Raw genomic sequence first — 72,089 nt, 5'->3', positions numbered from 1 at the left:
AGCATCCACTGCTGTTTGTGGGAGAGAGTCCCAAACCTCTCCCACCCTTTGTGTGTCAAAGTGCCTCCTACCATCTCTCCTGAACGCTCTGGGCCCTCATTCTCAGACTCTGCTCCCTCTCGGTCTAGAATCTCCAACTTGTGGGAATTGTTGATCTTGATCGATCCTGTCTCATCCTGTTTATACCTTGAAGGCTTTGATCAGATCACCCTTTAACTTCATAAAAATAATGACTGCAGATGCTGGAAACCAGAGTCTAGATTAGAGTGGTGCAGGAAAAGCATAGGTCAGGCAGCATCCGAGGAACAGGAAAATCGACGTTTCGGGCAAAAGCCCTTCATCAGGAATACAGGCAGAGAGCCTGAAGGGTGGAGAGATAAGTGAGAGGAGGGTGGGGGAAGGGAGAAAGTAGCATAGAGTACAATAGGTGAGTGGGGGAGGGGATGAAGGTTGGGGGAGGTGGGGAGAAAGCGGGTGGAATGGATAGGTGGAAAAGAAGATAGGCAGGTAGGACAAGTCATGGGAATAGTGCTGAGCTGGAAGTTTGGAACTGGGGTGAGATAGGAGAAGGGGAAATGAGGAAACTAGTGAAGTTCACATTGATGCCCTGGGGTTGAAGTGTTCCGAAGCAGAAGATGAGGCATTCTTCCTCCAGGCGTCTGGTGGTGAGGGAGCAGCGGTGAAGGAGGCCCAGGACCTCCATGTCCTCGGCAGAGTGGGAGGGGGAGTTGAAAAGTTGGGCCACAGGGCGGTGTGGTTGATTGGTGTTGGTGTTCTGGAGATGTCCCCTAAAGCGCTCTGCTAGGAGGCGTCCAGTCTCCCCAATGTAGAGGAGACCGCATCGGGAGCAACGGATACAATAGATGACAGTAGTGGATGTGCAGGTAAAACTTTGATGAATGTGGACGGCTCCTTTAGGGCCTTGGATGGAGGTGAGGGAGGTGAGGGAGGAGGAATGCAATTCCTGCGGTGGGCAGGGGAAGGTACCAGGATGGGAAGAGTGGGTTGTCGGGGGGTGTGGACCTGACCAGGTAGTCACAGAGGGAATGGTCTTTGCGGAAGGTGGAAGCGGGTGGGAAGGGAAATATATCCCTGGTAGTGGGGTCCGTTTGGAGGTGGTGGAAATGTCGTCAGATGATTTGGTTTATGCGAAGGTTGGTAGGGTGGAAGGTTAGCACCGGCGGGGGGGGGGGTGGGAGGGTTCTGTCCTTGTTACAGTTGGAGGGGTAGGGTCTGAGGGCGGAGGTGCGGGATGTGGACGAGATGCATTGGAGGGCATCTTTAACCACGTGGGAAGGGAAATTGCGGTCTCTAAAGAAGGAGGCCATCTGGTGTGTTCTGTGGTGGAATTGGTCCTCCTGGGAGCAGATACAGCGGAGATGGAGGAATTGGGAATACGGGATGGCATTTTTGCAGGAGTTAGGGTGGGAACAGGTATAATCCAGGTAGCTGTGGGAGTCAGTCGGTTTGTAATAAATGTCAGTGTCAAGTCGGTCATCATTAATGGAGATGGAGGGGTCCAGGAAGAGGAGGATGGTGTCAGAGATGGTCCCGGTGAATTTAAGGTCAAGGTGGAATGTGTTGGTGAAGTTGATGAATTGCTCAACCTCCTTGCGGGAGCACGAGGTGGCGCCAATGCAGTCATCATTGTAGCGGAGTAAGAGGTGGGGAGTGGTGCCGGTGTAATTACAGAAGATGGACTGTTCTACGTAGCCAACAAAGAGACAGGCATAGCTCGGGCCCATACGTGTGCCCATGGCTACCCCTTTGGTCTGGAGGAAGTGAGAGGATTCGAAAAAGAAATTGTGTGGGTAGGTCAGGAGCCCTGAAGCTGTGTGAGGCTTTGTGATCATTGGACGGTCATATCTGTGTTTTGGACAGGACCATGGGGTAGTGAGGGTTCAATGGAAGGTGTCGGCACCACTCGAATGTAGCTTACTGAGGTGCTGAGGGTGACGGGAGAGGATAGGGGGAGGACTGAATTTCCCTGTCTCTTCATCCAGCCCCGGAGTTGAAATGGGGGAGGTTAGCATTTGGTGGTAACTTAACAGGGAGGCCTGTTTCCACATTGCAGTCTGTGGGATCTTGCTGTGCGGGAACAGCCTTCATCCTTTTCCTTTCCAGTAGCAGTGGGCCAAACTTCCCAAATTCAGGCAGGAGGGTGGGGTGTGGTTCTGAATGTGGATGAAGGTACAGACACCCTCACAGTGTCCCTCAGCATGGGCTGGTGGGATCCTGCTGTGTAGAATTCCAATGTCAGCCCCTCTCTGTGTATGGTGAGGGGATGGGGTGTTGGGGACGGTTTTGGAGATGGAGAGAGTGGGTGGGGAATGTTCTGTCAGGGTTTACAGGAAATCCCTCAGTGGTCCCACACCCAGCTGCCTATGGGATCTTGCTGTGCACCTCTCAGCCTGCTGGTTGTCCCTTACACATCACAGAAACTGTCTACTATTGCTCCCTCCTTCCCACACTCACTCTCTGTTCGTATCTTGTGTTTTTTACCCCACTGTTTCTGAGACAATCACTTTGTGCTACAAAATATTTCCATTTCCCCCTCTTCAAGTAACCACGAGTCACATTGCTGAGTTTGGGACTGTTTTATTAGTTTGAAAAACCAATAAATAAAGCTAGAGAAGGTTCAAGAGAGGGGACAGAGAAAGAAAGATCCCCTCCCAGATACTCAGGGAATTGAATTGAACTGGCCAACCTGTGTCTTATTTATGTGATTATCACATTTGATCACGCAGGCCTGTACACATCCCACATTACTCTAACATTAGAACAAGCCTTTGGAGGGACTTTCTCATTTAAAGTTTTAATTCTCTCCTTGGGGAAACCTGTCTGTTAGATACTCACTGGGGATTGACGTGTTTGTATCAAATCCCAGGTCCCAGTTATTTTAACCCCAGGCTTCAGGCCTGTTTTAAAAACAACAGGGCCCCAATCTGACAGGAGCCAGTTAACCAGAGGCCATAAAACCTCAGGAGATTAAATCTCAGGGTAAATAAATACACAATTCACGTCGGCCCCCCACAGGGTGCAGCCTATCGATCAGGCCTCAGGCCCGTGTCCCCTCTGGAAGTTGGCCTTCCCTGGCCTCGAACATTTTGGATCTTCACGTTGCAGCTTTCCAAACAAACATTCCTCATGATAAGAGAGAAAAGATGAGTTGAAAGGCAGAGCAAGAGCAATTTGAAGGTAAGTTACACAGCAAGATCCCAGGGTTAGAAGCACCCCCACTCATTTCCAATGTATAGAACATAGAACAATACAGCGCACAACAGGCCCTCCGGCCCTCGCTGTTGTTCCGACCTGTGAACTACTCTCAGCCTATCCCCCTACACTATCCCAAAATCACCCATGTGTTTATCAAAGGATTGTTTAAATCTCCCTAATGTGGCTGAGTTAACTACATTAGTAAGTAGGGCATTCCACACCATTACCACTCTCTGCATAAAGAACCTGCCTCTGACATCTCTGTCTTAAATCTATCACCCCTCAATTTGTAGCTCTGCCCCCTCATACAAGCTGACATCATCATCCTAGGAAAAAGACTTTCACTGTCTACCCTGTCTAATCCTCTGATCATCTTGTATGTCTCTATCAAATCCCCACTTAGCCTTCTTCTAGCCAATGAGAACAGACCCAAGTCTCTCAGCCTTTCCTCATAAAACCTTCCCTTCAGACCAGGCAACATCCTGGTAAATCTCCTCTGCACCTTTTACAATGCTTCTACATCATTGCCAATATATGGCGACCAGAACTGTATACAATATTCCAAGTGTGGCCGCACCAGCGTTTTGTATAGTTGTAGCATGATATTGTGGCTCCGGAACTCAATCCCTCTACTAATGAAACCTAACACCTTCTTAACAGCACTATCCACCTGGGTGGCACCTTTCAGGGATCTATATACATGGACACCAAGATCCCTCTGCACATCCACACTATCAAGAATCTTTCCATTAACCCAGTGTTCTGCCTTCCTGTTATTCTTCTCAAAGTGCATCATCTCACATTTAGTTGCATTGAACTCCATTTGCAACCTCAGCCCAATTCTGTAGTTTATCCAAGTCCCCCTACAACCCTGAAACATTCTTCCAAACTGTGCACTACTCCACCGACTTTAGCATTATCTGCAAATTTACTAATCAATCCACCTATGCCTGCGTCTCAGTCATTTATAGAAATGACAAACAGCATGGTCCCAAAACAGATCCTTGTGGCACACCACTAGGAACTGCACTCCAGGCTGAATATTTCTTTCAGAAAGGCCAGTTTCTAATCCAAACTGCTAAGTCACCCTCAATCCCATGCTTCTGCATTTTCTCCAACAGCCTACCACATGGAACCTTATCAAAGGCTTCAGTGAAGTCTATAAACACCACGTCACCTGCCCTACCCTCATCTACATACTGAGTCACCTTCTCAAAAAACTCAATGAGGTTTGTGAGATACAACCTGCCCTTGATGAAACCTTGTTGACTATCTGAAACCAAGTTGTTGCTTGCTAGATGATTATAAATCTTCTATCTTATAATCCTTTCCAAAACCTTCCCTACAACAGAAGGAAGACTCACTGGTCTATAATTACCTAGGTCATCTCTGTTGCCCTTCTCGAACAAGGGCACAACATTTGCAATCCTCCTGTCTACAGGTTTTGTACCAGGAGACTATGACGACTTAAGTATCAAAACCAAAGGTTCTGCTATCTCCTCCCAAGCTTCCCAGAGAATCCTCGGTTAAATCCCATCTGTCCCAGGGGACTTGTCTACTTTCACTCCTTCTAGAATTGATACCACCAATCATAACTAACCTTGATCCTTGCTAGTTTAATATCTCATTCTTCTCCTCTACAATATTCTCCATTTCCTGAGTGAAAACAGATGAGAAATGTTCGTTTAGGACCTCTCCGATCTCCAGAGGGTCCACACTCAACTTCCTACTTCTGCCTTTGACTAGTCCTATTCCCACCCTAATCATCCTTTTATTCCTCACATACCTATAGACAGCTTTAGGGTTGTCCTCTTTAAATCCTGCCGAGCTTATCTGTAACTCTCCATCGTACCTCATCAACACAAGCCTCTTTCTTCTGCTTAAGAAGAGATGCATTTCTGTGGTAAAGCATGGTTCCCTATCCTTATCACTTCCTTCCTGCCTGACAGGGACATACCTATCAAGGACACGCAATGTCTGTTCCTTAAACCAGCATTGTCTGCATCCCTTGCATTTTGCTACCCCATTCTATGCATCCTAATTCCTGCATAATCACATTATAATTGCCCTTGCCTCATCGATAACTCTTGACCTGTGACATGCACCTATCCCTTTCCATTGCTAAACTAAACGTAACTGAATTATGGTCACTGCCGCCAAAGTGCTCACCTACAACTAAATCAAATACCTGGCCTGATTCATTACCAAGCACCAAACCAGTGTGGCCTCCCCTCTCATCAGCCCTTCGACATCCTGCATCAGGAAACCCTCCTGTATACATTGGACAAAAACTGATCCATCCAATGTACTAGAGCTATAGCATTTCCAGTCAATGTTGGGGAAGTTAAAAGTCTCCCATAATGACCACCCTGTTCCTTTCATTCCTACCCAGAATAATTTTGCCAATCCTCTCCTCCACATCCCTGGAACTCTCCAGAGGCCTATAAAAATCTCCAAGCAGTGTGACCTCTCCTCTCCAGTTTCTAAATTCAACCCACATTACCTCAGTAGATGAATTCTCGTCAAAAGTTCTTTCAGCCACCGTTATACTATCCTTGATGAACAAGGCCATATCTCCCCCTTTTTTACTGCCTTCCCTGACCTTATTGAAAGATCTAAACCCTGGAACTTGCAACATCCATTCCTCACCCTGCTCTATCCATGTCTCTGAAATGGCTGCAACATCGAAGTCCCAGGTACCTATCCATGCTTCAAGCTCACCTACCTTATTTCAGATACTTCTGGCGTTGAAGTAGACACAGTTCAAACAAGCTTGCTGTCTGCCAGCACATTCCTGTGACCCTGAATTCCTGCCCCTGTCCTGCCTACTCATTTTTCCTACTGTGCACTGCAACTACACCTCCAGTTCCCATCCTCCTGCTGAGCTAGTTTAAACCCACCTGAACAGCACCAGCAAATTTCCCACCCAGGATATTAGATCCCCTCTGTTTCACGTGAAGTCTGTCCTGTTTGTACAGGTCCCATCTTCCCCAGAATGAGCCCCAACTATCCAAGTACCTGACACCCTCCCTCCTGAACCATCCTTGCAGCCATGTGTTCAGCTGATATCTTTCCCTGTTCCTTGCCTCGCGATCATGTGGCACTGGTAAAAAACCAGAGATAACAACTTTGTTCCAGCTCTCAGTTTCCACCCTAGCTCCCTGAAATCCTGCCTTACATCCCTATCCCCCTTTCGACCTATGTCGTTGGTACCTACATGGACAACGACTTGAGGCTAGTCACCCCTCTCCTTCAGGATCCCAAAGATATGATCCGAGACATCACGGACCCTGCCACCTGGGAAGCAGCATACCAACTCAGTCTCTTTTGTTCCCAACAAACCTTCTATCTGAGCCTCTAATTGCGTCCCCAATTACGAATACTCTCCTCCTTTCCTTCTGTGCAACAGGGACAGGCTCTGCGGCAGAGACCTGGGCCCCACTGCATACCACTGGTAAGTCATCCCCCTCAACAATATCCAAAACAGTATACATGTTTTTCAGGGGAATGACCACAGGGGATCCCTCCACTGACTGTTTTTTTTCGCCCTTCAAACAGTCACCCAGCTTTCTCCATGCCTAAGGGTAACCACTTCCCTGAACTCTAACCTATCCCATCCTCTGCCTCCCAAATGATCTTACGTTCATCCAGCTCCTGCTCCAATTCCCTAACACGATCTTGGAGGAGCGAGGGTTGGGTGCACTTCCTGCAGATGTACTTGGAATGGGACATTAATAGCCTCCCTCAAACATCATGCAGGAGGAATATTGCTCTCCCTGCACTGCCATCCCTGCTCGTCCCCTTATCACAAAGTCAAAAAGAAGAGACACTTACCTGATTTGTCCCTGGTCTTTAAGATTAGAGACGGCGGTTGGGTGGGAGGGTCTCGGGTTGAGAAAACACTGACTTATGAAGCTGGATGGAAATAAAAATAAGTCCCTCCTTTCCCAAAAACCTCTGCTCTCTGGCTTCAAATATAAAAGCTCAAATTAGTGACTGACTGCTCCCAGCAGGCCCCTGGTCCAAGCTCCTGCCCTCCGAGTTGCTGCTGAAAAACAGAAATGAAGGTTATTAATATTCAGTTGGAGAGTGAGAAGCTTGGGTCAGGAGTAATTGTGTTTATTTAAAAGGGAATTACAATGAAATGAGGATAGAGTTAGCTTATGTGGACTGGGCAGATAGATAAGAAGGAATGACAGCAAGCAGTGACAAACATTTAGAGGTAATATGACCCTCAGTAAAAATATATCGCAGTAGGGAGGAAAGGTTAGAAGACAGATGAACCAAATATGGCTAACCAAGGAAGTTAAGGTGAGTATAAAGTTGAAAGACTCCTTGGAAAATGAATTAGGGAGGCAGTTATGGGGAATAAGGAAATGGCAGAGTAGTGAAACAGGAATTTTGTATCAGCCTTTACTGTGAACATCATTAACACTAAACAATATGGGAGAAGAATTAAGTCTCCTCACCAGTGTTAGAGAAATAGCAAGAGACAAACTAATGGGTAAAGTCAGATAAGTCCCTGGCCCATTGGCTTCATCCTCAGATCCTAAAAGTAGTCGGGACAGCAATAGTGGATGCATTGGTTGTAACTTTCCAAAACTCCTTGGATTCTGGAGAAGCACCAGAGGATTGGCAAACTGCCAATGTGATTCCTCAAATCAAAAAGGGGGTGGGACAAAACACAGGTAACTGTAGGCCAATTAGATGAACATTTGTTGTTGGAAAAATGCTGGAATCGATTAACAGCAGACCATTTGGAAAACAATGTTTTAATCAAGCAGAGTCAGTACAGCTTCATTAGAAGGTGTTCCTGGGAATATAACGGTAAATAACACGGCACAGCTGGAGCTCGTCTGTTCTGCTGTGTCTTTCTTTCTTTCCCCTCCCTCTTTTCCTTCCTTCTCTTGGCCTCAGGCTCCCAGCCTCCCACATGGGATGGGTAGTAGCCCAGCAGTCAGATAATGTGGAGACCAAAGTGATGGTCTTCTTAGGAGAGCCCTTGGAGACAGATTGTGATGTCTGTCTTCATCACTGCTTGTTTTTCTGAGCTATGGCGATACTGTGTAGAGCTGTAACGTATTCTTTTCTTCATTTCTCTACTCTCTCACGAAGGATTGTACCGAGGTACTCTGTACCCAAGATGGTGCTGTATGCTGGTGACAATGTTACACTGTCACTAATTGTGTAACTGAAGAAGCTGCATCGAGGTACTCTGTACCCAAGATGGTACTATAAGTAGTGACTTATCAGTTTTCACTGGACTCAATGTTATATGTGACAATAAAGCTAATTCAGTTCAAGAGAAATGATAGAGTCAGAGTCTTACAGCACAGAAACAGACATTCCAGTTCCACTTGGTCCATGTTGGTCAAGTTTCCTGAACTAAACTAGTCCCATTGCATTTGGCCCATATCCCTCTAAACCTCTCCTATTCACGTACCTGTCCACTGTCTTTTAAATGTTGTAGCTGTACTTGCATCTACCACTTCCACCGACAGTCCATTCCACATATGAACCATCCTCTGCAGGAAAATGTTGCCCCTTAGGTCCCTTTTAAATCTTTCCCCTCTGACCATAAACGTATGCCCTCTAGTTTTGGACTCACTTCCCTCTCGAAAAAGACTTTGACTATCCGTCCTGCTCATGATTTTATAAACCTCTACAAGGTCACCCTTCAGCCACTGATGCTCCATTGAATGTAGTCCCAGCCTATTCAGCCTCTCCCTAGAACTCAAACCTCCAGTCCTGGCAAATCTTTCCTGAACCCTTTCATGTTTAACAATACCTTTCCTTTAGACGGTCAAACAGAATAGTACACAGTATTCCAAAAGTGTCCTCAGCAATATCTCGTACAACCACAACACAACATCCTAACTCCCATGCTCAAAGCTTCAACCATGAAGGTAAGCGTGCTGAACAGCCCCCTTCATCTCCCTGTGAACTCGACTTGACTCTCAAGGAACTATGAACCTACACCCCTCAGTCTTTCCTTTTGGCAAAAACTTCCCCAGCGCCCTACCATTAACTGTACAAGTCCTGCCCTGGTTTGCCTTACCAAAATGCAGCACCTCATACTAATCTAAACTTCACCTCCCACTCCTTGGTCCATTGGCCCATGTCATCAAGGTAATGTGGTTTCCTCCCACAGTCCAAAAATGTGCAGGTTAGGTGAATTGGCCATACTAAATTGCCCATAGTGCTAGGTGTAGGGAATGGGTCTTGTTGGGTGCGCTTCGGCAGGTCGGTGTGGACTTGTTGGGCCGAAGGGCCTGTTTCCACACTGTAAGCAATCTAATCTAGTCGATCTAACTTAGGGGATTTATGAATTCTTCTGTTGTCCAAAATCCTCCTTCCTAACCCTAACTTGTTCGAGCTCATCAGTTGGTTTCAGACGAGGTGCTTATCACCCTCCCCCAGCCCCACCCCCAGCCCCACCCCCTCCCCATCCCCCAGACACCGCGTGCATCCTCAGGGCGGGTCTTAGCTCTCCCTCCATCTCCCATTGGTCAGAGCGCCAGTCCATCTCGTGGCTGTGACCAATAGAAAGGTGAGTTCCCAGCTCGGGGTGGGTGCCTGCAGGTGAATGTGGATTTAAAGAGAAATGAAGAGCACAAGGACATAGGAGCAGGAATGAGGCCGTTCAGCCCATCGAGTCTCTGCTTCCTCATTCAATCACAGCTGATAAGGTTCTCAACTCCATTCTCCTGGTAAACCTTGATTCCCCCTTTACAATGAAGAACCTATCTATCTCAGTGTTAAATATACTCAGTGAGCTGGGCCTCCCCAGCCTTCAGTGGGAATGAATTCCACAGATTCCCCACTCTCTGGATCAACAAGTTTCTCCTTATCTCTGTTCTAAGAGCTCTTCCCTTTACTCTGAGGCTGTGACATTGGTCCCAGTCTCTCCGACCAAATGGAAACATGTTCCCAACATCCGCTCTGTCCAGGCCATTCAGTATTCTGTAAGTTTCTATTAGAAACCCAGCCCCTCATCCTTCTGAACTCCATTGAGTATAGACCCAGAGTCCTCACACATTCCTCATGTGTTAAGCTTTTCATCGCTGGGACCGTTCTCGTGAACCTCCTCTGAACACGTTGCAGGGTCAGTACATCCTTCCTGAGATATGGGACCCAAAACTGTGTACAATTCTCCAAATGTGGTCTGACCCGAGCTTTATAGAGCCTCAGAAATACATCCCTGCTTTTATAATCAAGTGATCTCAAAATAAATGCCACCATTGCATTTACCTTCCTAACTACTGACCCAACCTGCAGGTTTACCTGAGACAATCCTGGACGGGAACTCCCAAGTCTCTCTGCACTTCAGATTTCTGAATTTTCTCCCCATTTAGAAAATAATCTATGTCTCTCTGCCTCTATTCCTCTGATAAAAGTGCATGACCTTATACTTTCCCACATTGTAGGAGGAGAATGAGGGAGAGAGGAGGAGGATGGAGAGAAGGGGGGGAAGGGGGAGGAAAGACGAGGGAGGGTGCGGAGAAGGTAGGGGAAGGGGAAAGATAGTTGGGGGGAGGAGGGGGAAGGCTGGGGAACAAGGGAAGGTATTCACTGGGGGTGAAGGAATGGGGAAGAGAAGGAAGGAGAGGGTGAAGGAATGTGGGGAAGGGGATGGGGGGAAGGAATGGAGAGGGGTGAGGGAAGGAGAGGAGGAGAGGGGAGAAAGGAGCGGGATTTGCTCCAGGCTAGTCAGCTCATAAGAAAATATTATCAAATTTTAAGAAAGAGAGAGTTGATATAGTTCTCCTACAGGAGACACACCTGTCGGATAAAGAACACTTAAAATTACGACAGGGTGGATTTGATCAGGCCTTTTTTCCTTCTTTTAGCTCAAAAAGCAGGGGAGTTGTTATTCTTGTTCGGAAGAATTTCCCTTTCAAAATCCTAAATCAGATAAAAGACGAATCTGGACGATATATTTTGATTAAAGCCCTCATAAATGGAGAGGAATATGGGATTTTAAATCTGTACTGCCCCCCGGCACACCCCTTTAAATTTATAACGGAAGCTTTTTCAAAATTGATGGCCTTTGGTGCCCGTCATACAATTATAAGGGGAGACTTTAATTGTATTATGGATCTGGAAATAGATAGGATTCCCAAGAGTGCTGTCAGAGTGTCTCCCAGATCTAGACAATTGGCGGATCTGAATAAAGAATTAGGATTGGTAGATGTATGGAGATGTCTTCATCCACAGGGCAGAGATTTTTCTTTCTACTCTAATCCACATAAATGTCATACTAGAATTGATATGTTTTTTGCCCCCTCGATTTTTTAAAATTCCATACCATCCTGTAAAATAGGTACTATAGCAATTTCCGACCACGCTGCTGTATATATGGAAACTAAGGCGAGGAACAATGGGACATCTGCTCGGCATTGGCGTATGGACCCATTCCTGATAAAAGATAGTAAATTTGTAAAGTACTTCTCCCAAGAATTTAAAACTTTTTTAGAAATTAATTCAGGTACGGCTGGCAACCCATCAATGATGTGGGAGACCATCAAAGCTTATGCACGAGGTTTGATCATCTCCTACTCAGTGACCCAGAAGAAACTGAAGGGAGAGCAACAGCGCCTGCTCGAAGCACGCTTAAAAGCAGCTGAAACAGCATACACTGACAGACCTTCCATTATAAAATTGCAAAGGATTACGGCTCTTAGGACAGCTCTAAACACTACGCTTACTCAAACGGCTAAGAGGGAAATATTATTTGCAAAACAAGGGTTATATGAATATGGCGACAAACCGGGTAGATACCTAGCATTTCTTGCAAAGAAAAAGAAGGCTCCTCAGACTATTACGTCTATCAAGGAAAGTACAGGTACTCTGACTCATGATCATAAAAAGATTAATGCGATCTTTAGAGAATTTTATTCTGAGTTATATAAATCACAGGATTGTGAAGATAGGACTAGGAGGATGCAGTCATTTTTAAAAAATTTGACCTTTCCGGGTCTAACTCCGGAACAGGTATCGGCCCTAAATGCTCTTCTAACAGTCCAAGAAATACTCGATGCAATTAGGCAACTCCAGAGCGGAAAGGCACCGGGTCCAGATGGTTTTCAAGCTGAATTCTATAAAGAATTTACAGAAATTTTGGTTGATCCACTTATGGACATGTGTAACTATGCATATAGTCAGGTCTGTCTCCCGCCTTCGCTGAAAGAGGCAAATATCTCTTTTATCTTTAAAAAAGGAAAAGATCCAGAAGACTGTACATCATATAGACCAATATCCTTACTAAATGTAGATTTTAAACTCCTCTCTAAAATGTTAGCACTGAGACTAGAAAGGGTACTGCCACATATTATAAAGGAGGATCAGACAGGATTTATTAAGGGCCGTAGATCATCCAATAATATTAGAAGAGTCTTGAATATGATTCAAGCCTGTCATCAGGGAAAGATACCAGGAATAGTAGTTTCATTAGACGCGGAAAAGGCATTCGACAGGGTTGAATGGTCATATTTGTTTTACACATTGGAAAGGTTTGGCATTGGACAGGTGTTCACCAAATGGGTCTCAACATTGTATAGTGATCCCAAAGTAGTTGTGGTTACCAATGGATTAGGTTCGGATAGCTTCAATGTGGGTAGGGGCTGCCGTCAAGGATGTCCTCTCTCGCCATTGTTATTTACGCTAGTAATTGAACCACTAGCAGAAGCTATACGGACTGATACTAATATAATGACCCCGAGGATTAGTACAGGTAAACATAAAATTACCCTTTATGCAGATGATGTTCTTTTATTCCTCAGTAATCCTCTGATGTCAGTACCTCGTCTAATCCAAGTTATTAATACATTTAGTGCATTCTCAGGCTATAAAATTAATTTTTCAAAATCGGAGGTTATGCCAATGGGTTGCCTGACTATGACACCCTACTTAGTGGACGGATCCCTTTTTCCCTTTCGTTGGTCCGCGGAGGGCTTCTTATATTGAGGTATTTTTATTACTCCAGTATTTGGTCAGTTGTATAGGGCTAATTTTGTGCAATTACTGGAAAGGATAAGGCAGGACCTCCAGCGATGGGGAGACCTTCCAATTTCCTGGTTGGGTAGAATAGCACTAATTAAAATGAATGTTCTGCCCCGTCTCCTATATCCTATGAGAATGCTCCCGGTGATGCTGCCAAGGCTGGCACTACGTAAATTATATGGCTGGCTGGGTTCCTTTATTTGGAATCATAGACGGCCCCTCATTAAGCTGAAGAAGCTACAGCTTCCACAGACAAGGGGAGGACTGGACTTCCCAGACTTTAGGAAATATCACTTAAGTTCCCTATTAAGTTACATAGCCGATTGGGTCTTGTCTGATCCACAATCAATCTGGCTGGACATCGAGGCCTCTCAAGTAAAATACCCACTTATTAACCTCTTATTTTCAGACAAGAGGAAAATCATTACAGATCACTGTAAAAACCCCATAACACTAAACACAATTAAGGCTTGGAATATAATGCGGCAAAATGAGGGTAATTTACATAAAACATCTCCCTATGCACCGATAGTAGGGGCATGAGGATTCCAACCGGGGTTTACAGATGCCACTTTTAAACTCTGGAGATCCAAGGGTATCTCATGTTTAGGGGACCTATTTAAAGATGGGGTCCTGATGTCTTTTGAAAAGCTGCATCAGAAATTCAGATTACCTAATGGAGACCTCTTTCGATACTTCCAAATTCGAGATTATATGCAAAAGAAGACTACGTTATTAGATAGTCTTTATAAATCAGATAGCGAATGTAATGTCCTACGGCCAGTGGGGGTATCCTCCGTCAGCACTATTTATCATTTACTACATGATGAAGTATCGGGAGATATGGACAATCTGCTTAAAACATGGGATCAGGATTTGGGACTAGAAATCTCTATAGAAATGTGGAATGATATTTGGGAAAATGCTAGAAGAATTACTATCTGTAACAGAACCCAGGCTATCCAGCTGAAGATACTTCATAGGGCCCATATAGCAACGGCTCGATTGGCAAAATTTAAGGCAGGACCATCTCCAATGTGTCCCAAATGCAAAATAGAGCTAGGCGCTCTTGTACATTGCCTATGGACTTGTCATAAGATCCGTAGATATTGGACTAAAGTAGCAAGTACCCTGACAGAAATTTTAGGAACGGAAATTAGAGTGGACCCTATATCTCTCCTTTTGGGCTTTTCGAACTTTCCCTCCCTGGATATGCACGGGAAGAGACTATTTTCTATTCTCTCTTTCTGTGCAAGGAAACATATTTTGGTGAACTGGGTGGCTGAGGGTCCCCCTGGACTTTCAAACTGGCACAGATTAATTATGAAATGTATTCCCTTTGACTTCCTTACAAATATTGTGCACCAAAAGACTGAATTATTTTATAAAATATGGCAGCCCTTCTTGAATTACATAAATGCAGATATTTCGGTCATCCTAACAAGGGCTTTTATTTAATGGAGATTACAAACCTGGCTGCTCCAGGGCTCCTAAGGAGAGGAATCCCGCAGGAATACGGGTTTTATTACATTTGATGTTAATACATTCCGAGCATGTAAGAGACTTAAGTATTCACTCTGGTTAGTTGTAGGTTAGATTAGTAGAAAGTTGAGTTTTGTTTTTTTTCTATTTCGTTTTTTTTCCTTTGTTAAATTTTGACGATTGTATATTTGATTTAATTGTACATCAATGTTTGTATTTGAGAGTTTTGTTTATTTTTGTAAACTTGTAAAAATGTTAAATTTCTAATAAAAATATCTTTAAAAAAACAATAACTGGAGAATTCATGCAGGTGCCATTAAAGTCGAAGTGGGAGGACTGAGGCAGGATAACCTCAATGGGTGAGTTGGTGATATTCCCGAATTAGTGCAGGATTGGTAAATGGAAGAATTGGTGCAGGGAAGTGGAGCACTAATTACAGCCTGAGAGATGTACAGCACAGAAACAGACACTTCAATGTAACGTCTCCACGCCTAAATTTAAGAATTCTGGCAGCTCTCCACTAAATTGAAGACTCATTGACAGAAACAAATAAATGGAAAATTGTGGAAAGGGCTTATCGACGTGTGAGCATTTGCAACAGGGCATCAGATCATGGGTGAATTAATGCAGCTCAGCACTAAATGGGTGAGTTATGCTGTGCTACACTAAGTGGGAGGATTGGAGCAGGACAATACGTTTTGGGAGATTTAGAGTAGGGCACCCCGAAATTGGGCGAGGGTATCAGTCAGCATGGGGATCGGTGTAAGACAATACTGAGTGGAAAACTTGTTCAGGACGTCAGTAATTGGGAGATTTGGTGCTCAGCAACACTTAATTGGAGAATCAGTGCGGGCCATCAGTAAATGAGTGACCTGGTGCACAGTGGAGCTAAATTAGAGAAGTGGTTCATGGCAACAGTAAATGGGAGAATTAGAGTAGGGCACCCTTAAATGGTAGAATTGGGCTCGGGCATTAGTAAATGGAAGAATTAGTACAAGGATATGAGTAAAAGGGTGGTTTGGTGGGAATCAATAAATGGGAGGTTCGGTGCATAGTGCAATTATATTAGCACCAAATGGGAGTGTTTCAGTTTAGCAGTAAATGGGAGAATTCGTGCAGTGTAGCACTAAATGGGAAAATTAGGACAGGACAATACTTGATGCGGGAATGAGAGTAGGGCATCCCTAAATTGGGCGAAGGCATTAGTCAGCATGAGGATTGGTGTAAGGCAATACTGACTGGAGAACGTATTCAGGACATCAGCAATTAATGGAAATGGTGCTAAGCAACACTGAATTGGAGAATTGGTGTGGGGTATCAGTAAATGAGAGACCTGATGCAGGGTGCTGATAACTTCAAGAATTGCAGCAAAGGGGAGAACACGGGCAATGAATCAGTAAATAGGACAAATATTGCAAAGGATTAGTGGTCCAGATTCAATGCAGTGTATCACCGAAATGAAGGAGTTAGTGCATTTTACCACTAAAGGGGGGATATTTGCAGTTTTGGGAATTTGGAGATTTGATGCAGGGATCGCAAGATTAGATAATTCTGGCAACAGACTACTAAATGGGAGCATTGTTGCTGGAAATACTGAATGGAAGAACTGGTGCACAGTGGAGCTCAATTAGAGAATTGGTGCATGGCATCAGTAAATGAGAGAATTGGAGTAGGGCACGCTTAAATGTTAGAATCGAGCTAGGGCATCAGTAAATGGAAGAATTAGTTCAGGGGTATGAGTAAATTTGAGATGTGGTGGGAATCAATAAATGGGAGGTACGGTGTACAGCGCAATTGTATTGGAAAACTGGTGCGAGTGTTCATATATTAGAAAATTGGAGCAGACCGTGTCTAAATTGGGGAACAGGGAAAAGGGAATCAATAAAAAGAAATGTTGCGATCATTGGTCAATTGGAGATTCTGTTCAGTGCTCTACTAAATGAACAAATATAATCAGCAGGGTATGTATCGATACCTTGAAGATGTGTATGAGGGAACAACTAGATGGAAGGAATTGATGCAGAGCAAAAATAATTGGAGAATTCATGCAGGTGCCATTAAAGTCGAAGTGGGAGGACTGAGGCAGGATAACACTCAATGGGTGAGTTGGTGAAATTCCCAAATTAGTGCAGGATTGGTAAATGGAAGAATTGGTGCAGGTAAGTGGAGCACTAATTACAGCATTAGAGATGTGCAGCACGGAAACAGACACTTTAGTGCAATGTCTCCACCCCTAAATTTAAGATTTCTGGCAGCTCTCCACTAAATTGAAGACTCATTGCCAGAAACAAATAAATGGAAAATTGTGGAAAGGGCTTATCGACGTGTAAGCATTTGCAACAGGGCATCAGATCATGGGTGAATTAGTTCAGTTCAGCACTAAATGGGTGAGTTATGCTGTGCTGCACTAAATGGGAGGATTGGAGCAGGACAATACGTTTTGGGAGATTTAGAGTAGGGCACCCCTAAATTGGGCGAGGGTATCAGTCAGTTTGGGGATTCGTGTAAGACAATACTGAGTGGAGAACTTGTTCAGGATGTCAGTAATTGGGGGATTTGGTGCTAAGCAACACTGAATTGGAGAATTGGTGCGGGCCATCAGTGAATGAGTGACCTGGTGCACAGTGGAGCTAAATTAGAGAATTGATGCATGGCACCAGTAAATGGGAGAATTAGAGTAGGGCACCCTTAAATGGTAGAATCGGGCTCGGGCATCAGTAAATGGAAGAATTAGTACAAGGATATGAGTAAAAGGGCGGTTTGGCGGGAATCAATAAATGGGAGATTCGGTGCACAGTGCAATTATATTGGAAAACTGTTGTGAGTGTCAATATATTAGAAAAGTGGAGCAGAGCGTGTCTAAATTGGGGAATAGGGGCCCGGAGATCAATAAGAAGAAAAATGTTTTAAGCATTGGTAAATTGGAGATTCAGTGCAGTGCATGACTAAATGAAAACAATTCAGCAGAGCACCCGTACGTGGAAGAAACATTGGAGAATCATTCCAAGGAACTACTAAATGGAAGAATTGAGCAAGGGCTAATCGAAATAAGAGAATTTGGAACAGGGCATCTGATAATGGCAAATTGGTGCAGTTAGCACCAAATGGGAGAGTTTCAGTTTTGCAGTGAATGGGAGAATTGGTGCAGTGTAGCACTAAATGGGAAAATTGGGACTGGATAGTACTTGATGCGGGAATGAGAGTAGGGTACCCCTAAATTGGGCGAGGGCATCAGTCAATATGAGGATTGGTGTAAGGCAAAACTGAATGGAAAACATGTTCAGGGCTTCAGTAATCGTGGAAAATAGTACTGAGCAACACTGAAATAGGGAATCGGTTCGGGGGCCAACAGTAAATGAGAGTCCTGGTGCAGAATGGAGCTAAATTAGAGAATTGGTGCATGGCAACAGTAAATGGGAGAATTAGAGTAGGGCACCCTTAAATGGTAGAATCGGGCTCGGGCACCAGTAAGTGGAAGAATTTGTGCCGGGATATGAGTAAATGGGAGATTTGGTGGAAACAATAAATGGGATATCTGCTGCACGGTGCCGTCCCATTGGAAAATTGGTGGGAGTGCCAATTTATTGTAAAATTGAATCAGAGCATGTCTAATTTGGGGAATAGGGGCCAGGGGATCAATAATAAAAAATGTTGCACCCATCGTTAAATTGGAGATTCAGTTCAGTGCATCACTAAATGAAAAACAGTTCAGCAGGGCATCGGTACGTGGACGATTTGTATCAGGGAACAATTAAATGGAAGAAATTGATACAGGGCAACAATAATTGGAGAATTCATGTCGGTGCCAACTGGGGCAGAATAATCTCAATGAGTGAGTTGGTGAAATTCCCGAATTAGTGCAGGATTGGTGGGAGAATTGGTGCAGGGAAGCGGAGCACTAATTAGAGCCTTAGAGATGAACAACACGGAAACAGACCCTTCAGTCCAACCTGTCCACGTGTATATTTAAGAATGCTGGCAGGGCTCCGCTAAATTGGAGAATCGTTGCAATAAATTACTAAATGGAAAAATTGGGAAAGGTCTTATCGAAACATGAGAATTTGCAACAGGGCATTAGATAATGGGTGAATTAGTGCAGTTTAGCACTAATTGGGTGATTTATGCCGTGTTGCACTAAATGGGAGAATTGGGGCAGGACATTACCTTTTGAGAGACTTAGAGTAGGGCAACCCTAAATTTAGCGAGGGCATCAGTCAGTATGAGGATTGGTGTAAGGCAATACTGAGTGGAGAACGTATTCAGGACATCAGCAATTAATGGAAATTGTGTTAAGCAACACTGAATTGGAGAATTGGTGTGGGGTATCAGTAAATGAGAGACCTCATGCAGGGTGCTGATATCTTCAAGAATTGGAGCAAATGGAGGAACACAGGCAATGAATCAGTAAATAGGACAAATGTTGGAAAGGATTATTGTTCCAGATTCAATACAGTGTACCATGAAATGGGGGAGTTGGTGAAGTTCATCACTAAAGGAAAGATATGTTTAGGATCGGTAATTTTAAGATTTGATGCAGGAATCACAACTTCTGGCAGTGGACTTGTAAATGAGAGAATTGTTTCATTGAAATACTGAATGGAAGAACTTGTGCACAGTGGAGCTAAATGAGAGAATGGGTGCATGGCACCAGGAAATGGGAGAATTCGAGTAGCGCGCCATTAAATGGTAGAATCTGCTAAGGTATCAGTAAATGGAAGAATTAGTACAGGGGTATAAGTAAATGGGAGACTTGGTGGGAATCAATAAATGGGAGATTCAGTGCACAGAGTCATTACTTTGGAAAACTGGTGTGTGTGTGTGTGTGTGTGTGTGTGTGTGTCAATATATTAGAAAATTGGAGCAGAGCCTGTCTAAATTGGGGAAAGGGGCCTGGAGATCAATAAAAAGAAATATTGCAAACACCAGTGAATTTGAGATTCAGTTCAGTTCACCACTAAATGAAAACAATTCAGCAGGGCACCTGTATGTGGAAGAAGTCTTTCAGGAAACAATTAGATGGAAGGAATTTATGCAGGTCTTCAATAATTAGAGAATTCCTGCAAGTGCCCTTAAATTGGGCAGGGTAACACTCAATGGGAGAGTTGGTGCAGTTTCAGGATTTTTGCAGGATTGGTAAATGGGGAAAATGGTGCAGAGCAACGGAGCCATAAATAAATATAAATAAATAAATAGTCATACAATCATACAACATGGAAACAGACCCTTCAGTCCAACTTGTCTATAATTCAATTGTAGAATTCTGGCAGCTCTCCACGAAATTGGAGAACATTCTAAGGAACGACAAAATGGAAGAATTAGGCAAGGGCTTATGGAAATAAGAGAATTTGGAATTGGGCATCTGATAATGGCAAATTGCTGCAGTTAGCACCAAATGGGAGAGTTTCAGTGAAGCACTAAATGGGTGAATTGGGACAGGACAATACTTGATGTGGGAATAAGAGTAGGGCACCCCTAAATTGGGCGAGGACATCAGTCAAAATGAGGATTGTGTAAGGCAAAAATGAATGGAGAACTTGTTCAGGACGTCAGTAATTGGGGGAAATGGTGCTAAGCAACACTGAATTGGAGAATCGTTGCGGGCCATCAGTAAATGAGAGACCTGGTGCACAGTGGAACTAAATTAGAGAATTGATGCATGGCACCAGTAAATGGGAGAATTAGAGTAGGGCACCCTTAAATGGTAGAATCGGGCTCGGGCATCAGTAAATGGAAGAATTAGTACAAGGATATGGGTAAATGGGAGATTTGGTGGGAATCAATAAATGGGAGATCTGCTGCACAGTGCCGATACATTAGAAAATTGGTGGGAGTGCCAATATATTGGAAAATTGTAGCAGAACATGTCTAAATTGGGGAGTAGGGACCATGGAATCAGTACAAGAAGAAATGTTGCAAGCATTGGTAAATTGGAGATTCACTTCAGTGCATCACGAAATGAAAAACAATTCAGCAGGGCATCTGAAAGTGGAAGAAGTGTTTCAGGGAACAATTAACAAACGGAATTGATGCAGGGCAACAATAATTGGAGAATTCATGCAGGTGCCATTAAAGTCGAAGTGGGAGGACTGAGGCAGGATAACACTCAATGGGTGAGTTGGTGAAATTCCCGAACTAGTGCAGGATTGGTAAATGGGAGAATTGGTGCAGGGAAGTGGAGCACTAATTAGATTAGATTAGATTAGATTAGACTTACAGTGTGGAAACAGGCCCTTCGGCCCAACAAGTCCACACCGACCCGCCGAAGCGCAACCCACCCATACCTTTACATTTATCCCTTACCTAACACTACGGGCAATTTAGCTTGGCCAATTCACCTGACCCGCACATCTTTGGACTGTGGGAGGAAACCGGAGCACCCGGAGGAAACCCACGCAGACACGGGGAGAACGTGCAAACTCCACACAGTCAGTCGCCTGAGTCGGGAATTGAACCCGATCTACAGGCGCTGTGAGGCAGCAGTGCTAACCACTGTGCCACCGTGCCGCCCACAAATTACAGCCTTAGAGATGTACAGCACAGAAACAGACACTTCAGTGCAATGTCCCCATGCCTAAATTTAAGAATTCTGGCAGCTCTCCACTAAATTGAAGACTCATTGCCAGAAACAAATAAATGGAAAATTGTGGAAAGGGCTTATCGACGTGTGAGCATTTGCAACAGGGCATCAGAACATGGGTGAATTCGTGCAGTGCAGCACCAAATGGGTGAGTTATGTTGTGTTGCACTAAATGGGAGGATTGGAGCAGGACAATACGTTTTGGGAGATTTAGAGTAGGGCACCCCATAATGGGGCGAGGGTATCAGTCAGTATGAGGATTGGTGTAAGACAATACTGAGTGGAGAACTTGTTCAGGACGTCAGTATTTGGGGGACTTGGTGCTAAGCAACACTGAATTGGAGAATCGGTGTGGGCCATCAGTAAATGAGTGACCTGGTGCAAAGTGGAGCTAAATTAGAGAATTGGTGCATGGCAACAGTAAATGGGAGAATTAGAGTAGGGCACCCTTAAATGGTAGAATCGGGCTCGGGCATCAGTAAATGGAAGAATTAGTACAGGGATATGAGTAAAAGGGCAGTTTGGTCGGAATCAATAAATGGGAGATTCGGTGCAGAGTGCAATTATATTGGAATACTGGTGTGAGTGTCAATATATTAGAAAAGTGGAGCAGAGCGTGTCTAAATTGGGGAATAGGGGCCCGGCGATCAATAAAAAGAAAAATGTTGCAAGCATCGGTAAATTGGAGATTCAGTTCGGTGCATGACGAAACGAAAACAATTCAGCAGGGCACCCGTATGTGGAAGAATCATTGGGGAATTGTTCCATGGAACTATTAAATGGAAGAATTGGGCAAGGGCTTATCGAAACAAGAGAATTTGGAACAGGGCATCTGATAATGGCAAATTGGTGCAGTTCGCACCAAATGGGAGAGTTTCAGTTTAGCAGTGAATGGGAGAATTGGTGCAGTGTCGCAATAAATGGGAAAATTGGGACAGGACAATACTTGATGCAGTAATGAGAGTAGGGCACCGCTAAACTGGGTGAGGGTATCAGTCAATATGAGGATTGGTGTAAGGCAAAACTGAATAGTGAACTTGTTCAGGACATCGATAATTGGGGAAAATGGAACTAAGTATCACTGAATGAGAGAATCGAATTAGTGCAGGATCAGTAAGTGGGAGAATTGGTGCAGGGAAGCGGGGCACTAATTAGAGCTTTAGAGATGTACAGCACAGAAACAGACCCTTCAGTCCAACTTGTCCACGTGTATATTTAAGAATGCTGGCAGGGCTCCACTAAATTGGAGAATCATTGCAAAAAATTACTAAATGGAAAAATTGGGAAAGGGCTTATCGAAACGTAAGAATTTGCAATAGAGCACCAGATAATGGGTGAATTAGTGCAATTCAGCACTAATTGGGTGAGTTATGCTGTGTTGCACTAAATGGGAGAATTGGGCAGGACATTACCTTTTGAGAGACTTAGAGTCGGGCACCCCTAAATTGGGCGAGGGCATCAGTCAGTATGAGGATTGGTGTAAGGCAATACTGACTGGAGAACGTATTCAGGACATCAGCAATTAACGGAAATGGGGCTCAGCAACACTGAATTGGAGAATTGTTGTGGGGTATCAGTAAATGAGAGACCTCATGCAGGGTGCTGATAACTTCAAGAATTGCAGCAAAGGGGAGAACACGGGCAATGAATCAGTAAATAGCACAAATATTGCAAAGGATTAGTGGTCCAGATTCAATACAGTGTATCACCGAAATGAAGGAGTTGGTGCAGTTTACCAGTAAAAGGGTAATATTTGCAGTTTTGGGAATTTGGAGATTTGATGCAGGGATCGCAAGATTAGAGAATTCTGGCAACAGACTACTAAATGGGAGCATTGTTGCTGGAAATACTGAATGGAAGAACTGGTGCACAGTGGAGCTCAATTAGAGAATGGGTGCATGGCACCTGTAAATGAGAGAATTAGAGTAGGGCACCCTTAAATGGTAGAATCGGGCTAGGGCATCAGTAAATGGAAGAATTAGTTCATGGGTATGAGTAATTCGAGATGTGGTGGGAATCAATAAATGGGAGATGCAGTGTACAGTGCAATTTTATTGGAAAACTGGTGTGAGTGTTCATATATTAGAAAATTGAAGTAGAGAGTGTGTCTAAATTGGGGAATAGGGGCCAGGGAATCAATAAAAAGAAATGTTGCGATCATTGGTCAATTGGAGATTCTGTTCAGTGCACCACTAAATGAACAAATATAATCAGCAGGGCATCTCTACCTTGAAGATGTGTATCAGGGAACAACGAAATGGAAGGAATTGATGCAGAACAACAATAATTGGAGAATTCATGCAGGTGCCATTAAAGTCTAAGTGGGAGGACTGAGGCAGGATAACACTCAATGGGTGAGTTGGTGAAATTCCTGAATTAGTGCAGGATTGGTAAATGGGGAAGGATTGGTGCAGGGAAGTGGAGCACTAATTCCAGCCTTAGAGATGTACAGCACGGAAACAGACACTTCAATGTGACATCTTCACGCCTACATTTAAGAATTCTGGCAGCTCTCCACTAAATTGAAGACTCATTGCCAGAAACAAATAAATGGAAAATTGTGGAAAGGGCTTATCGACGTGTGAGCAGATGCAACAGGGCATCAGATCATGGGTGAATTAATGCAGCTCAGCACTAAATGGGTGAGTTATGTTGTGTTGCACTAAATGGGAGGACTGGAGCAGGACAATACGTTTTGGGAGATTTAGAGCAGGGCACCCCTAAATTGGGCGAGGGCATCAGTCAGTATGGGGATTGGTGTAAGGCAATACTGAGTGGAGAACTTGTTCAGGACGTCAGGATTTGGGGGATTTGGTGCTAAGCAACACTGAATTGGAGAATCGGTGCGGGCCATCAGTAAATGAGTGACCTGGTGCACAGTGGAGCTAAATTAGAGAATTGCTGCACGGCAACAGTAAATGGGAGAATTAGAGTAGGGCACCCTTAAATGGTAGAATCGGGCTCGGGCATCAGTAAATGGAAGAATTAGTACAGGGATATGAGTAAAAGGGCGGTTTGGTCGGAATCAATAAATGGAAGATTCGGTGCAGAGTGCAATTATATTGGAAACAGTTGTGAGTGTCAATGTATTAGAAAAGTGGAGCAGAGCGTGTCTAAATTGGGGAATAGGGGCCCGGGGATCAATAAAAAGAAAAATGTTGCAAGCATCCGTAAATTGGAGATTCAGTTCAGTGCATGACTAAATGAAAACAATTCAGCAGGGCACCCGTATGTGGAAGAATCATTGGAGAATCATTCCAAGGAACTATTAAATGGAAGAATTGGGCAAGGGCTAATCGAAATAAGAGAATTTGGAACAGGGCATCTGATAATGGCAAATTGGGGCAGTGTAGCACTAAATGGGAGAATTGGAACAGGACAATACTTGATGCGGGAATGAGAGTAGGGCACTCAGAAATTGGGCGAGGGCATCAGTCAATATGAGAATTAGTGTAAGGCAAAACTGAATGGAAAACTTGTTCAGGGCTTCAGTAATCGTGGAAAAGAGTACTGAGCAACGCTGAATTACAGAATCGGTGCGGGGGCCAACAGTAAATCAGAGTCCTGGTGCAAAGTGGAGCTAAATTAGAGAATTGGTGCATGGCAACAGTAAATGGGAGAATTAGAGTAGGGCACCCTTAAATGGTAGAATCGGGCTAGGGCATCAGTAAGTGGAAGAATTTGTGCAGGGATATGAGTAAATGGGAGATTTGGTGGAAACAATAAATGGGATATCTGCTGCACAGTGCCGTCCCATTAGAAAATTGATGGAAGGCCAATTTATTGTAAAATTGAATCAGAGCATGTCTAATTTGGGGAATAGGGGCCAGGGGATCAATAATAAAACATGTTGCACTCATCGTTAAATTGAAGACTCAGTTCAGTGCATACTAAATGAAAAAAGAAATTCTGCAGGGCATCCGTACATGGAAGATTTGTATCAGGGAACAATTAACTGGAAGGAATTGATCCATGGCACCAATAATTGGAGAATTCATGTCGGTGCCAAGTGGAAGGACTGGGTCTGAATAATGTCAATGAGTGAGTTGGTGAAATTCCCGAATTAGTGCAGGATTGGTAAGTGGGAGAATTGGTGCAGGGAAGCGGAGCACTAATTACAGCCTTAGAGATGTACAACGCGGAAACAGACCCTTCAGTCCAACTCGTCCACGTGTATATTTAAGAATGCTGGCAGCTCTCCACTAAATTGGAGATTCATTGCAATAAATTACTAAATGGAAAAATTGGGAAAGAGCTTATCGAAACGTGAGAATTTGCAACAGGGCATCAGATAATGGGTGAATTAGTGCAGTTCAGCACTAAATGGGTGAGTTATGCTGTGTTGCACTAAATGGGAGAATTGGGGCAGGACATTACCTTTTGGGAGATTTAGAGTAGGGCACCCCTAAATTGGGCGAGGGCATCAGTCAGTATGAGGATTGCTGTAAGGCAACACTGAGTGGAGAACGTATTCAGGACATCAGCATTTCGGGGAAATCGTGCTAAGCAACACTGAATTGGTGTGGGGTAACAGTAAATGCTGATAACTTCGAGAATTGGAGCAAATGGGAGAACACGGGCAGTGAATCATGAAATAGGACAAATGTTCCAAAGGATTAGAGGTCCAGATTCAATACAGTGCACCAAAAAATGGAGGAATTGGTGCAGTTTACCATGAAACGGAAGATATGTGTCGGATCGATCATTTGGAGATATGATGCATAAATTGCAAGATTAGAGAATTCTGGCAGTGGAATACTAAATGGGAGAATTGTTGCAGAAAATACTAAATGGAAAACCTGGTGCACAGTGGAGCTCAATTACAGGATGGGTGCATGGCACCAGGAAATGGGAGAATTCGAGTAGCGCACCATCAATGGTAGAATCGGGCTCGTGCATCAGTAAATAGAAGAATTAGTACAGGGATATGAGTAAATGGGAGATCTGTTGGAAACAATAAATGGGAGATCTAGTGCACAGTGCCATTCCTTTAGAAAATTGCAGTGTGTGCCAATATATTGGAAAATTGGAGCAGAGCATGTCCAGATTGGGGAATAGGGGCCAGGGAAACAATAAAAAGAAGAAATGTTGCAAGCATTGGTAAGCATTGGTAAGCATTGCAAGCAGTTCAAACAAAAAAATAAAATCAGCAGGCTTCTGTACGTTGCAGATGTTTATCAGGGAACAATTAATGAAAGGAATTGATGCAGAGCAACATTAATTGGAGAATTCAGGCAGGTGTCATTAAATTCTTAGTGGGAGGACTGGGGCAGGATAACCTCAATGGGGAGTTGGTGAAATTCCTGACATAGTGCAGGATTGGTAAATGGGAGAACTGGTGCAGGGAAGCGAAGCAGTAATTAGAGCCTTCGAGATGTCCAGCCTGGAAACAAACCCTTCAGTCCAAATTGTCCACCCCTAAATTTACGAATTCTGACAGTTCTCCAGTATATTTGAGAATCATTGCAAGAAACTACTAAATGGAAAAATTGTGAAAGGGCTGATTGAAATGTGAGAATTTGCAACAGGGCATCAGATAATGGGTGAATCGGTGCCTTCTGCACTAAATGATTGTGTTACGTTATGTTGCACGAAATGGGAGAATTGGAGCAGGGCATTACCTTTTCAGAGGTTTAGAGTAGGGCATCGCTAAATTGGGCGAGGTCATCAGTCAGTAGGGGGATTGGTGTAAGACAGTACTGAGTGGGAGAACTTGTTCAGGACTTGAGTGATTGGGGGCAATCGTGTGAAGCAACACTGAATTGGAGAATTGTTGTGGGGTATCAGTAAATGAAAGACCTGGTGCAGGGTGCTGATAACTTCGAGAATTGGAGCAAATGGGAGAACGCGGGCAGTGAATCAATAAATAGGACACATGTTGGAAAGGATTAATGGTCCAGATTCAATACAGTTACACCACGAAATGGGGGAGTTGGTGCCGTTCACCAATAAATCGAAGATATGTGTACGATCAGTAATTTGGAGATTTGATGCAGGGATCGCAAATTCTGGCAGCGGACTACTAAATGGGAGAATTGTTGCAGGGAAATACTAAATGGAAGAACTGGTGCACAGTGGAGCTAAATTAGAGAATGGGTGCATAGCACCAGGAAATTGGAGAATTAGAGAAGGGCACCCTTAAATGGTAGAATCTGCTAAGGCATCAGTAAATGGAAGAATTAGTACAGGGGTATAAGTAAATGGGATATTTGGTGGGAATCAATAAATGGGAGATTCGGTGCACAGAGCCATTACATTGGAAAACTGGTATGTGTGTCAATATATTAGAAAATAAAATGTGGGCGGCACGGTGGCACAGTGGTTAGCACTGCTGCCTCACAGCGCCTGTAGACCCGGGTTCAATTCCCGACTCAGGCGACTGACTGTGTGGAGTTTGCACGTTCTCCCCGTGTCTGCGTGGGTTTCCTCCGGGTGCTCCGGTTTCCTCCCACAGTCACAAAGATGTGCGGGTCAGGTGAATTGGCCAAGCTAAATTGCCCATAGTGTTAGGTAAGGGGTAAATGTAGGGGTATGGGTGGGTTGCGCTTCGGCGGGTCGGTGTGGACTTGTTGGGCCGAAGGGCCTGTTTCCACACTGTAAGTCTAATCTAAAAAAAAAATTGGAGCAGAGCATGTCTAAATTGGGGAATAGGGGCCTGGGGATCAATAAAAAGAAATATTGCAAACACCAGTGAATTTGAGATTCAGTTCAGTTCAAAACTAAATGAAAACAATTCAGCAGGGCACCCATATGTGGAAGAAATGTTTCAGGGAACAATTAGATGGAAGGAATTGATGCAGGTCATCAATATTTAGAGAAATCTTGCAAGTGCCCTTAAATTGGGCAGGGTAATACTCAATGGGAGAGTTGGTGCAGTTTCAGGGTTTGTGCAAGATTGGTAAATGGGAGAAATGGTGCAGAGCAGCGGGGCCATAATAATTCATACAATCATAGAGATGTACACCATGGAAACAGACACTACAGTCCAACTTGTCTATGACTCAATTTTAGAATTCTGTCAGCACTCCACAAAATTGGAGAATCATTCCAAGGAACTATTAAATGGAAGAATTGGGCAAGGGCTAATCGAAACAAGAGAATTTGGAACAGGGCATCTGATAATGGCAAATTGGTGCAGTTGGCACCAAATGGGAGAGTTTCAGTTTAGCAGTGAATGGGAGAATTGGTGCAGTGTAGCACTAGATGGGAGAATTGGGACAGGACAATACTGGATGTGGGAATGAGAGTAGGGCACCACTAAACTGGGTGAGGGCATCAGTCAATATGAGGATTAGTGTAAGGCAAAACTGAATGGAAAACTTGTTCAGGACATCAGTAATTGGGGGAAATGGTGTTCAGCAACACTGAATTGGAGAATCGGTGCGGGCCATCAGTACATGAGAGTCCTGGTGCACAGTGGAGCTAAATTAGAGAATTGCTGCACGGCAACAGTAAATGGGAGAATTAGAGTAGGGCACCCTTAAATGGTAGAATCGGGCTCGGGCATCAGTAAATGGAAGAATTAGTACAGGGATATGAGTAAATGGGAGATTTGGTGAAAACAATAAATGGGAAAATTTGTGGGAGTGTAATATTGAAAAATTGGAACAGAGCATGTCTAAATTGGGGAATAGGGGCCAGGGAATCAATAAAAAGAAGAAATGTTGCGAGCATTGGTAAATTGGATATTCAGTTCGGTGCAAGACTAAATGAAGAAAAAACAGCAGGGCATTCCGTACGTGGAAGATGTGTATCAGGGAACAACTAAATGGAAGGAATTGATGCAGGGCGACAATAATTTGAGAATTCATGCAGATGCCATTAAATTCTAAGTGGGGACATGGGTCAGGATAACACTCAATGGGAGATTTGATGCAGTTCCCGGATTTGTGCAGGATTGGTGCAGGGAAGCGGAGCCCTAAATAGAGCCGCAGAGATGTCCAGCTGCTATGTCTCTTACATCAGTGACTGCACCTCACAAGGACTTCAGTTGCTATGAATCACAGTCAGAAATCCTGAATGTGTGAATGTGTGAAAATACGTCTGGAAAAGCGCGTCTCTTCCCATTTCCCACGGAGACAAACCCGGCACTGCGGCTGCACTGCCCCCTCGCCTGTAGTGAGTATAGAGGGTATTCATAGAACAAAATGTTAGCAAAACATCTTAAAATTGGATGCATCTATCAAATCTCTCAAATCATCTCTACCACATAATCTTGTCATTAAAATATTAGATCTCTCAAATCATTTGGTAAATTCCCGTCCTGAACTGATGGTGGTAGATTTTGGAAACTCCTTTAACAGGTGGATGTTTAATACTCAAGCCAAGAGATACAACTGTTTATTCTGAATGTCTTTCAACAGGTTTCTTTTGTCATCTCATTTTACAGAACAGTGGAATTAATGAAAACTGAAGTGTTTCTCTGATGCCAGTTCTGTGCTAAGGTCTCAGCTACAAGCTCCAGCCAGAGAGTTTACATTGAAGTACAATGACATTGATTCAGAGATGAATATTTTTGAGCATTCATCTATAATTCAGTAGTTAACTTGTTTTGCTGTGGTTCATTGGTTAGGCCCTGGTGTGATCCCTTTACTGTGGATCTGAATCCCTGTCCTCCATGACAATCTCTTTGCCAATGTCCAGCCTGCTCTACCTTTAATAATGAGTATTTTAACTCTCTGTGACAGTTTATTGTTATTTCTTCCAGTTATGGTCAAATGAGAGCTTCATCACTGCAGGTCCCTGAGGTATGTGCTGGTAATTTATTCCACTCGTATGTGTGGCCTCCCTCACAAACATCACACAGACCCTGCTATGTTCCTTTTTGCTTTCATTCTTCATGCTCCCTCTTACACACACTATTCCCTTCCCTGCTTGTACACACCCGTGCTTACCCCACTATCGCCTTCCCACTCCCGTCGCCTTCCCCTCCCGTCACCCTTCCCCCCCAGCCCCATCACCCTTCTCCCTTCTCCCCCCACGCCATCACCCTTCTCCCCCCATCCCGTCATCCTTCCCTCCTCCTCCCCCCTCCACCCCATCACCCTTCTCACCCACCTCGTCATCCTTCTGCACCTCGTCACCCTTCTCCCCCCACCCCCATCACCCTCCTCCCCCCACCCCGTCACCCTCCTCCCCATTGCCTTCCCAACCCCCATCGCCTTCCCAACCCCATCGTCTTACCCCCATCGCCTTCCCAACCCCCATCGCCTTCCCACCCCCATCGCCTTCCCACCCCCATCGCCCTCCCCCCCAACAATCGCCTTCCCACCCCATCGCCTCCCACCCTCGGGGGGAGAGACCATTGTAATGTAGGCCACTCTGCAGGTAATTTGAGACACAGCAAGATCCCACAAGTAGCATTACTCTGATATTAAAACAAGTCTTTGGATCGAGTTTCTCATTTAAGGTTTTAATTCCCTGCTTGGGGAGTCCTGTCTGTCAGACACTCTCACTGGGGATTGATGTATTTGTGTCAAATCCCAGGCCTCGGTTATTTTAATCCCAGGCTTCAAATCTGTTTTAAAAATGACAGGGCCCCAATCCGACAGGAGCCAGTTAACCAGATGCCCCTAAAACCCAGGAATCCCCCCACAGAGGAGATTAAATCTCGGCGTAAGTAAACACACAACTCACGTGGGCCGCCGCATGGGGTGCAGTCTGTCGACCAGGCCTCAGGCCTCAGGCCCGTGTCCCCTCTGGAGAAAGCTTTTACTCAGAGGTCTCCTGATCCGAAAGTTTCTCTCTTTGAATCTTCAAGTGGCCAGCAAGATCCCTTGGAAGGAAAGAGACAGCATTATTTGAAAGGCAAAGGAGAGGGGGGGAAGGTGTGGGGGAAGTGATTGATAAGGAGGGGGGGTACGGAGAGTTGAAGGCGGGGGATGGAATGCAAGGGAATGGGGGGAGGGATTGGAGGGGAAGGAGAGAGGGGGAAAGGACGGGGGGAAGGAGGGTGGGATGGAGAGGGTTTAATGGGGAGGGGGAAGGAGATGGGGAAAGGGGTGAAGGAGAGGGGTGAGGAGGCAGCGTGGCGGGATGGAAGGAGATGGGGAAAGGGGGATGGAGGGGGGAGGAGAGGGGGATAGTGGGTGGGAAGCAGTGGTGGGAGGAGAGTGTGGGAGTGGAGTAGAGGGGAAACTGATTGGTAGGGAAGGAGAGGGGAGAAAGTTAGGGGAATGAGGGGTGAGGCAGAGAGAGAGAGTGAGTGGGGAAGGAGTGGGAAAGGAGAAGAAGCATGAAGGGAGGAATGAGAGACGGGAAGGAGAGGAGGGGTGGGAGGGGGAGGAAGCAGGTGGAGGAGAGGGGGAGGACGGGCACAGTAGAGGGGAGAAGGTGATTGGTGGGGTAGGAGAAGAGAGAAAGTAATATTGGAGGGGAGAGGCAGAGAGTGGGAAGAGTGGATGGGGAAGGAGGGGGAGAAGAGGGGAAATGAGAAGAGGCGTGGTGAGGGCGGAGGAGAGGGGGGAAGTAGAAGGTAGAGAGGGGTAGAGAGGGGGAGGAGGCGGGCATAGGAATGGGGGAACGTGGGGGAAGAAGGGGAAAGGAGAGGGGGTGGAAGAGGGGGTAAAGAGAGGGGAGAAGGAGGGGAAGTAGAGGGTGAAGGGAAGGGGGAAGGGAAAAGGGAGGGAAGGAGGGATGTGAGGGAGGGAAGGAGTAAGAGAGGGGGGAAGGAAAGGGGAAGGAGTGGAGGGGGAAGGAGACAAGGGAAGGAGGGGAGAATGGAGAGGGGAAGGAGATAGGGAAGGAGAAGAGGGATGGAAGGAGGGAAGGAGAGAGGAGAAGGAGAGGGTGGGAAGGGGAAGAAGGGGGATGGGGAAGAGTAGAGGGGGAGGCAATTGGTAGGGTAGGAGAAGGGAGAATGTAAGGGGGATGGAGGGGAGAGGCAGAGAGAAAGAGAAAGAGAGAATAGGAGGGGAAGAGAGGGGAAAGGAGAAGGGGTGGATGGGAAGGAGTGGTGTAAGGAGTGGGGGAGGGGGGGAAGGGTGAAGTAGAGGGTGAGAAAGAGAGGGTTAGAAGGATAGGGGGAAAGGAGAGGATGAAAAAGGAGAGGGGGAAAGGAGAATGGGGGAGAAGGAGAGGAGGAAGAGTAGGGAAGGGAAGAGGGGGAAGGAGGGAGGGGGAAGGATGGGGAGGAAGGAGGGAGAAGTGGAGAGCGGAGGACAGGAGCGGGAAGGAGAGAGGGCGAAGGTGAGAGGGGAGGAGGAAGAGAAGGGGAGTGGAAGAAGGGCAGAGTGTGTGAAGGAGGGGGTGAAGGAGAGGAGGGGTTGGAGAGGAGTGCAAGGAGGTGAGGAAGAAGGAGGAGAGAGGAGAGGAGGGGGCAGGAGCGGAGGGGGAAGGAGAGGAGGGGAGAGGAGAGGAGAGGGAAGGAGAGGAGAGGGAAGAAGAGGAGGGTAAAGGAGGTGGGGAAGGAGAAAAGGGGCAAGGAGAAGGTGGCAAAGGACAGGGGACAAGGAAAGGTGGGAGAAGGAAAGGTGAAGGAGAGGTGGGGCATGGACACGGGGAGGAGAAGGCGGAGGAGAAGGGGAGGAGGGGGTTGGAATGGGGAGGAGATGGGGGAACGAGAGGGGAAGAAGGAGAGGAGGGGAAAGGAGAGGAGGGAAGGAGGGGGCAGGGGGAGGAGTGGGATAGGAAAGGTTGAGGAGAACGGGGAGGAGAGGTAGAGAAAAAGGGAAAGGGGGAAATGGTGGAGGAAGGAGGGGTGAGGTGGAGAGGGGAGGAAAGGAGAAAGGGGAGGAAGGAGGGGGAAGGGGATTGGTGGAGAGAGGACTGGAAGGAGATGGGCAGGAGAGGGAGGAAGGAGAGGAGGATGTGGAGAGGGGAGGAGATTGGTTGGAAGGAAGTGTGTGAAGGAGGGGGAAGGAAAGGGGGTGAACGAGGGTGGGGGACATCTCTGCATCTGTCTCCAATCAGTCCCTGACTGTCCCCCCCGTCCCCATCGGTCCCCAATCAGTCGCTCAGGCCCCGTCTAGCCCCATCTGTTCCGATTGAATTCTGAGGGTTCTCCCTGAATATAACCGGAATAACCCGAACACTGATATAACAACCAGAACCAGGCGAATGGGGAGGATTCTGCAGTGAGCATCTCCCAAGCCCCTGTCCCGAAGTCACAACAGCCCCATGGTCACTCCCCGCCCCGGTCAGTGGTATAATCCAGGACCAGAGCTCGGAATCAATGGGACCAATTGTTTTGGGATCAGGAACTTGCTTTCCCACCAAGACCACCCTTCCCCTTCCCCCCACCCCTCTCTGCCTTCCACAAGGACCGTTCCCTTTGACACTCCTTTGGTATGTACCACCCTCACCCCCCAAACCCCCAGGTACCTTCCCCTGCCACCGGAAAAGATGCAAAACCTGCTGTTACACCCCCACCCCCACCCCACCTCACCTCCACCCAGGGTCCCCAAACCCTCCTTCCAGGGGAGACAGAGGTTCACCTGCCTCTCCTCCAACCGTGTTTCCAGCATCAGGTGCTCCCGGTGTGGGCTTCTCTACATCAGGGAGACACAACGGAAACTTAGGGAACGGTTCTCTGAGCATCACAGCCGGGCCCACAGGGACTGACCGGACCTCCCAGTCACCGCCCAGTTCAATTCCCCCCCACCACTCCCTTTCCAACATGACCATCCTCCACCTCCTGCATTGCCACAACGAACCACACCACAAATTGGAGGAACAACATCTCATCTTCCGCCTGGGCAGCCTACAGCCCGGAGGACTCAACACAGAGTTCTCCAATTTCAAATCACCTCCCTCCCCATTCCCCCGACTCCCTCCCACTGCTCCCTCTCACCAACTGGATTCATTCCTCCCATTGACCAACCGAGTGGGACCCTCTACCTGTCCTCACCCCCTTCGCCTTCTTTTTCCCCCACCCTGGCCTGTTCCAACCCTTTGTCCTCCCTCAGCCTTCCTAACCCCTCCAACCCCATCACCCTCCCACCCCATCCTCCCTCCACATCCGTTCCCCTCCCTTCACCCTCCCACCTCATCCTCTCTCCCCCTTTGTCCTCCTTCGTCCTCCCTCCCCAGTTCGCCCTCCCTCCCTACCCCCTTGGTCTTCCCTCCCCCTCACTCTCCTTCCCCATCCTCCCATTCCCTCATCCTCCCTCCCCACTGCTTCCTTCCCCCCTTCCTCCCTCTCCTTCTGTCGATCTCTCTCTCTGTTGTTCCACCTCCCTTTCCATTCTGTTTTATCGCCAATCCGTCTTTTTTTCTGGCCCCCCTCCCTTCTGTCAACCAGGCCTCAGGCCTCAGAACCACGACCCCCTCTGGAGCTTGGCCAAGGCTTCCCTCGGCCTGAACATTTTGGATCTTCACGTTGCAGCTTTCCCAACAAAAGTTCATCCGGATAAAAGAAGGAAAAGATTACTTGAAAGGGAATGCGAGAGCATTTTGAAGGCAACTTACACAGCAAGATCCCAGGTTTAAATGCACCTCTGCCCATCCCCAATGTATGACTGTATCTAACACAGTCAGCAGTTAGGGTGGAACATGGTGTGGGAGCAGATCTTACCAGGGATTGGAGGGGGATAGTGAGGGAAAGGCATCAGATTATTACACTCTGCAGTGACCTGGGATCGATTGCCTTTTACTGAAAACAGTTCCCAACTTGTATGTGCCTGTAGCTCCCTCCAGCCTGAAACCCTCATTCTCCTCTATCCTGTCTCCTGTCCCTGAGCCAATGGTGTCTTCATTCCCAGGATAGGGACAACATGGGGCTAGATACAGAGTAAATCTCCCTCCATACTGTCTGCATCAAATACTCCCAGGACATGTGCAGCATGGGATTAGATACAGAGTATAGATCCCTCTGCACTGTTCCTACCAAACACACACAGGATAGGGACAGCACTGGGTGAGGTACAATGTTAGGCAGCATTGTAGACAGTGCAGATAGTACCTTAACATTACAAAGGGATATTGATAGACTGGGTGAATGGGCAAAGCTGTGTTAGATGGAGTTCAGTGTCAGCAAGTGTGTGGGTATCAGGTTGGAGTACAGAGAGGGAGCACAAAGGAGGTTTACAAGAATGATCCTGGAGCTCAGGGGTTACTTTCTGAGGGGGGACTTGACAAATGAGGCCGTTTTCCTCCAGAATTGAGAAAGTTAAGGGGTGATCTGATCAAAGCCTTCAAGGTATCAACAGGATGAGACAGGATCGATCAAGATCAACAACTCCCACAGGTTGGAGATTCTAGACCGAGAGGGAGCAGAGTCTTAGAATGAGGGCCCAGAGTGTTCAGGAGAGATGGTAGGAAGCACTTTGACACACAAAGGGTGGGAGAGGTTTGGGACTCTCTTCCACAAACAGCAGTGGATGCTGGATCAGTCGTTCAGGTTATATCAGAGAGAGATACATTTTTGTTCAGTGAAGATATTGAGGGATATGGGCCAAAGGAAGGAATGTGGAGTTAGGCCACAGATCAGCCATGGTCCCATTGAATGATGGAACAGGATCGAGGGGCTGAATGGCCACCTCCTGTTGCTTTGTTACAAATAAAGACCACCTGATACTGTCATCATCAAACACTCTCAGGGCAGGAATATGATAGATAAATAGTAAAGCTACCTCTACATTGTCAACTACTCCCATGATAGGGACAGGTTGGGATTAGATACACAGTAAAGCTGCCTTTACTTTATTCCCATCAACCTCTCCGAGGGCAGGTTCAGCACAGAGTTAGATACAGAATTACGCTCCCTCTACACTGCCCTCCCAGGATTGCTTTATGGAGCTTTGATATTTGAAAATACTCATGTTATTCTGTCATTCCTTATCCCTCAGTAAGTGTGTGTGTGTGCGCGCATGTGCCTATGTGAGAGAGTGAGAGAGAGAGACAGAGACAGAGACCAGGCCCCTGCATTACTGGGTCAGGTACTCCTGTACACTAGTACTTAGAGCTGAAAATGTGTTGGTGGTCAAAGCACAGCAGGCCAGGCAGCATCTCAGGAATAAGGAATTCGACGTTTTGAGCATAAGCCCTTCATCAGGCTTATGCTCGAAACGTCGAATTCCTTATTCCTGAGATGCTGCCTGGCCTGCTGTGCTTTGACCAGCAACACATTTTCAGCTGTGATTTCCAGCATCTGCAGACCTCATTTTTTACACTAGTACTTAGAGTCATAGAGTCATGGAAACAGATCCTTCGGTCCAACTCATCCATGCTGACCAGATATCCCAACCCAATCTCATCCCACCTTATAGCACCCGGTCCATATCCCTCCAAGCCTTTCCTATTCATTTACCATCCAGATGCCTTTTGAATGTTGCAGTTGTAACAACCTCCACTACTTCCTCTGGCAGCTCACTCCATTCATGTACCACCCACTATGTGAAAAAGTTGCCCCTTTGGTTTCTTTTATAATCTTTCCCCTCTCACCCTAAACCTGTGCACTCTAGTTCCGAACACCCCACCCCAGGGAAAATACCTTAAATATTTACCCTACCTATGCCACTCATGATTTTATAAACCTCTGTAAAGTCACCACCTCAGCCTCCGAATTCCAGGGAAAACAGCCCTAGCCTATTCAACCTCTCCCTACAGCTCAAATCCTCCAACCCTGGCAACATCCTTATAAATCTTTTCTGAACCCTTTCAAGTTTCACAAGTTTCTCAGACCAGAATTGCATGCAATATTCCAACAGTGGCCTAACCAATGTCCTGTATAGCTGCAACATACCTCCCAACTCCTGGACTCAATACTCTGACCGATAAAGGAAAGTATACCAAACGCCTTCTTCACTATCCTATCTACCTGTGACTCTACTTTCAAGGAGCTGTGAACCTGCACTCCAAGGTCTCGTTGTTCAGCAACACTGCCTAGGATCTTACCATTAAGCGCTGCTAAGATTTGCTTTCCCAAAACACAGCACCTCACATTCATCTCAATTAAACTCCATCTGCCACTTCCCGGCCCATTAGCCCATCTGATCCTATTGTAATCTAAGTTAACCTTCTTCACTGTCCAGTACACCTCCAATTTTGGTGTCATCTGCAAACTTACTAACTATACCTCTTATGCTTATGATGAAAAGTAGAGGACCCAGCACTGATCCTCGTGGCACTCCACTGGTCACAGGCCTCCAGTCTGAAAACCAACCCTCCACCTCCACCCTCTGTCTTCTCCCCTTGAGCCAGTTCTGTATCCCATGGCTAGTTCTCCCTGTATGCCATGAGATTGCTAAACAGTCTCCCATGGGGAATCTTGTCGAACACCTTACTGAAGTCGATATAGATCACATCCACCACTCTGACCTCATCCAATCTCTTTGTTACTCCTTCAAGAAAACACAATTAAGTTGTGAGACATGATTTCCTACACACAAAGCCATGTTGACTATCCCTAATCAGTCCTTGCCTTTTGGAATACATGTACATCCTGTTCCACACAAAGGCCGTCTTGCTGATTTTTGAGGGGCCCTATTCTCTCCCTAGTTACCCTTTTGTCCTTAATGTATTTGTAAAGACCCTTTGGATTCTCCTTCACCCTATTTGCCAAAGCTAACTCATATCCCCTTTTTGTCCTCTGATTTCCCTCTTGTGTATGTTCATACTGTCTTTAAAACCATCTGAGGATTGATTCAGTCTCCTCTGTCTATACCTGACCTGTGCTTCCTTCTTTGTGTAAACAAAAACCTCAATTTCTCTCATCACCCAGCATTCCCTACACTTACCAGCCTTTCCTTTCACCCTTACAACAAGTCTGTGGACTTTCATGGTCTCATTTTTGAAGGCTTCCTATTTTTCAGCCATCCCTTTACCTGTGAATATCTGCCCCCAATCAACCTTTGGAAAAACCTGCCAACACTCACACCAACACACACACACAACCCCAATCAACAGTTGAAAGTTCTTGCCTATACCATCAAAATTAGACTTCCTCCAATTTAGAAATTCAACTTTTCGATTTGGTATATCACTATTTTAAAACTTCTGGGTTGTTAGTCCCAAACTGCTCCCCCACTGACACCTCAGTCATCTGCCCTGCCCTATTTCACAGTAGTAGGTCAAATTTTGCACCTTCTCTCGTACATACATCCACAGACTGAATCAGAAAATGTTCTTGTGCACAAATAACAAATTCCTCTCCATTTGAACACTTAACAGTTTGGAAAGTTAAAATCCCCTACCATAACCACCCTCTTATTCTTACAGATAGCGGAAATCTCCTTACAAACCTGTTTGTCAAAGTCCTGCTGGCTATTAGGGGGTCTACAATACAATCCCAATAAAGTGGTCATCCCTTTCTTATTTCTTAATTCCACCCCAGTAACTTCCCTGGATATATTTCCAGGAATATCCTCCCGAAGTACAGCTGTTACACCATCCTTTGTCAAAAACACCACTCCTCCTCCTCTCTTGCCTCCTTTTCTATCCTTTCTATACCATTTTTTATCCTGGAACAGTAAGTTCCCAGTCCTGTCCATCCCTGAGCCATGTGTCTGGTTCAATACTGAGGTATTCTCACTGGCACTCTCAGTGTGCTCCACTATTAGTACCGGCCCACCGTCAATTCTGATCCCAATGCAATGAGGCACAATCTCAGTATTGATCCTCTGACAAAAAAGGCACTGCCTCAGAATTGACCCTCTGACAAAGAAGCACTCCCTCAGGACTGATCCTGTGATAGATCTCCAATATCTCAGTGCTGACCCACTAATCATGCGACACACCCTCAATTTAGACCTCTGCATTATGAGCCACTGCCACAGGATTGATGCAATGTAGCGCTAAATGGGAGAATCGGTGCAGGGTAGCACTAAGTAGGAGAATTGGTGCAGGGTAGCATTGAATGGGAGAATCAGTGTACGGTAGCACTAAATGGGAGAATCGATGCAGGGTAGAAATGAAATTGGAGAATCGGTGCAGGGCAGCATAAAATCCCCTTCCCCCCCGCTCTCGTTTCCCCCTCTGTCCTTCACCCCGCTCTGTCCTTCACCCCCCTGTCCTTCACCCCTCCCTCTGTCCTTCCCCCCTCTCTCTCCTTTCCCCCCTCTCTCTCCTTCCCCCCTCTCTCTCCTTCCCCCTCTCTCTCCTTCCCCCCCTCTCCTTCCCCCCTCTCCTTCCCCCGTCTCTCCTCCCCCCACCCTTCCCGCCCCACCTCCTCTGTCCTTCCCCGTCCCCCTCACCCCCTCCACGTTTCTCCACTGTGTACAATTCCCCACCCTCCCTCACCACTGACCAGCTCTCGCTGTGTCGATTCTCCTTCTCCTTGGATGCTGCATGACCTCCTGCGCTTTTCCAGCAACACATTTTTCAGCTGAGTTTTGAAATAGTTAAGTTGTTCTAAATTCTGTGTTTTTTGTCCGTTTTTAAAGGAAATCTATTTTACTTAAAGCTGAGCGGTTTGACCAGGTGCATCCACCTGGAATGTCCACTACACATCTACCTTTAAAATCAGAGAAAGTTAGAGTGGAGGTTACATTCTTGAAATATTTTGAGGAGGTCTGGTCCAAAACAAAGGAATATTATGGCAAGATTAAAGAGGTAATATTCAACATTCTGGTTGGTCCCAGCACTCTCAAATATCTCTTACACTCACTGTCTCCCATTGGAGACACAACCTGCTCCAGGGATTGGATATAGAAGGAGTTGGTTCAGGGACAGTGTGAGTTTGAAGGATCAAAACTGAGATTGAGATTCAATTATTGTACATTTTCTCATATACAGCCACAGACTGGAACACCCAGATACTTCCTACCTGCTCAGTACACATGGTGAAAGGGAACATGGCTGCCAGACGCTGTTTGAAATGGCCCCAGGTCTGTCATTCAAAGATCTCTTCTCTGCCAAACACCCAGCCCATCTCATCAACAACCATCCTTTTCTCCCTGGGACACACCTCCCCCAGGGGATGGTGCACAGCGAGAGTCATCACGGTGTGATTTGAATGGGGAGGGAGAAAGGGACAGAGGAGGTACGAAAGAAAACATCAGGGAAATAGTTTAATTCAGACTGTCTTTATCTATTCCTGCTTTACATTTTATTGGTCTTGGAATGAAAGCAGTAAGTATTTTCAAACTGATCAAATTCATTTTTCTTTAGCTTTTCCAATTGACTAATGTAAAATCTTCAACTTGTGATTGCCGGGAATAATTCCCAGTTCACCTGCTTGTAATCCAGTTCTATTCACCACGATACTCATCGCTGTACACTTGAACACAATACAATCCCCAAACACGCTTAAAAAGATGTATGTCATTGCAAATTAGATGTAATGTTCACCCAGTGAAGGTGGCTTACTCGAAGGTACATTGTAACCTGCATTTCAAATCGGAGAAGGAGCTGGGTAACTGGAAGGACTTAGAGAATGCCCAGAGGTTTAGTCAGCTCAGTGGCACAGGACTGGGGGAAGGGAGAGAAAGAGATTACTTTTGCTTCTTACCTGCCATTTCATTTGACTTAATTCTGTGAAATCTGTAATGTTTGTTCTCATCACACTAGCTGGTAACATTTCCATGATAGCAGAATGCCTAACACCTTCAATGAGAATTTGCAAAAGAAGATTCACTCGTCTAAGAAAGCAAAGAAATCAATGGATGACCTTGGAATGTTTTGCAAAGACGGGTGAGAATGCAAAATCGAGAATTTGGTGGATAGCATTCCTGTGTAACGGCAATTTCGTCAGTGCACGATGAGGAAATGGGGTTTGTTCAGAAAGCAAACCAGGAGGACAGAAACAACTTGGACAAAGTAACTGTATGAAGTTTATAATCCGGTGTCAGGCTGTAATAGTACTGGGTACAAGGATTCGGAGGTAATAATGGAATGGAGGGACTGTTTCACCTCTTCTGAATTGAGGCAGGGATGGGTTTAGGAACTGTTGTGCAGATGCAAACAGTAATTCATGATGATGATGCAAATGTGCTTTTGAATTGGTCTCAGGCTACATTATTCCATAACAAAGGAGGGTTCATCCAGAGTCCATTCCTGCTGAGCCCGATTGGAGTCAATAAGAGCTACAAAACATTTTCAATGAAGGGATTGAGGATGTTAATCCATCTGACCCCATTCCCAAGCGTCGGATCCCACTTGCCAGCGGGCTCTGTGGTTGGGCCTTTGATTCCCCATCAACACAGCAGCTGATTCGTGGAATTAAATGAATGAAGAAATGGAGAGATACCAGCAAGAGGACAAGATAAACTGAATGGGAACAGACAAAGGAAAAAATTGTTATAACAACATTCTCAATCAAAAGACAAAATATTGATAGTGTGTTCTTTACTCTTTAAAGCAGTAATCTCGATTTAACTTTGTTCAGATGTATGTATTAGAGAATTCCATGAAGAATAGTGGATCGCTCTTCCCACAGTGAATGATTTGACATTCCTTCAGGTTATTTGTTTCTGTATCCGCTTCACTCTCTGTGCATGTCTGCTTCCTCTTCCTGTCAGGCTTTGTTGTTCAGGTTTCTACTTACTGTTGTTCATCGTTAACAACACGTTACACTGGCTTTACTCCTCTAGTGTCTTTCATTTTGTTCCTTCATTGCTTGTCAATTAGAAAAGAAGTGTTATCATGTTCCTCCTCCTCCTTCTCCATTTGGTTCATTCCTCATTCCATTATCTGCCTCAGCTAATGTTGAGACTGGATTACTTGGGTTTGCTGATCAATTGAATAACTTTTATAACTGGATATTTCACTGCATACTTGAGCTGGTCTCTGAATTGTTTCTGTGTCACCACATAAATAAATGTATTTGTGCAGCAACTTAGGTTGCGTAACATAAACGCGACTTGTTTAAAGAGATGATAATTCGTAGAATCCAATGAATAACCAACATGAAAGAAAAGTAAAATAGACATCAGCCAGAGAAGAATGAAGCTGGCAGATATGGCAAAGAGTAAAAAGACAGATTTCTTCCTACTCTGTATCTCTGGATCATTCTCTATTTTCCTCTGACCCTTCAGTTCCTTACGCACCTTAATGGCCTCAAAGATTTGTCTGACAGTCAGAATGTTGATAAAGAGAATAAAAGTGAATGGGAAAAGAGGTGTTAGAAAATGTTCAAAACATCTAAAACTTGCCCACTGATGGCCTTTAAAATAACTGGACCTGGTATAGCAGTGCCATGGAACATTGTTGATGATCCTCCTTGATTTGAATCTAAAGTAGTTGGGAATGTTCTTTATAGAAAAGAAAATGCAAATTGTTGCTAGAATCCATAACGCAGTTTTCTCTGTGAAATAATTAGCTTTCATCTGAGGAAGACAAATGGCACTAAATCGATCACAGGAAAAAGCAACAGTGAACCAGACAGAACAATCAATCGTCACGCAGCTCAGGACATAGGTAGCACGACAAACAGAAGTGATGTCCAGGAAACACACTGGATAATAATAAGTCGGAAATCGCTGAAGGCCAAAATAAAAAACAATGAACAGTAGATCAGACGTTGCCATGGCCACCAGATAGTGAGTGCTGCATGTAGAAAGACCAGACTTACCCCGAGCTAAGAACACAATCACCACTAGACTAACTGTAAAAGAGAAAGGAAAAGGAGACTTGAAGTTAGTGATCAAGCATTCGCTGGACCTGAACCCAGACAGTAAGTGATGGCTTTGAGCACAAAGATGATTGTTGTTCTATGTCACGTGAAGTTTATAGAATCTGAACAACAGCAAACTCTCTCTAAATGAATCATTTCCACTTCTGAAAGACATAGTGCACTGTTCAGCCCGATCATTTGCAGCAGATTGCTCACAGAAAGACAGTAATGACTCAATGGCTTTTGGGCGCGTGGCAGCAATTGACTTTACCTGCTTTATAAGTTACTAAGACTGACTGGAGTTTCACATAAGGCCACAACATTCAACCAAAGACTCAGCCTGGGATCAGGAAAATAAAGAATGGGAGACATCTGACATACACACACACCCCAACGCAAAATTTCTGCAAATGCTTTTGGAGTCTCCACAGCTTAGATTACCTCCAGAATTGCACATCCATACTATATGAACAACAGTAAAGGGCATGGAATCACTCCATAGTGTCCAGGAATGGATGTCCTCCACAATATGGATGAAAAGTGAGCGTGCATTGAGTCCCTCCCTTGTGCACAGGATTGAACATTTTGACAATGTGAATCCAACCACCATGTCCCAAGTTGGATACCCACTGCAATTGGAAGAACTTCAACATTTGGACTGGACCACCCCACCTGCCCAAGACTGAACACCACAGCCCCCACCCAAACAAATTCTGAATCCATGCAGTATTGGGCTTTGCAACTTTTGGGTTTAGAAATTGGACATTTTCCTGGGATTAAGAAGTGCTCCTGGCCTGATGTCTAGGCTCCTGCACCCAAGCATCTCTCGTAGATCCTCTCCTTCTCACAGAGATCTCTACCAGATTTAGAGCACACACTGGGTCTGGAAATCCCTCCAGTTTAAGCAGCTTGGAATCAGAAAATAATGTATAAATACATATCTACATTGATAGCCGATGACAAAACAACCATCATACACAAATGCATACAAGAGGAACCTCACATGGCCTATTATTATTCAGAGAATATCAAAGGACAAGAGCAACAAAGGGCAAGGTGTAGCGGGGGAAGATTTCCTATCGGACAAAGTTGTTTGACCATCTGTGTGAAAGCTCTTGCCATCACACTCCAGATCTCAGCAGTTTTCCTGTTTGACTCTGCATCACAGTACAGTGTACCTTTTTCCAAATGGCACACCACATAACTTTTTGACAATCAAACAATTGAACAATAAGCATCAGAACTGAACCCTTCCCAGTGATCTGGTCTGACCAATAGCATGCCACCACCCATCCACTTACTGATGAAAACACACAATATGATCAAAGCATTCTGTACTGACCCTCACTTATTACTCCATATCATCCTAATCAACCTCTTGCCCACGTTGTCCCTGTGCTCCCATTCGGAGCCATCTGCCTGAGCAAGACCCACCAACAAAATCCCTTCACATCAGGGAATGGGAAACACCAGGTAGCACTGAGAGATGGGTTGTTACAAAACCCCTTTGACCGATAGCAGGGTTTGAACTACCACAGAGAGAGTGTGGTCTGACTAATCACTGTCTAGCACAATCCAGGGCTTGTGCCTATCCATGTGGTCTCAGTGTACACCCATTCTGCATAGTACAGAGAAACAGACAATGCTACAGATTACAAAGGAGTCTCCTAATCAACAAACTATTCACTTTAAATGTAAGTGAGCTCACTCTCGTGCTGTGTTGCTATTAGCCGTGCTAAATAAAAATAAAATAATTATTAGTCATTGGTAGAAATAAATATGTTGCAATACAGAGACTTATACAAGTTAAGTTGTTCTCAGACTTACAAGGAACACCAACACCAGCAAGGATGGTGTTGTACACTTTTACGACCTTTTCCCTTAGACGGTGCATTTTGCTGTTTGTCAAACGCCCTCTCCCTTCTTGCTGCTGGCAAGCTTTCAGAATTCGAGAATTCTCTCAGAATTGGAGATGACATAGTTCCAGAGACATCATTTTATTTTGTGTGTTATCTCCACTGGGAAATGATGATTTATATCTTCAATTAAGTTGAATCAATCTGAACAAACAGATTACGACAACAGGTTTATTTTAATGCTGTGATATCATTGAGACTCAAGGCTGCATCTGAATACCCCAAAGATTGGATTATTCTGAAACTATTAGGTCTCAAATGTTAATTGCAATTTGTCTTCAGACAAATCCTTGCATTATCTCAGTCACTATCAGTCCCATCAATGTTGAATTTTGTTTTGATATCTGTGTCAGTGATGGCCTTCAGGTTGCTGAGGCGACTCAGTCATTCAGTACCTCATGTTGTAGAACTCCTTGGGAGCTGTTCTGCTGCATAATGTAATACCACTGCTTTTCTTGTTAATTCAGGTTTACAACTCATTTGGAGAGTTTTGTCTGTGAATGAGTACTTGAATGCAGAACCTGAAGCTGACACTGACCACAACAACAACTAAAACTGATACTCCATAATATTATCTCAAAACAAAAAAACAAAATCGAACCCGTAACTTCAGAACTCAGAATGACAGAATCTCATAGAACAGAAGAGGCCTTCTGGCTCATCATGTATATTCCACCAAAATGATTCTAAATCTACATCAGACCCACTTTCCAGCCCTCATCTTGTAGCCTTGATGTTGTGACATTTCAAGTTTGTGAGGTTTCCTGTCTAAACGACCCTCCTGTACAGTGCATTTCAGACCCCTACCATCCTCAAGGTGATAAGACATTTTTCACATCACCTCGAAACCTTCGACCTTTCAGTTTAAATGTCATGTACCTTGTTATTGGCCAAACGAGCAAGGGGGACAACTGCTTTCCACTCACCCTGTCTATGCCCCTCATAGTCTTATACCCCTGGAGCTCTGCTCTGAAGAAAGCAGCCTGAGATTATCCAACTCCCTCTTCACCAGCGACATCGATACACATCAAGCAACATTCTGGTGAATCTCCTTTGAACTCCCTCCAATGTAATCACATTCTTTCTGTGGTGGAGTGACTAGAACTGCACACAATACGCCAACTGTGGCCGAACCAAGCTCTTATACAGCTCCAGCAGGATCTCTCTGCTCTTATCATCTCTGCCTTCAGTGATAAAAAGATGTGGCCTGTATGCCTTAACGACCCTCTTACCCTGTCCTGCTGCCTTCAGGGATCTGTTAACAAGCTCCTCAAGATCTTTTTATTCCTCTGAGCATCCTAGTGTCCCACACTTCATTGGGCACTGCCTTGTCTTGTGATTTCTGCCAAAGTGCATCGCCTCACGTTTATCACGGTTAAATTTCATCTGCCACTGATCTGACAATCTTGACCAATCTGTCTATTTCTTCCTGCACCCTATTACTTTTTCCTCATTGTCAACCACCTGATCAACATTTGTGCCATTTGCAAATGTATCATTCTCAAACTTTCCTCCCACCACACCACTTCCCCGGCAACACATACGCATATATCTATCTCAATACTGAATATCACAAACAGTAAGGGTGCCAGCACTAACTCTGTAATACGCCACTGAAACCCAGCCACCAATCACATAAACAGCTTTCTATCAACACCCTCTGCCTCCTCTGACTGAACCCATTTTGCAGCCAACTTGCCAAGTTTGTGTGAATGCTATTTGCTTTTTGTGTCATTATCAATCTCCCATGTGGGATCTTATTAAAGACTTTGCTGAAATCTATATAAATGACATTCACTTCCCAATCCTAGTCTACAGGCTTGCTTACTCCTCTAAAAATTCCATCAGATTTGTGAGACAAGACGTCCCTCTGATAAAACTATGCTGACTATCCATGATTAAACCTTTCCTCTCTGAATAGAGGTGAATTCTCTCCTTCGGAATATTCTCGAATAGTTTTCTCTAACATTGATGTGATAATCACTGGCCTGTTATTCTTGTTCTATCTCTCCCACCCTTCTTGAAAAGTAGAAACACATCAGCTGTCCTGCCATTCTCTGGCTCCTCTCTGTGACTGGGTAGATTAAAGATTTGGGTCAGAGCGCTTGTGATTTCATCCCTTTGTCTATTTGGTTACAACTCCTCCGGACCTCGGGATTTGACCACTATTAAACATGTCGGTTCTATAATACCTGCTCACATTATATATAATTCTGCTCAAGAGAGACTGAGAGTTAATTTGCTTGTTTTTTGGCATTCTTCTTTCTCAATTCTGTTCCCATCTTTAATGGGGAAGGGGTTGGGGGGTGGTAGAAATGTCTTCCCTGGTTTCTAAATTTCACATTTTTCAGATAACACATTGCAAAGTCTTTTCTGCCTCAGTGAAAGATAGACTTCTTCATAAACCACCGATCACCTGGAAGAAAGAAGAGGGCAGGAAATGCTGGCCAGCAAGTGATGTCTACATCTTACAAATGAATTTGTAAAGAAGGCGTCAGTATTTTACACATGTCCCCACAAAACACACCTCACACAGGTGTAAAATATTCTTCTACCTTTCTGCTTAATACCTTCCTATGCATGGGAAAACAATTCATCCATAGTTTCTTCAAACTTCCCACTGAGCAAATGCACAAAGCCCTATCGCGATCAGAAGCAAACTGGATGGCCTCACAATTGTTCACAGTCAATTCACATTAATGTAGTTACCTGCTCTCACTGAGTCTGCCTGCATTCCAAATTTCTAGAAACCAAATAGAGACAAATTACCATTTCACTAATCAATAACCTAAACTTTTATTGTGTGATTGGAACATGTGTATCAAACTGGATGGTAAATCAGGTGGGAAGTCACATACCTCAGATGCAATGCTGTGGACCTCAGCCAACTCCGATCATGACAGAACTTCAGTTTCATAAATACATATGGAATTGTAATTCTACCAATGGCGTTGCTTTCAATTAATGTGAAAACCCATCTGCTTCATTGATGCCCTTTCAGAAAAGAAAACTGAAATTAGTCTGGTTGTTGGATGTCAGCTAACTGAGCTCCAGGACTTCACAGCAGGAGTTCCAGGCATCATTACCTTTACTGACCAGAGAACTGTATTGGGGGGGGACACAGTGGCTCAGTGGTTAGCACTGCTGCCTCACAGCCCTGTGGACCTGGATTCAATTCCAGCCTCAGGTGACAGTCTGTATAGAGTTTGCACATTCTCCCAGTGTCTGTGTGGTTATGCTACGGTTTCCTCCTACAATCCAAAGGTGTGTAGGTTGGGTGAATTGGCCTTGCTAAATTGCCCATGTTGGTCAGGAATGTGTAGGTTAAGTGCATGAGTTAGGGGGATGGGTCTGGGTGGGTTACTGTTCAGAAGGTCAGTGTTGACTTGTTGAGCCCAAGGGCATGTTTCCACACAGTAGGGATTCTAATTTAAATGATAACTGACTTTTCCTCAGTGATAATGTCACAAGTTTTTGTTTGTGAACGCTCCCCAGGACGTTCCCATTAAGTCTGTAAGTCCTGCCCTGATTTGCCGGACTAAAATGCAGCATCTCACATTTACCTAAATTAAACTCCATCTGCCACTCATCTGTCCATTTGCCCATCAGATCACAGTCCCGCTGTACTCTTAGATAACCTTCTTTGCTGTCCACTAAACCACCAATTTTGCTGTGATCTGTAAATTTACCATACTTCCTATATTCACATCCAAATCATTTATGTCAATGACAAAAAGCAGTGGACTTAATACCAAATCCTGTGGCATACAGCTGGTCACAGGCCTCCAGCCTGAAAAGCAACCCTCGACTACGATTCTCTCTCCAAACTTCGAACCAATTTAGTCATTCCATCTGATCTAACCTTCTTAACCACTCTGCCACGTGGAATCTTGTCGAAGACCTTTCCAAAGTCCATGTATATAACATCCACCTCATTACTTTCATCTATCTTCTTCATAAAACCCAATCAAGTTCGTGAAACATGATTTTCCACACACAAAGTGATCCTGACTATCCCTGATCAGTCCTTGCAGTTCCACATACATATATATTCTATCTCTGAGAATCCCCTCAAACAGGCTCACCGGTCTGTAGTTTCCTGATTTTTCCTCTCCGTGTTAGCCAACCTCCAGTCTCCTGGCACCTTACCTGTGACTATCTGTGATACCGATATTTCAGCAAAGGGCCTCTTCCCATAAATTTCGAGGTGTAACGTTACTGAACAAAGATACTTTAGAGTACAGGTTCATAGTTCCTTGAAGGTAGAGTTGCACGTGGACAGGGTAATGAAGGTGGCATTTGGCACACTTACCTTCATTGGTCATTGATTAGGTTAGATTAGATTACTTGCAGTGTGGAAACATGCCCTTCGGCCCAACAAGTCCACACCGACCCGCCAAAGCGCAACCCACCCATATCCCTACATTTACTCCTTACCTAACACTACGGGAAATTTATCATCTTTGGATTGTGGGAGGAAACCGGAGCACCCGGAGGAAACCCACGCAGACACGGGGAGAATGTGCAAACTCCACACAGTCAGTCGCCTGAGTCGGGAATTGAACCCAGGTCTCAGGCGCTGTGAGGCAGCAGTGCTAACCACCGTGCCGCCCACAAGTATTGAGTATAACAGTTGAGAGGTCATGTTGCAGCTATATGGGCATTGGCTAGGCCACTGTTGCAATACTGAGTACAATTCTAGTCTCCCTGATACAGGAAGGATATTGGTGAACTTGAAATGGTTCCGAAAATGTTTTCATGAATGTTAGCCAGCATTATAACATGGAGGTAAACCCGCCTGCTTAATTTTAAAAGCAACCACAGAAAAGATTTATCCCGTGCAGTAATCTGTGAAAAACTGAGAGGCCAAGAACTATTTAAAATAAAAATCAACAATTTTATTTCTTAAAGTATGTTATGAAGATGTGGATGTACTGTACCTTTAAGAGAGTTAAAAAGCTAGCAAAAACTACCTGACAGCACCATGTGTTCTGAATAAGGTAACAGTGTAATTTGTGCTCCAGCTACTGGGGTAATGAGGGTAGCTGGTTGCCTGGAAATGACAAAACAGATTCTAATTAGGCCAGTCAGTTTAAATTATACCCAGAAAAATACCAAACTCCAATCCAGTTTGAATTGAGTACATTGACAATCTTAAAAGCTAATGACAAAATCCAACGCTCTGGGGTTTAAGACCGGGGAAAACTGAACAGTTGGAGGAGAACGGCCAAGCTACCAGCATGTAATGACTGTCTGAAAAAATAGCTCTCTTACAAGGTACCTTTATCGATCAGTAACCTGTGAAGCAAAATCTCAAAAATAAGAAAAGACGACAGGAATACAGAGAAAATTGAAAGCTGCCTGGTTTTGTGATCAGAATTTTTGTTTTGGAAATCTGAGTTGGAAGTTTTATTGGAGTACTATTGATGAAGGGGAAGATAAAAGTTAGGTTAGACAGGAATTATAAATAGTTGTTAGTTAACTATTCTCTGTTACACTTTAAGAAGTAAAGTTGTTAATTTTACTTTAAATAGTGCTTGGCCTCTCGAAATTTCACAGATTACTGCACGGAGATAAATCTTTTCTGTATTGCTGGTTTAAATTAAGCAGAAGGGTTTACCCCCATGTTGGAACAAGTAGAATAGAGATTAATTAACTAGCAATGGGGAGAATGTGCAAACTCCACACCGACAGACTTCAATCAGACAGGGATCTGGGGAATTGGAGAGGTTTAGAGAGGGAGTCCAGATGGTTAGACTGGTATATGAATGATGGGCTGAACATCTTGATCTCAGTGCTGTCAAAGCTCTACAGTAACATGGCTCCCCACATGCAGCATTCATCACAGTTTCTATTGTGTTTTAATCCGTCCTGTTATTGACCTTATTCTGAATGAAATGGATGGAGAGGGGTTGTTTGTACATTCAGTCAGATCTGTGTATTGGTGGGTCAGGAGCATCATACCCAATAACAAGGGGAAGGGGGATGGAATTCCTGCCCCTTACAGATCCCATTGCAACATGCCACTTCCTCATGGATTTCATTTGGGTTAAATTGTTTTATTTTTGATATCATCACAATATATTGATGCCCTTCTGTGTATGTTATGAATTTGGATAGAGTGGCATTTCTTTTCTCTGTGAACAAACGGAATATCATGAGTCGACTGGAGAACGCGTCCTCTCACACAAACAGGAACAGGGAGGTGTCATTCCCTCTGAAGTAAACACAGGCCATGCTGAGAAATCTGATATGGTCAGGCAGCATCTATAGGGAGAAGGGAAAGGTTAACCCGTGTGTTATGAGGCTGGGAGGATTCAGCAGACCGGAAGGAAGTTAGAAAAGTAATGATTTCTGAGCAATTGGAATGGGGGTAACGCTGAAGAAAGAATGAGATGGTTTGTAATAGGGTGGAGGCTGCAGAGATTTAATGATAAATGGTTTCATGGAAACAAATCTCAAGGGATTGTGAGTTGGTTCAGTAAACATCTAAGAGTTCAGGAAATGTGAGCAGGAGGAGACTATACAGCCTGTTTAAACTGTTCAGTCTGTTCTGGCAGTCAATTCAATCAGAGCTGGTTTGAGATTTCAAATCCGGTTTCCTACCCACTCCCCATATCCCGTGACTCCCTGAGACATCGGCAATCTGTCTATTCCAATCTGAAATGTACTCAGTGAGGGAGCATCCACAATCCTCAGGGAGAGAGAATATTAAAGACTCAGAGGCCTTAGAGTGAAGCGCTGTCTCCTCATCTCAGTCCCAAATAACCTGCCCCTTACCCTGAGAGGGTGGCAATCAAACCCGAATGAACTGCGGATGCTGTAACATTAACGCTGATTTCTCTGCACAGATGCTGCCTGACCTGCTGAGCTTTTCCAGCAACTTCTGAGACTATGTTATCGCGTTTCAGATTCCCAGACCCACAGGATTAATTTCTCAGCATCTGCCCTCTCAAAACGCTTCAGAATCTGATACATTCAAATGAAATCGCCTTTCAATTTATGAGAATAACAACCCAATTTATTCAGATACTCAGCCCTGGAGCACACGGGTCCCAAATACTGAGCTTTATTTTGTGATACATTAATGTGTTTGGGTCATTGCCGCTGGGACACCACGGATTACTCAGATATAATTGCTCTGGTGAAGGTGATGGTGAGTTATTGCCTTGAACTGCTGCCATTTATTTGGTGCAGATAAACCCACAATGATGTAAGGGAGGGAGTTCCAGGATTTCCAACCAATGGCACTTGTGGGACTGAGATGTTTTTTCAAGCCAGGGTGGGGAGTGGCTTGATGTGGAATTGCCAACTGGTGGTGTTCCCGTGTATCTGCTGTGTTCAGTGTTCCACATGATAGTGCCGTGGGTCTGGAAGCTGCTCTGGAAGGAACCTTGGGGAATTTCTACAGATCATCTTGTCTCAGCTGAACTATCCCAATCAGGAACATGAGCACTAATCCTGGAATCCAGTTGATCTACATCACAGGGACTCCTTCCATCGGTCATCGCCTTCCTTTGGAGGGCATCTGTCAAGATCATCACACACGGTTTTCCCTGAATAAATCCATGCTCACTGGCCTGTGGTTAATCAGTCCATCTTCAAATGGTGATTGATATGGTCCCCCAGAGCATTTAACCCTCCTTTCCCCAGCTCTGAGAATGTAATAACAGGGGGACCCCCACCCCCCACCCCCGCCCTCCTAATGTGGCCATGTGTGGGAAACCTCGGAGAGTCCAATCTCATTCATTCCATCTCGGCGTTTCTCCCCGTTTAAGATTGCTTTCAAAGTACAGCAGTGTGATGGCAGGGGTTCGAGCCCGGGTTTACTGCTGGGAAGGAGACATGTCCAACCCTTTCCCAGTAATTGGCAAGCTATTCCCGAGGCGGTGATCAGGACCAATTGGATTGGGACTGAAATACAAACAGAACCTGCTGGGGGGAGCTCAGCAGGTCTGACAGCATCAGCATCAGATCCCTTCAGTTCTGAAGGACAATCCCTGGGCTCTAGAGGGTCACTCGGATTTCTCCCCACAAACCAGGCCACTCCTACTAAATGTCTCCAGTAATTTCTGTGTTATCTGTCAGCTCTCCAGGATCTGCAGTTCCTTGTTTTAAATACAGTAGATGTTGACCAACAGAAGGGGATATTGGGTCAGGTGATGGTCTACCTCATTCATTGGGGCAGATGTCAAGGAGCATCTTAAACCGGAGAGGGATCGGGGGGATTGGAGCCGTTTAGAGAGAGAATACAGAAGGTAAGACAGCTCAGCTCAAAGCACGGCACTTAGTGCTGCCCCGATTAAAATATTGAAGATGGCAGAGGGGCAGATGAGCTGAGACAGGGTGGGAGCTGGGCAATATTGATGATGTGGAAGGACAGTGTGTGCATCTGATCACATTCTGTCAGTCTGACTAATAGCAGGTATTCCTGGCACTGGATTCACTGAGGGGTGAAGGGTCAGTGAACAGAGCGGACTGTCCCTGTTGTTCTGTTCCTGACTCTCCAGCTCCCACTCTGTTAGTGACCTCTCAGTCTCCCGGGAAATGGGCTGTTTCCCAACTGTGCCGGATTCCTGGCCTTTATCCTTGGCTGAGCTGAGAGTTGATGGTCTGAGAAATATCATTCCCAAATGACTCCTGTCCAAGACAATAACGATTAATGTGTCTGTGTATCCGCCATTAATGTGTAAACACCATTGCTCAGGGCTGGAGGGACATGTATTGATGACATTGAGGATGTTATGAACCAGACCAAACTCCTCTGCCTTAAGAAAATGGTCTAGACCCCTTTTCCTGATTTCCTGAAAGCAAGTGTAAGGTGTTACAATGCGATTGGTCAAACTGTCAGGCTTGAATCAAAACACACTTTACTCTCCACTATCGTTGTAACACAAACATAAAACACTTAATTCTGGTCTCCCAGCTATCGGAAGGATGGTTGTGAAACTTGAAAGGATTCAGTAAAGATGTTCAAGGTTGTTTGTAAAACTTTGGCACTCTGACTGTTTTGTGGCTAGAGTTTATTTTATCCTTGTATAGATTTGACACATTAATCCTCCCTCCCCACCACTACAGAAGCTGTTGGGACTGTTCAGTGTTTCCAGCAGCTTCTGTAATTATTTTAGGTTCCTGACGTGAGCAGTCTCTCACTTTTCGAGCAAAACAAACCCATCCTTGTGCTGCAACCAATATTTCAATAAGAAATGGGAAGCAGCAGAGGGGAAAGCTTCCGAGATGCCGAGCAATGCTGCACCAGAATCAGATGCCTTCAGTTCTGAAGAACAATCCCTGGATCCGAAAGGTTCCCTCCCCACAGATGCTGCCAGACCTGCTGAGTTTCCCCAGCAATTTCTGTGCTGTCTCTCAGATCTGCAGCATCTGCAGCTCTTTGTTGGAAACAAAGCAAACGTTGAGCCACCGAAGGGGATATTGGGTCAGGTGATAGTCTCCCTCATCCACAGAGGCAGATGGGAAGGAGCATAGAATCAGAGATTCGGCCCATCATGCAGCTCACCAAGACTCACCCCCGCTACCCTATTCCTGTAACCCTGCATTTCCCATGGCAAATCCACCTACCCTACACATCCCTGGGCACTATGGGCAATTTAACATGGTCAACCCACCCTAACCTACACATCTCAGGACTGCGGGAGGAAACCGGAGCACCCGGAGGAACACACACAGACACGGGGAGAATGTGCAAACTCCACACCGACAGTCTTCAATCAGACAGGGATCTGGGGAATTGGAGAGGTTTAGAGAGGAAGTCCAGACGGTAAGACTGGTGTGTGAATGATGGGCAGAACAGCCTGATTTCAGTGCTGTAAAACCTCTACAGTAACATGACTCCCCACATGCAGCAGTCATCACAGTTTCTATTGTGTTTTAATCCGTCCTGTTATTGACCTTATTCTGAATGAAATGGATGGAGAGGGGTTGTTTGTACATTCAGTCAGATCTGTGTATTGGTGGGTCAGGAGCATCATACCCAATAACAGGGGGAGGGCGGATTGAATTCCTGCCCCTTACAGATCCCATTGCAACATGTCATTTCCTCATGGATTTCATTTGGGTTAAGAGGTTTTATTTTTAATATCATCATAATATATTGATGCCCTTCTGTGCATGTTATGAATTTGGACAGAGTGATACCGCTTTTCTCTGTGAACAAATAGAATATGAAGGAGCCGGATTGGGGAATGTATCCTCTCACAGAAACAGGAACAGGGAGATGTCATTCCCTCTGAAATAAACACAGGCCATGCTGAGAAATCTGATAAGGTCAGGCAGCATCTATAGGGAGAAGGGAACGGTTAACCCGTGTGTTATGAGGCTGGGAGGATTCAGCAGAGCGGAAGGAAGTTAGAAAAGTAATGATTTCTGAGCAATTGGAATGGGGGTAACGCTGAAGAAAGAATGAGATGGTTTGTAATAGGGTGGAGGCTGCAGAGATTTAATGATAAACGGTTTCATGGAAACAAATCTCAAGGGATTGTGAGTTGGTTCAGTAAACATCTAAGAGTTCAGGAAATGTGAGCAGGAGGAGACTATACAGCCTGTTTAAACTGTTCAGTCTGTTCTGGCAGTCAATCCAATCAGAGCTGGTTTGAGATTTCAAATCCGGTTTCCTACCCACTCCCCATACCCCATGACTCCCTGAGACACCGGCAATCTGTCTATTCCAATCTGAAATGTACTCAGTGAGGGAGCATCCACAATCCTCAGGGAGAGAGAATATTAAAGACTCAGAGGCCTTAGAATGAAGCGCTGTCTCCTCATCTCAGTCCCAAATAACCTGCCCCTTACCCTGAGAGGGTGGCAATCAAACCCGAATGAACTGCGGATGCTGTAACATTAACGCTGATTTCTCTGCACAGATGCTGCCTGACCTGCTGAGCTTTTCCAGCAACTCCTGAGATTGTGTTATCGTGTTTCAGATTCCCAGACCCACAGGATTAATTTCTCAGCATATACCCTCTCAAACCTCTTCACAAGCTGAGATATTCCAATGAAATCGCCTTTTAATTTTCTAGAATATAGACCCAGTTTATTCGGATACTCAGCCCTGGAGCACACGGGTCCCAAACAGTGAGTTTTATTTTGTGATTCATTAATGTGTTTGGGTCATTGCCGCTGGGTCACCATGGATTACTCAGATATAATTGCTCTGGTGAAGGTGACGGTGAGTTATTGCCTTGAACTGCTGCCATTTATTTGGTGCAGATAAACCCACAATGATGTAAAGGAGGGAGTTCCAGGATTTCCAACCAATGGCACTTGTGGGACTGAGAAGTTTTTCCAAGCCAGGGTGGGGAGTGGCTTGATGTGGAATTGCCAACTGGTGGTGTTCCCGTGTATCTGCTGTGTTCAGTGTTCCACATGATAGTGCCGTGGGTCTGGAAGCTGCTCTGGAAGGAACCTTGGGGAATTTCTCCAGTACACCTTGTCTATGATACACACTGCTGCTACTGAGTGTCGGTGCTGGAGACAGAGGATGTTTGTGGCTGTGGTGCTGAACAAGCCGCATTGCAAGTTTATTCCACCTAATTATGGAGAACACAACTACTCTCCATCATCATCAATCCATTTCACAGGCGGACACCCAGTGATTACACGGATCTGTTGTCCCAGTCTGTTAATTGTACAAATGACCATGAGATTTTAAACAGATTCCCCTCTTCCCTGACCATGGTCTGAGGGACATTCCGCGACTGTTGCACTTTCTCATGGTCATTCCATCTGTAAAAGCTGGGAATGTGCTGATGGGACACAGACTGTGTTACAGATGGTTACACTAGCGCAGTCTCACTCACTGCACACTGTGTATGTCTGTCTTTTTGCACGTGTCTTTCTGAATGTGTGTGGGCATTATTGTTTGTATTTCTGTCTCTATGTTTCCAACTGTGTCTACCCATCTATCTCTATCTGGCTATCTGTGTCTGTGTGAGTATGTGTGTGTCTCATTGTGTGTATTAGTGAGTGTCTCCATTTTTATGTGTCTCTGTGCGTATGTGTATATGTTTCGTGTCTGTGTATGTGTGACAGACGTCAACACATACAGATACTCAGAAACACATACACAGAGATGTGCAGAGAAACATACAGCAGCACAGAGAGAGACAAACACAATCACATAGGCATACACACCCAAAAAAAACACAGACAGATATTGATGGAGACAGCAAAAGTGAAAACACGAACAGAATTCCTTGTTCCTATAACTAAATGAGAAATTAATAGGTTTTTGTAGGAACATTTGACTTTACTCAAAACTTGTCCATGATTTTAGCAGGATGGCTGTGCCTTAAACAAATTTGTGATGGAAAGAAGAAAAAGTGGTTGTGTTAGCAGAGTGCGAGGTTACCTTTGAAAGGTGAAAGCAGTTTGAATCAATGAACGACTTTTGGCAATCACTGGGTTTTCCAGTCTTTTCCCAATGGCCGCTGATGCTGGTGAATTGGGGCGAAGTGCTGCCTTGTTCTAGGGTAATGAGTTAGGAATTGTGAAACCTGGAGGATGCTGCTATTAGAAACAATACCAGGCATTGGAAAAAATCCTCTCCTATAGGAAAGGGGGCTTTGAGATTACTGTTAGCTCTTCAGCACTTTGAAGTCTATCCAACAAAGAACAATGAAATACTAAATTACACTGATTGTAATCTACTGGCCTCCTTTAAAAAGTTTCAAATAAACAATGCAAGACTGTTCCGATCGAATCTTTTGTTGTCACCATTTTATGTAAACGTCATCCACATTACTGGATAACTTAATGTGAATTCAGATGGATTGTCCCTAGAGGCAGATGCTGGAATTTGTAAAAGATTTAAGGAATGCTATGATTGCATAACATTGTAAGAAAGGAGAAAGAATAAATAGATTGCAGTTTTTGTAAATTTTGTGCGTCTTGTATTTTGCAAGTAAATGCGTTTTTGAAATGGCATTTTAGTTTTCTCAGGGCGACTGAAAATCAAAAAACAATTTTAAAAATCTTGAGTTTAATTGTGGACTAAAATGTGAAAAGTGCAACCTTACAAGCAGCCGATTCGTGGAAGATTGCTGCACGGTTTGACAGCAATTCACCTGAGAGTGACCCAATGATTGAAGTCTGGTTGGAGATGAACAGAGTTATTCACAGATGGAACTTTGGTTTGTGACAAGGAGTTGATTGATAATTGGCCACTAGTTCACCAATAACAAAGGCTGTCTGCCTGCCAACAGTGATGTGATTGGTTCTCAGACAGCTAAACAGCTCAGGACTCTAAACAAGATACAGAGAAGTCTTCAGCTGCTCAGGAGCTCTCTCTGTTCTCTGCAGTGAAAGGCAGTTTCATCCTGAAGAAAACCTGTTTATTTTTGTTTCAGCTGTTCCTATGAGCTCTGCCTTTTAATAAGTTTGTGAGGGACTGTCTGTAAGTATTAACCAGTCCTTCTGCTCTTGTAAATCAATGATAGCCAGCAAGATGCAGTGCACATATTTACCAAGGCTCTAAAGGAAGTACATTCCAAAGACATGACAAATAAGAAATGGAGGGGCTGGGGAAACAGATGAATGGGAAGGTTATGACATGGAGCTAGTTAACAAACCTGGTTAAATGAAGAGTGCAGGATTGGGTATATCTAAAAGTAAGGTGTCAACCTAGTGTAGGTACAACACAGAAATACTTGCATGTCAGAAACCATGAGCCAGCAACAGATAGACAAGGCTATGTGACTCCTGTACCCATGGATCAGACATAAGCTCTGCAGTCCTGCCACCTCCCATCACAAATGATGGGGGACAATTTCATAAATCTTTGCTTTCGTTTGAATGTCGAGACTGAGGGTGATCTAATGGATCCTTACCAAATTATGACAGGCATGGATGTAATGGATAGTCAACGTCTTTTACACAGGCTCCAGGTGACATAGGTTTAAGGTGTCATTGACCAGACCTGACCCAAACCTATAGGTGAGGAGCTTTGATTTTATTTGATAATTATGCTTGTAACATATACCAAGTCACAGTGAAAAGTATTGTTCTGCGTGATATCCAGGACAAATCATGCCTTATATAAGGACAACGGGTTAATATAGAGTTGTGGCCATAGAACAGGTGCAGAGAAGGATGAACTCTAATATATGACAGGCCCTGTGATACATCTGATAACAGCAGGGAGGAAACTGCTCCTGAACCCATTGGTACATGTTTACAAACTTTTGTATCTTCTGTCTAATGGAAGAGGGTGGAAGAGAGTATTCCAGGAGGGGAAGGGGCCTTTGATTATGATGGCAGCTTTCCAGAAGCAGTGGGAAGTCGAGACCGAGTCAGATGGAAGGAAATGTGATTTGGGTGATGGACTGGGTTGGGTTCATGCCTCTCTGTAATTTCTTGCAGTACGGGCAGAGCAGGTACCATACCAGGGTGTGATGCACCCCTGGATAGGATGCTTTCTACAGTGCAATATAAACATTGGTCAGAGTCATTGCCAAAATGCTAAATGTCCTTCGCCTTGTGAGGAAGTAGAGGCATTGATGAGCTTTCTTGGCTGTAAAGCTGACATGGATGGACTGATTGCTGGTAATATTAGTTCCTCAGAGCTTGAAGCTCTCAATCACCTCCACCTTAGCACTAATGACAGCAACCAGGGTCTGTCCTTCAGTTCACTTCCTGAAGTCAATGACCAGTTCCTTTGTCTTGCTGACATTGATGGAGAGATTGTTGTCTTTACACCATGCCACTAAGCTCTCTTTCCTGTACTCTGTCTCACTGTTGTTTGAGATCCTACCCACTATGGGGGTGTCATTAGCAAATCTGTAAATGTGAATTTGACCATACAGTCACGAGAGGGTCCGAAATATAGAAGGAGGCTGAGTACACAGCCTTGCATTGCACCAGGATTGTGGATTATCATAGAGGAGGTGTTCTCAACCATCCTTATTCATTCTGATCTGCAGGTCAGAAAGTTGAGGATGCAGTTGTAAAGGTGAGCAAAGAGTCCCAGGGCTCAGACTGTGTCGATGAGTCTTGTTGGCATTATGGTGATCAAGGCAGAGCTAAAGTCAATAGAAAGGAATCTGACGTAGGTGTCCTTGTTATCCAGAAATTCCAGGGATGAGTGAAGGGGAGGAAGATGATATCTGCATGGATCTATTTCGATGGGAGGTGAATGATAGTGGACCAAGACATTCTGGGAGGCTGGAGTTAATGTGTGCCATTCCTAACCTCTCAAAGCACTTCATAGATGTGTTCAGCCATGACTGTATTAAATATATGAGGAGGCTCGAGGGACCGAATTCCTGACTCCTGCTCCTATTTCTTGTGTATGTTTGTTCCTTACAGCACAGAGCGGGACATGTTACCGAATGGCCCTGGCAGTCAATGAAGATTCAAATACACAAAGTGCGTCAGTGTGACACTTGGTAAATGCCCGTTTTCTGGATAAGATGCGCTTAATTCCACACCAAAACTCTGACAGATTCTGAACTAGGCCACACACTTACAATTCAGTAGCAGACCTGTCATGTTACATTTTGTGTATTCCTATCGTTTTTATTGGTTGAAGTTTGGAAAGTCAGACAGACTGCTGACGTTTTTAATTATCGCAGGGCACTGACCTTAAACAGATTCTCGAATCCACATCTTAATCAATTGAAACATTGTAAAATAGTTCTCCATATACTGCATTTGCAATTTAATTTGTAAATTAACATTTCTATAATGCCGGAATGTATGAATGGAAAGGCTTTTCATTCATTTGCCCCTCTCCTGTGCTGACTGAATCCCAGACTCAAACTGAAGCCTTCTCTGTCCCTGCACCCAGATGAACAGTGTACCATTTAGTTTAGATTGTCCCTCCTCTAACATCCAAAATACATCGGCTCACAGCTCCTTTATTTCATCTGCAGGAGGCCGAGAGATGATAATGTACAAAGTGTAAGGTGTGTTTTAATCTGCAAAGCAGAACAAATGTTTTCAGAAGTGTCAGTCAGTTAGCCATTTTAGTTTTGTTCAAAGCAGCCATTTCCTGTTAGCACAGCACTGACAGTGACTTTATAAACAGGGAATGGCAAGAACGAGTGGGGACTTGGGAGTCCATGTATAAGTGAGTGCAGCGTAGCTTCACAGAACTATAGCTGGACAGCACGGGTTCAATGGCCAGGGAAATGACACAAGCCCAGGATGGTGTCACTGGGATTTAGAAAGATCTAAAACGATTTCAGTTCGAGATTGATGACAGGAACTGTTGGGTTAGATAGGGAGAAAATATTTTAGTTGCTTCTGGAGGCTCAATGTCTAGTAACCTAACAATAGGCTGGAACCCTTTGGAAACTCAGGCCGTGTTCAGCGTGAGGTTAGGTTTTGTTTAAATCACCCGATACTGTCCCCATCTAACTCTCACAGAAAAGTGTCAGCATGGGGTTAGGTACAGAGTAAAGCTTCCACTTCACTGTCCCCATCAACCAATCCCAGCACAGGTACAGTATGGAGTTAGATGAGGAGCAATACTCCCTTTACATCGCCCCCATGAAACCCTCCCAGGATAGGGCCCATAGGACAATAAGATAATAAGACATCGGAGTGGAAGCAAGGCCATTCAGCCCATTGAGTCCATTCCGCCATTTAATCATGGCTGATGGGAATTTCAATTCCACTTACCCACACTCTCCCTGTAGCCCTTAATTCCCTGTGAGATCATTTCCATGTCTTCTCATTTCCATTCTGAATTGACTCCCTCTAATTTTAAAGTTGTGCCCACAGGTCCTAATCTCCCCAGCTCACAGAAACAACTTCCCAGCATCCACCCTTTCTAAGCCATGCATTATCTTATAAATTTCTGTTAGATCTCCCCTTAACCTTCTGAACTCTAATGAATACAATCCCAGGATCCTCAGCCATTCATCGTATGTTAGGCCTACCATTCCAGGGATCATCCGTGTGAATCTCTGCTGGACACGCTCCAGTATCAGTATGTCCTTCCTGAGGTGTGTGGCCCAAAACTGGACACAGTATTCTAAATGGGGTAAACCCAAGCTTTATAAAGTCTCAGAAGCACATCGTTGCTTTTACATTACAACCCTCTTGAGATAAATGACAACATTACATTTGCTTTCTTAACCACAGATTCAACTTACAAGTCAACCTTTAGAGAATTCTGGACTAGCGCTCCCAGGTCCCTTTGTACTTTGGCTTTAGGACTTTACTCACCGTTTAAAAAATACTCCATGCCTGTATTCTGTTCTCCAAAGTGCAAGACCTCGCATTTGTTCACATTGAATTTAATTTGCCATTTCCTGGACTACTCTCCTGAACTGTCTTAATCTTGCTGCAGCCTTCCCACCTCCTCAGTACGACACACCTGTCCACCTAACTTCGTCTTATCGGCAAACTTTGCCAGACTGCCCCCCAGTCCCTTCATCCAGATCATTAATATATAAAGTGAACAGCTGCAGCCCCAACACTGAACCCTGCGGGACACCATTTGTCACTAACTGCCATTCTGAAGAAGAACCTTTTATCCCACCCCTCTGCCTTCAGTCAGACAGCCAATCCTGAATCCATGCCAGGAGCTCACCTCTAACACTATGGGCCTTCCCCTTACTCAGCAGCCTCCCATAAGGCACCTTATCAAAGGCCTTTGGTAGTCTAGATCGATAACAATCATAGAGACAACAAAATGCTTTCTCCATATGACCAAAAACTGATTGTCTTCCATCCACTGGTGTCCCGGTCTTGTGTGGGTCTCAGATTGAGCTCTGAAACATCTCTAGGACAATCTCTGGCTCTGGCTCTGTATCAGTGTCTGTAAGTCTCCCTGTTTCTAAAATTCCCTCCATTCCCTACAATGCCAGATAAATTCCGAAATAGTTTGATTCCCTATAAAACATTTTGGGATACCTTTAAGATATAAAACAGAAAGTGCTTTATAACTGCCCACTCCTCCGTTTAAATGAGGATATTCAGTGTATTTCTGCTACATTTATTGTGTCCGTAAATCACACAGAACATTCACACCCAGGGACCGTGAAAAACCCGAAAGGTCCATGAAGTGTCGGTCTTTATTGCACGCCATTGGCCATCGACAGTAAGGAAGCCTTCCTGTGACTGTTTCACTGAGACAGCATAAGGAACCCTGGGGCCCACATTGATCCTCACACTGACTGTCCATCGTCTCTGCAAAGAAAATCACATTTTCAAGATGCAGGAATGTCTGAACAAAAACAGCTACTGATGTGCTTCCCCAATGTAATCACTGATACTTTTCAGGGGAAGATTATCAGCAGGATATTAAACTGACAGAAACACAGAAACCAGGAGCAGGAAGTGGCCATTCAGCCCTTCCAGCCTGCTCTCCCATTCAATGTGATCATGTCTGATTCTCTATAACACTGCTATTTCACCAATTTCACTCCAAACCCTGTAATGTCATTAACATGTTAAAAAAAAACGTTATTAATGTCTTTCCTGAATATACTCAGTAACTTGAACTCCACAGTCTTCTTGTGGGAGAGAATCCCTCAGGTTGATCACTCTGTGTGAAGATAATTCTCTTCCTCTCTATTAGAAATCGGTGAGCCCATGTCCTGAGACTGGGATGCTTGTTCTGACAATACCTGCCCAGGGGATACAGCCCACCCCCTGTATCTAGTCTTTCCAACCATTAGAATTGGATACATTTCCATTAGATACCCCTCTCATTGTCCTGAATACATGCCCAGATAAACCAACCTCTCATGGGACAGCCCTGTCATCCCCGGGACTTGCCGAGTGAAGTTAATAAGCTGTCAGAGGAAGTGGTGGAGGATGGTACAATGACAACATGTCGTTCACGTTTGTAGGAGGAACAGAATTAACAAACAGAATGATTCGGTTGAAAATAGTGAGAAGATATTTAATATCATTATCCAGAGGGATTTATGGGATCAGAAATGTAACTGATAGTGGAGTCAATGAGGAGGAGGAGGACACATGATCCAGCAGACCGGATAAGGACAGGGAGGTAGTCTGCTGTGAAACTCTCTCGGCCAGACTTTCCCTTTCATTGAAGATATTAATATCCCTTTGGATCCTCAGTCACACAATCGCTCTGTAACACATTCGACACACAGCATCACTGGGGTCTCTCACATTGAGGATGACTCTCTTCCACTCTGAGTGAGTCACTAGGTGGCTGTACAGACCAATGCTGCTCATTGGGAAGGATTCCTGAAACTGGGAATGTTTCCTGGGTGGAGATACTTGCAGAGATAGAGGCCGTGCACATTCATGGATGCTTCAGGTTGGGTGATATCATTGACATATCTGATAGCAAATAACTTTAAAATACAGATTTGAAGGCAAGACCAATATGATACGCAGATGTTGCTGGAGACAGCGCAGTTCAGATGGAAACCACATGGAGTTACCTCATGGATAGCAGACACTTCAGCAACATGAAGCCGACTGACAATAAAACCATGGTTAACATGTCGAGTTTGAGTCTGAAACTTCCAATAATGGTGTAAGAACAGGGTGTAGGAAGATTTAAACAGCATGTGGATTGATGCAGTAATTAAACACGGTCAAACACATTTGATGCTGAGAGACTTGGTTCGAAGTTATCCAAAAACTCGGATTTAAAACTGAGATTAGGAACTTCCTGAGACAATTCCCGGGAAGGTGTGGAGTATGTGATCTGCTGTCAAGTGATGACATTGACCCCTGTGCTGAATGCAGAATCAGTTCCTGGAACTGTCTCCAGCTTTTCTCCCAATCCTTTAGACAGGCTCCTTGGCCTGAGATACTTAATGATCGCAATCATCATGTTTATGGATATAATCTGTCTAGATTACCCCACTCCGCCCCCACCCCATCTACCCCACCTCCCAATCACCCGAACACTCTCACTAGGCAGCTGGAGAACAGAATATCTCCAGCACCAGCTCCTGGTGGGAGAATCAGAATGACATGAATAATTGGGATGGTTTTATTGAAGCAGAAGAAACAGTCCAGCATCTACATGGAATTTCGTTTGAAAACAGAAACTTTGTTTGTTTTCTTGGATGGAAAGAGCTGAAATCCGAAGCATCAGAGTTGGAGTCAACACCCTGGATCACTTCCTCTGATACAGGAGGAAGCAGAGACTCTGCTCCTGCTACTTCCCACCTGGTTGTCTTGGACAAATCATGGCTCTTTCCCTTGCTCCAGTGACCTTTGGTCTGTGCAGTGTCTCCAGCTCATTCACACTGGTCCCCAAAATGTTAAACAAAACAAAACAGGAATTGTTGCAAAGACTCTGCGGGGCTGGCAGTATCTGTGGGAGAGAAATCAGAGTGAATGTTTCGGGTTCAGTGACCCTCTTCCAGTACAGAAATATTACCTCTGCTCCATGAATGGGAAACCTGTGTCCTTATCTTCATCTTCTTTCGGTTCTCTTGATGTCTGCCAAATAGTCTATATTCTCTGATCTCTCGGACAGATTTGCATCTCGAGAAAGGTTCCCTTTGGTCCTCCATGGTCATTTCTTGCCCATCACCCACGGGAGTTTGAGCTTTTGTCAGATTTATTCAGTGATTAGTTCAATAAGCCTGGAAACTGGATTTTTCACCGCTCTATTGAACTGAGCTCTGAACTTGGGCAGAGCTGCCATATAAATAAGGGTGTTTGTGCAGCAGCTTACATTGCGCAGCATGTATCCAACTTGTTTAAAGATTTCATAGTCATAATCATTTAAATGATCTGGGATATCAAGGATACATAAAACAGAAAGCAGCCAGAGAAGGATGAAATTTCCGGATATGGTGAAAAGTAAAATTTCTGCCTTAATTCTACTCTTCATCTCGGGGTCAACCTGCTTCCCTTCCTTACTCTGACCCCTCAGTCCCTTACGGACTTGACTGGACTTAAATAAAATGCGTGCGATTGTCAGAACATTGAGGAACACAATGATAAAGAATGGCCGCAATGGGGTTAAAGCCACAGCAAAGGAGCGGAATCCAATCCAGTGAGAGTCAGTGAAGTAGCTTTGCTTATTCCTGCAGTGAAATGGTATGTTCCTGATTATCTTACTGGGCTCAAATCTAAAATACCAGGGAACATTTTTTAAACAAATCAGAATACCGGTAATTGAGAGAATTGCAGATGTGTTTTTCCCAGTGCAATATTTAGTTTTCAGTTTGTGGCAACAAAAGCTGACAAACCGATCGAAGGTGAATGTGACGGTGAACCAGACAGAACAGTCTATGGATGCACGGATCAGGACATGGATAACACTGCACACAGGAGTGATGTCCAGGAAACATAATGGGTAATAATAATAATGGAATTGCCTGAGTATGACCTCACTGACAATGACCAGTAGATCTGCTGCTACCATGGCCACCAGATAGTGTGTTGTGCAGGTAGCAAGGCCACACTTTCCCTGGGATAGGATCATGATAGCCACACAATTCACTGCCAGAAGGATACAGGAAAGTGACTTAATATTAATGAGCACTCTTCTCTGTATAAGTTTACAAGCAATCTGCATTGTTGCTACAAAAGCAATAAAGATCAACCAGTCATCACAAAAACTTATGATGTAATTTGCAAAACTGTTACTTGCCAGTTTCTAGCTTGAATAGAAACAGTCTGATGGTGAACAGCAGATGGAATCCAGGATACCAGTCATGAAAGTTACCACCCAAACCTGTAACATTTAGAAGGGTGAATTTACATCACATGCAGCCATGATTCCCCGAAGAACAGTCAACACAGCTGGGTAATATGTATTGGATGACTCTACATGATAGGGATGTACTAAAAGTTGGAACACTCTTTTCTTTTCATTCATGGGATGTGAGCATTGCGGGTGAGGTCAGCATCTATTGCCCACTGCTAAGTGCCAAGGGACAATTCAGATTCAATTACTCTTCGGTGGAGTCACCTGTAGGCCATACCCTCCCTTCTGAAAAGTGAAGTCACTCTCTACAGGGAGTCCTTGCATTAATTTATGAAGAGGAAAACAAATCATCAGAGTGCTGAAACATCAAAACAAGGCAGATTTAAATCAGTTGTCATGAAAGTGAAAAGGAGTATTGGGGAAGGGAGGGAAAAGTTAATTTTATGATCGGTTTGAGGGCAGATGCGGTTCAACTGCAAAGGGATGATAATCCTAGGCTGTGATAAGACATGGTGTTAAAATGTGAATTCCAGACAGAGGTGAATGCTGCCAGTATAAGTTCAATGAAAGATGAGGGGGGTGGGATTGGTGTAAATCTGGTCAATTGCAAACACCAACCACCTGTAAATATGATGGGGAATGACAGGCAGATCCTGTTGGTTGAATCAATATTGTGGGTAGACAGAGATAGAGGTAACAGTAACAAATTACCATTGCCAACCCCGGGAAAGCTGCATTAATTCTCCTCAATTATCAACACATAACATCCAAGAAGATAACTGCAGTGAATTTACTCTGGATTCTTTACTCTCAATGTGGATACCTGCAAGCTTTAGAAAATTAATAATATGCTGTTCAGCATTCAGTGCAAAATGTACAGGAAGTTTATGAAGGTGAAAGGTCGAGTTAAACTGGGTGTTGTTCAGAAACTCAGGCGGATCCCCAGGGCACCTTCACCAAAAATAAACTGTCCAGGCAGACAGTGTAACTTCAGTGTTACAGGAGATTTCTTGTAGACAGGTACCGAAATTTCAAGAAGTGAACGTTGGTTTCAGTCCCATCTATATATGTCTGTGTGGTCATAGAAGAATAGATGAAAGGAAGTAAGAGGGAATGAAACTCATGTACTCAAACAGAAATGTACCAAGTGCTCTGCTACTGCTCTTCCCAGGACTGTAAGAAACTACAGAGAGTTGTGAACACGGGCCAGATCAGACACAAACCAACCTCCCATCCATTGACTGAATGTACATTTCTTGTTGCCACAGAAAGCCAGCCAACACCATTAAAGAGCCTCCCACCCCGGTTAAACTCTCCTCCTACCTCTTCCATCAGTCAGGAGATACAAAACCATAAACACACAGAACAAGTGTTCACGAATGGCCTTCTTCCCCACTGTTATTTGAATTTTGAATGAACATCTCTAATTTTCAACCTCATGTTCATCCTGCTTCTTGTGCACCTTCCTTGTAGCTGTACCTCTGTATCCCTCACTCTGTTCCATCACCCGGTGGCCTTTGTGGCTTTCCATGGAACATTCGCGGCACGGCAAACACAACATGGTTTTTTTTTCCCACAATACAGAGGTAAACGTGACAATATAATAGTAAATTATGTCAAATCAACTCAGGGTTTATAAAAAATAGTGAATGACAGAGATGATGGAAGAGTAACCCTGTCTCTCAGCAGAGCCAGTGGAATACCTTGTGAGGCAAAACCCATTACATGGTGTCTATAGCTGAACAGTGCGAAATGCCTGAGGACGACTTGCTCAATGTTGGGGAGGTGGAGGGGGTGGGGGTGGTTTGCGACAATTTCAAAGGGACTGACATGGAATGCTGCATCACTGGGAAAGTTGCTGAAATGGCAGAGATGCTGCAAAAACAAAAAGATACCCTGAAAAGTAATAGTTTGTGATAATTGCAGTCAGGGTCATTGTTGGAGTCAATGGCTCTGGGGGAAATATTGGTTGAAAAGACAATGGTCTGACTGGGAGTTGGAGAAGGTTTGGAGACATAGAGACTTCCAGCACAGAAAATAAAAATGCACTTTTCCCGATAGAATTCATGAAACAAATTGCCTCCGAATTCTCATCCAGTTTTCTAGCATTAAGTCCATAACCTGGTCATTACAAGTGCACATTTAAAGAGTTCTATGCTATCGGGGATCTGCTTCTACTACCCTTACAGGAGGTAAGTTCCACATTGTCACAAAACTTCCGGTGGAAAACTCAAACCGCTGCCCCTCTGCATCAATGCCCCTGGTCATTGACCTGAGCATAAAGGTGAAAAGTAGTTCCTTCTGTTCTGTCTATGCTCCTTATAACAATATACTTTTAAATGATGCCCCCTATCAATCTCCCCTGCTCCAAGGAAAACAATCCCAATCCATCCAATCTCCCTTCATACCCAAAACTTTACTGCCTTGGAGTCTTCCTGGAAAGTCTCCACCTTCTTTCAGACAATCAAAGTACTCCAACATTCTAGCTGTAGCCGAGCCAATATTTTATACAGTGTCAACATTTTGTCCCTGCTCCTAAACTCTATGTCTCGCATTTAAAAGCCAAAAAAATCCCAATACCTTCTCAACCATTTCATCAACCTGTCCTACTACTTTAAGACCTTGAGGTGCACCAAGATGCCTCTGATACTCAGTGCTTCCCAGGTTTCTACCATTCATAAGGTACCCCTTGGGTTTTGTGTCCCATCAAGTGCATCAGCTCACACTCATGGATTGAATTCCAATTTCCAACAATTTTTGTATCACCAGTGAACTTATCCGGGAAATCCCTTGACATGCAGAGTTCACAGCATTTCTGAGTACCACCTTTATCTTTCATGGAACACTGTGACCCGGTAATTTCCCTGTTTCCATCTTCAATACATCCCACATCGCTCTGACTTGGATTTACTTAGAAGTTTCTGCTCTTGGTCTAATCACATCCGATCTCATTCCCCCAGTTTAGAACTTTGATTTCCCCCTCATCCGTGTCTTTTTCCGTGTTAATCTTGAGTTATGATTACTGCCTGCAAAATGCTTCCTCAATGAGAGGTCAGCCCAGCTTCATTACCAAAAAATAAATCCAGGATCACTGTCAAAGTGGGGGAAGGTAAAGGAAAAGTCTGGGATTAGCCAGGTGAAGCTATGAACTGTGTTGTAGGAAAGAGAGATTTAAAAACCCTCCAGTTTATCCAGCAGATAGCAACAGAAGGATAAGCAGTTACAATTGCTGCCAAATGTTCCAGAATCCGAGGTAAAGCAGGAACACCCAGGATAAGAGACGGAATATGTGGTGGGGGAGCTATACCATTCAGAATGGCGGAGAAATGGAATCTAATAAATATTATGTGGGGGGAAGCTATGGGAAATCATCGAGGGTCGTTTGACAGAAAATGATTTGCTGCTCTCAGTGAGAATGGGTCACGTCCACTGTGGGTTGAAGGAATACTCGGGTTTGTTGTATATTTTACAGTCGAGTTGATAGCCACAGTCAGAAAGGAAGGTCATCCTCAGTGTGTAGCTCTGTACTCATTAAGAAAAAAAAACGACTTGCAGGTGGGACACGGGAAGCGGAATGAAGAATGCAATGACAAATCCAATGTTCAACAAGTCCGAGGGAACTGGTATTATTTTTAATTCTATTTCAATCCTAAGAATGTAAGAATCTAAGAATGTACACTTGACAGTTGCACTTGTCTGTCCTCATAGGGACACCCTCCATCCACAAACAGCAGGCCCCACTGCAGATTACAGCTTTGAACCGAAACATGGATAGAACGAGCCTCGAGAGGCAGTAGTGATGGTGGGTAAAATTAAAACGTTTAAAAGGCATTGGTATATGAATAGGAAGGATTTAGAAATATATGGGCCAAATGATGGCAAATGGGATCAGGTTAATTTGCGATACCTGGTCAGGATGGAAGAGTTGACAAAGGGGCCATTTCTGTGCTGCATGATTCTATAAGAAGAAAATTATTCCTCAAATCATCATCACTCCCATAATTGGAAAGATCAATCCGTACTCCTCAACAGTTACCCAAGCTGACAGTGGATTCTGAACATCCAACAGTCAGAGCTAACAGAATCTGAAACCCACACGGTGTAAAGGAGATGAACCAGCTCAAAGCCCTTTTACTGTAGTGCTCCCTAAAGTAGGAAGGAGGAAATGTGCTGCTATCAATACAACTGCACAAACACAGATACACGCAGGGATGTGAGAACACTGGGTTTATGAGATCCACTGCACTGACTGACCAAGATCCATTGCAGTTCTATACTTGCTGCCATTTCCAATAACACCTTCCCTGAAGGTCGCCTCCAGTCTAAGAAGCGACTCAGGAGCTCATAACATTTGAGTAAGGGTGATCATGTAGTAAAGCAATAAAACAACAGAATTTTTAATTTCTAATTTAACTGTAGACATTTCAACTTGGGAGTGGGCATAACACTGAATATTACATCTGAATGCAAATCTCTTAATTAACAAGGAAAACCAGGAGAGATGTCATCCACAAATTGTAAATAATTATAAACACTTACCAGGAACACCAATGGTGGCAAGAATCATGTAGAAAACTTTCCCGGCTAATTGTATTGTCCGATGCATGTTCAGTGTAGAGTGGCAATCCTTTATTCTTGCACATAAAAATGCAAGCATTAAACTCTGATTTGTTACATTCTCTAGTGTTTCCATTATATTCTGTGTGATCTCCACTGGGAGATTGGGGTTGCAGCTCTGATGATGACAACTTTATCATTCCCAGTTTGTCGAAGATGTTTCTCACTGACATTGGATTGTGACAGGTAAGGGATGACCTCATTGAGGGAAGAATCATCATTGGAAACTGTGTTAATTGTTGTTGGATGCATTCCTCCAATTTGTCAACTCCCTGGAGACAGTTTTTAATCAATCTGCTCAGAGATGTAACAATGTACCTATGGAAAAGACAGAACTTGAAGCCAGGTCCAGCAGCCCAGAGATGGGGACACTGCCACTTTTCTAGTTCATTCACTGTACATCATGGAGCTCTGTACCAATGCAAATAGAAACGTCAAGGCCAGATCAGAAAACATGAAGGATGTGTAGCTGCTATCTCTTAGAAAAACCTCGCCACTTTATGAACAGAGAGACAGCCTGTTGTTGTAATAATGCTGCCTTCACATAAAGAGATTACATTGCTTTCTAGTGGATGGATGTGATTTTGTTTGCTGCATCAACCCTATTTTCCTCTTCCTTAATCGAAATTTGCTTTCTAATTTGTGTTGGAGTTTTGTCCAGCAACATGATGTTGAGGGAATGTACTTCACACTGTCTCCGTGATGTCAGTCATGACTATTTATTGTATGCATCTCTGACATTAGCGAGCCCTCTACTGTAGCTCTACCATGGGCTGTCATTAGCCATGTCTCAGATAATTCCCATCATCCTAGATTACTTGTAGGAATGTAGGTGACCTGTCATTGTATCATATCTGTCCCATCTCTGTGTTGGAGAAATTCAGGGCCCCTCATTGTCACCCTCCTGCCGTGACATGGATTTGCTTTTCCCAGTTGCTGATGCAATACCGTTCTGGTATAATCTAGTTCCAAACCAGGCTCAGACGGATCATTTTAGCTCCTCACAAAGTATTCTATGCTGTTTTTTTGGAATCATCTCATTGTGCCATTTGCTCTTTTGAAAATAACCTGAGTGTCCGTTTGCCTTCCTCCTCTCTGGGAGGGGGTTAGCTTAACTCCATTTTATTGGGCCAGATGACCCACAATTTTGAGGACATCTATTTAATAAAA

Source organism: Hemiscyllium ocellatum, chromosome 42 (genome assembly GCF_020745735.1).
Source record: "Hemiscyllium ocellatum isolate sHemOce1 chromosome 42, sHemOce1.pat.X.cur, whole genome shotgun sequence".
Lineage (NCBI taxonomy): Eukaryota > Metazoa > Chordata > Chondrichthyes > Orectolobiformes > Hemiscylliidae > Hemiscyllium > Hemiscyllium ocellatum.
Note: the sequence above shows the minus strand (reverse complement) of the source record.